Here is a 68,703-nt window from a genome sequence, read left to right on the forward strand (position 1 = left end):
CAAATTGAAAAGTAGTCCATACAAGGACTTCATTCGTTCTGTTTGTTTGGCAGCTATATGCTATAGTGATCCGATGTCAGCGGTTCCGAAAAATGAGCAGCATCATGGAGAGAAAAGAACGTGTGCAAAATTTCAGATGGACATGGCTAAATCAACTCAGCTCATGATGATTATCATTTGCATATATATTTTATAGAATTTCCGACGTTTCTTTCTGTGTATTACAAACTTTGTGGCAAACTTAATATACCATGTGCAATTTTTAAAAATTATAGGAAAATGTCACAATTACCCTAAGTAACCTCATCCATGTCTTCTTATAATTATTTTCTCCCAGTGCAAGGCAAGTAGTAGCAGCACCAAACAACCAACTTATGCCATTCACTAGCTCTTATATTGCTTTTCACTCAATATGTTATTCATTTCCACTTCAAAAGACGTTGACTCACGAATTTAGTGACTTAACTTTTTCCTCGCACACTTGACATCAATTGCATGCTCAGCATTAACGTTAGCTATTCTAACGAGCAAATGAAATATTTAAGCATTGCACTCAAGCCAATAGATAGTGCACGAGCACAACTGTACATCGTATACCGAAAAATATGCTCTATGAGCTTCACACAAAAGCAGAAAATGAAAGAAGAAACCGCATTCAAGAAAACAAAAGTGAATGGTTCACACGCCTCCACCTTCCGAGTTTTTAGCTGATCACTTCATTTCGCCTGGTTGAAGAATTCTTCGAGACCAGTGCAAAGAATCAGTGCTGCAACAACGCTTTCAATTCACTTTCAATGATTTAAAAATCTTGCAACCGGTCAGGTGTTGAAGTTGACTGCTGCCACCAAAATTATGCTCCACAAACCAACTAACAAATCTTGAAAGGGAGCTTCGTTTTAATAAGCTGCCCCGGTATTGTGGTTTTTGACACTTCTTCCCATTTTTCTCGCCACTAACGGCGCTCTTCTTCTTGTTGTTGCTAGTTGCTTTCTCATCGAATTGCATTTATGGAATTCGCTGTCATCTTATGTCGTTACGGCAGCAATAATAGCCAAGCTGCCAGCCAACAAGCCCGCCAATAAGCAGGCAAGCAACAGCCAGCATCCAGTTTCCAGTATCCACCGCAGTAACGGAAACACTTGTCATTTTCGTTGAGCTCTGCACTTTTCGTACAACGCAGAGTTTGCCGTTTTGTTGAGTGCCACTCCCGCCACGCACTCAATACCCGCACCCGCATTTCATGGTATTATCGAAGCTGTTGCCCGGCGCTCCTCACTTCCTTTCTCTCATCACAAACAGCTTCGACGCCTTGGCTACTATTCATCAAGAAATCGCTACACGTCGCCTGTATTTTGGGTCAAACACTTGCAGTGATAGATGTGTATGTATATGTATATACATATATATATATATATATATGGGTGTATGTTTATGTGTGTCGTTGTGTAGTACATGTGTAGACCGCCCGCACCCAGCTAATGCAACCAAAGGATTCATAATAAGCTGCACTGATGGAGGCAGCTGGTCCTTCGTTTGCTTGTTGTTGTCTGTTGGTTGTTAGTTGATGGTTGTTGTTGGTGATCTCTTTGACAGCACAAAAGGCAATCTAAAGGTGCTGACGTAAGCCGCTTTCAAAAATTGACATCATTTTTCTAATCTGTGGCATTTCGCTTCGCGTTCGGCATGCGATGTCGATGTATTCACTTCTCCAACTCTTCTTTATACTCGTGCTGGTGGCTGCTGGGCGTGGAATTTATGATTGCAACGTTTCGTGTAAGCAAAGTGATGGCACTTCTCTTGAGGATTTAGGGAAACATCGTCAACAAGATTGAAGTGTTTTGACTGTTTTGTTGTTTGCTGAAATTTTATGTAGTGGTTTATTGAGTGTTGGGATTTAGTAAATAACATTACCAAGGGCTACAAATTTCTGAGTAAGAACTGATATACCTTATTTACTTAACAATTATAATAATAAAAGAGCACATTTTGGTCAGGTGTGAATATGAAATATGAAACATATCTCGAAGTATTTTACTAAGGCGAAGTGCCATTTTACGCTTTTATTAGTAATAAATACCTCATTTAACGGTTACCTGTTTAACATGATCTTTAGAGCACCCATTTATTACCCTTCTGCGAAAGTTGCTTGTTTTTGATATTTTCCTTAGCTCATGTTTAAGAAGCTACGCTCTCTAAATAGCAATGGACTCTCTGAAGCATCAGATTGTCCAGTTCTGTTAGAAAAAAAACATGCTATCAATATTTCAGATGGACGCATATCAACTCTTCTAGTGCGGATATAAAAACATAACGAAAGATAGACCTTAAATTCTGACTCGCTTCCTTGGAGCACTAAGCAACTACTTGACATTCGTGCTGCAGTAAAAAGAAGTCACTGCTTATGCCGCCACGCTACGATCGGAGACAAGATAACCTCTAGACAAACGTTATCAAGAGGTGAACAAAATAAGAGAGGGTTGACATAGTAAAAGTGCTCCATATGTAGGACAGTCGTATTTATGTAATCAGAATGAACACGAAACGTGATTTATGTATTAACAATGACTGTCAACTTACCTAATGCATCTAAAATTACAACACCAAAAAACGTAATATGGTGATAGCGCCCAGAGAATAACTAATATCCGACCACTGTACACACTCGTATATATGTAGCTGCGTACAAACGGAACGATAAAAATCCAGATCTTCTATGAAAAACTTTTTGGTTTTACAATACCACCTTTTTTGTTTACAAATTATATCTTTCGGAAATTTGGCATGGACTGCTTTTCAAAGTATTGCTTTAATCTCAAACAAATTGTTCCGATCAATTCATACAAACTGAGGCATCAAAATCATGTTCTTGTGGAGAATGGTTTTTTGTTGGACAAGATATCTGTCCGAAATTTGGCATGGATTCTTCTCCTTCAAACTCTTTTATATGTGGGGGTTATTATAGTATCTAGCTAAAAATGAAAAATCGATATTAGGGAGAAATTTTAGAAGGAATAAAATAGGAAATAAATTATGATCAGCTCAAAACATATCTGTCGGTCAAAACATATATATCGGGAAATATAATTGCTCTTTAAAACTCAGAGAGATGCTACAACATGGCGTGACTGAGAATTAAATATAATCAACCTTTCTTCTATCGATAAATGAAACTTAACCCCATTAGGAGGTCAAAATTTTTACTAGTATCTCGATCATTATCTGTATTCACCAACATATAATAATAATATTTTTTTTGTTTTGGTCCCCCTGTAGATTTTCTACGGGATTAAGAGAATCCATCATTCCTCGAAATGAATGTTATTATGGAATATTTGATATAGCAATTACTGAAAGATACAGATTATATCAAAGTTCTGACTGTTCTGAAAAGTGATTTGTGTTGATAGTCGAAAATGTCCTAGGTACCCATTGAGCACCAAATTATGAAGAAATTGTACAAAATATGCTGGCAAACTGTCAGACTCTAGGAAAAGAGTATGATTATGAAGTTAGACTATATCCGTAATCATCTAGATACATTTTTGGACAATTTTGGAAATTATATTGAGAAATAGAGAAAACGGTTCAACCAGGATCTAAATGGATACAAGAATGGTATCAAGGTTGTAGAGATCATCATATGATGGCAGATTACTGCTGGTCCTTAAAAATATATTTCTACTTGAAAAATTGTAAAAGAAAGACTCATTAGAGCGATTTTATTGAAATATAACACATATTTTCGTCATGTTTCTCTCTGTTTACTTAAATGTGTTTAAACTTTTTCCCAAAAAGATCTTATATTTATGGTAACAAAAGCTCTTTAAACAAGTGTTATCAATTGAAATGCCTCTTCCAACAAAATTCAAGAAAAAATGCTTTAAAATGGTTATAGCCACCGGCTCTCCAGTTTGTATAGACTTTTAACAATCCCTTAAGTACGATTTCCTCCCTAATCCCAACAAGAAGCATAGCAAGCAAGCTTCATATTACATACAAACAATAAATATTACTGTATAATACTTGCAACTCAATAATTTCGCTTAATTTCCAATTTAAAATTTCTCACCAAAAATCCGCGCAACGAAATCCACAGAGAAAAACGGATATTTAATGTGTAAAATAATCTCCGCTTTAACCGCGAATAAAGTGAAGTGCAATTGTAAGCAGACACGCATACATATACATATATTTAAGCGCTGCATATGGATTGAAAAGCGCTCAAGGCCCTTCAGATTAAACTGACCTTGATGCAATTACAAAAGGTACGCGTGAAATAGTTTAATAAGGGGAGGAGCGAACTGTACAAAGGAAAGCGGTGCAAAAGAAAGGGGGAAAAATAAAGCAAGAACTAAATAAAATGTTAAAAGAAAGCGAAAAGAGCGCCAACGACGGCAAGAAGACGCTGACGTGTATTGGCAGCAAGGTGATGGCGGTGGCAAGTTGATGGCGGTGGCAAAGTGGTATTGACGGCGGTGCTGCTGGCGTAAACTACATTTTTGTAAATCCATTAAAAAGCACAACCGCAATGCGAACAAAACCGCAAATGATGTGAACTTGCAACGAACACACGTGCAGCATGCAACGCTACATAATTTATGCGAAATGAAAGCCTGGAATGCTTGCACGCGCTTTCACAGATTCATGGAAAGTACAGCGCAAAAAAAAAACACCGTAGTAATAATTGGGTAGCTTAAGGGAGCATGCATGCAAATAGCAGGGAACAACAGTGGGCGAGAATCGCATGCAACGGCAATCAATTGCATAAGTATTCATTTATTAACGCCACTCTGGTGCCGCAAATGCAACACGGCTAATAGCTACCACAATAAAAACAACAACAATAAAAACACCAACAACAGCAATAATGAAAACAAAAACAGCGACAGTGCTAGCAACACCAACAATAAATAAACAGTCAACGACAACAATAACAAATGGCAAATAACAAATGTTGCAACAATAAAAAAGCCGCATTTGTTCACGTGCCCGTAATTACAACGCGGTGACGCGCTCGCCAACGATGCAATTGAGTGCGCACAAGTAGGCGGAATGCAATAATAAACACATACACACACACACACAAAAACTCACTACTTACGTGGCTGTAATGCTGTTGAATACTCATCCGCCGTGTTGCACGCGCCACTGCAATGCCACGCAATAATGTTGAATAAAGCAAAAGTTGTTGGTTTCGGACCGAAATTGTACGAATGCTGCGCGGAGAGAGACACGCCGATAAACCATTGTGAATGCCACATAAAATAAAAGATACAAACAGCAAAGGCGCATATTTAACATTTTTTATTTAAATTAAAACCGACGAAGCTGACCAACAATCGTAAAAACATGGGAGAATGTGGAAAATGAGTTATGGGGGAGAGGAGATATGTTGATGGGAAATTTTTTGGTATCGGTGCATACCAGCACATCACAAATGTAAAATCGCTTAAGCGGAAAAACAACTTTTAAAAATGTGGCTACTGACCAAGTAGAAAAGTAAGAAAGATTATTTTAAACAAAATGCTTCAAAAGCTTACAAAAGCTTCAAAGCGGTCTACAACTGAACAAAAAATTAATTTAATATTTCAAAATGAAAAAGGTCTCAAAAGCTAACAAAATTTCAATTCGATCTGCTCAAATAAATCTCATCGATCAAAACGGGACGATTGTAAAACAGCATGGGAATATTAGAGCCTTGAAAAAATCTATATTTTGAGAAATAAAAACTGTTTAAGTAAGCTCGTATAAGTATTAATGCCACTTTTTACAGAAGAACTTCAGTTCAGTTCATCAGAATTGTAGAAAAAATTTAGCTTATAAAGCTTATAAAAGCTCTCAAAAGCTTTGAACAAGAAAGCAAGGATTTACGATTACAAATAAGGCTCGATACATACGTTGGTATTTTCAATATGCATACCAGAGTTTTAATGATTTTAGACCTAAAATTCAATGTATTTTTTTATCAAATGTTACAAGTTTAAAAAAGCGAAGCTTAGACAGAATAAACATTTGCATTCCGTATCAAAAAGCTGTTTATTCATCATCAGACTCTCCGTGGTATGGTCTGCTATGTTGAAAAACTCTCCACCACTCGTATTATATGACGAATTCTGCCTGTTTTTTCGATGACAATGAAATTTCGTTTATTCGAGGAATCACTTCAGTTAATTCGAACCAATAAATTAAATTCAGTAAGTTCAAACGGAAGACATCACTTTCAAAGTGAGCCATGTCGATTTAGAAAGCCGACCATTTCAATAACGACTACAAGATTAGGTCTATTAGACCATTGCTAAGTGCCGCCTTAGACAGTGTATGTTGCTCCACCGACCTGCGCCTTCCGGGTCCGCCAGTGTAGATTATGGCATAATTGAAGGGACGGATTGCCTTTGCGTAAGACTTTCTATTTCCTTCACCCTCGTCCCTAGTGATTTTTTCTTGATGGCCCCTGAAACTGATGGTCCATTGCTGTCCCGCTTAGTCGGTCCCTTGCCAAAGGCGTGATTCTTCGCTCTCTTTGAACATTTAGGAACCTAGGGTCTGCGGAATCCTTTACCGGACTTCAGAGGCTTTTCTATTTTCGGGAAACTCGACTGTTCTGAGGGGTGGATCCAGCGCTGTGCGTCGAAACGTTTGCGAGTCTTTCGGAGAGAGCTCATCTGTAAGCAGGGTTGGGGCCTCCTGGATCCGTGCCCCTGCTACAGCCGAAGCTGTTAGTGGATTACCACTTACGTGAGAAGCCAATGGAGATGTCTTATCCATCCCTCCTCTTCTTACATAGGGCTTGGGACTGGCTATTTTCCTTTAAAGATATTTTAAGTAAGTAATTTTATTCTAGAAAATGCTTCATTATATTACTTAGAGGAGTATCCTCTATCATCAGGGGTGATACAAGTTGTCGTTATGTAAGTTATTCTCAGGCAGGCGTAATAAATGTTGTCATAGTAGATATTACTTTCCGGTCTATTCTGACATAACTTCATCCTTCAGCTATTTTAGGATCGGCTTAAGTCATGTAGATTATCCCGCGATCCCGTCGCTACAGGTGTTAATAAACTTACTAGTTACTTATATTCTTGAAAATATTCTATCAGAGTAGTATTTAAATCAGACTCTAGTATTTAAATCAAATTAAGAAGCGACACGTTGAAGATTCACTTAATTAGAGATTCATTAGCAAGTATATGAATGCAATAACCGTAATTTCTTTATGATTCTCTATTGAAAATTTATCTACAACTTTCATTTAATTAATTAGAGGAAAGGTACTGAAAATACCACAACATGATAATAAGAAATGAGAACTTAAAGCAAATTAAGTGTTCGACTCCACAACAAAAGCAACTCGAAATTCAATTTGCTACAGACCCACTTTATTACACGCCAAGTCGTCGCACTCATCGTCAGCGATACACTCGCCCAGCAAAAACTCTGCTAGTAAACAGTTTCAACTGACAAACTCTGGCACTTCAACTTCATTCTGACTGATTTTCGCCCTCCGTTTTCAGCTGCTTTACTATGAGAAATGCAATGAAATGTCTTCAGTTATTCAATTGAATGCACTTATTACGCAACAGGAGAGTAGCAGTTGGGGAGCCTGAGAGTCTAAACTCGGAAGGAAGATGAGCCGAGTGAGGTCGGTATAATGAAAAGGAAAGGATATCTAAGCTGGGCAACGAGTTAAGTACGCAGATGTTGAATGGAAAGTGAAAATTCTGCGCTTCGTTGGTTTGCAATGAGATGAAAATCTGTGTCAGCTGCACTCAAACTCCATTTCAAATGCAATTCTACGCAATGATGCCGGTGGCAGCAGCAGGCAATACAACCAGTCCACTAGTCAATATGACGTATTACGGATGTTGTGCAAGTCAATGGTGTAGTGCGATTTTGGTTGGGCTGTCCGCAATGTGGTATGATCGAAATATTCTGTTGAAATTTAAACAACTTTACGTCAGTATTAGTGATACCATCTGCTTATATTTTTCTGTGGAATTCGAACTTTTATTACAGCTATGAGACAAGGAAGCTGGGTAAAAAGTAAGGCTTTATCTCTGACTCCGTCTTTTTTTATATCCTAATTGAGTTTGTTACGACGTATATATGTATATACCGTATATATAAATTCCGTGAACGAAGTACAGGATAGATATTTTCTAAATAAAAAGTGTATTCACTCTTTTTGTGATAATATTAAGAGAAATAAGTTCATAATTATTTGGTACAAGGAGCCCATTGGATATCTTGATTAGGTTGCTTAGACATCGCTGCGTTCGTCTGAGACCCAGCCATCCGGCACTAAGCCGCACGAGAAAAAAATAAATACTATGGTAATAAACATATGACAACACCCTTTGTTATGCAGACTTGCCTTGCAGCTCCCTGTGATTCCGTTTTGACTATCCATGCACGGAGAACACGTCACCATTAAAAATTAAAATTGTTACACACTGTGGGGAAAGAAATATCTATAAAAGTAGACCCAAAAACTAGTTAAAGAAAAGCTTATTAACTAGAACAGACTTCCAAATAGTAAAAGTTCATTACCGCCAGAGCTGTGTTAATACCATAAACTCTTTCTCCGCAACTAAGTCTATCAATATCTTGGAATATAAAATAGAACAATTGTCTCGTCGTCGCCGACGTATATGCAAAAGCAAAAATAAATATTCAAAAATAAATTACTTTAAGATTTACTTCATAACCTTTCGCCGCTTCGTTGTAGGTCAAAACATTATTTGTTATTTATTCGCATTTTATTTCATTTAATTTGAATTTCGATTCAAGTGCTTACATTAAGCAAATACCAAAATAAATAATATATAAATGAATACATGCTCACGCAATAAAGCTGATAACCACACATTTACACATTCGAATAAAAGAGAAAATATTTAAGCACGTAGAATTAAAAGTCATTCACTTCATTTACATGGAAATTAAGAACAAATTTTATGTGTGGCATGTTGCATAATGAATGTTATTCTGTATAAATGTTGCAAGATATGAATGCGTATACATTTGCAGCATAACTGTTAATATTTATTATATTTTAATACAGTACATAGCACACACGAACGTGCCTTGCTAATGAAATATACAACGTAGATGTATGTGGTGTAAAATTTATTTGCTAAATATTTCAAATTTACAAATTTAATTAAAACAAATATAAGAGTTGCAAAAAAGCACGTAAGGTAGGACAAGGTAGATAAGTGGTAAAGTATTTTACCTTTATTCATACTGCATTTCTACGTGATGGGGTTATCAAGTATTGGTGCTACCCCATCATCTACATACAATTTTGTAAATTTGCTGGAAGGGGTATCACACATAGTGCGGAGGCTGTGCTGTACTGCAAAATGCTCCAAACAATCGCGCATATCTTTAAAATAATAAAGTTATTAAAAATCTTTCAAATGCTAGATGGAGTTTTCTGTAAAACCCACAAGAAAAATTACCTCAGGCAGGTAGAATGGCAGAAAGACATTAAGGGGTTATATCCACTTGTGAATTTCAAAATATCGATTTTTTTGTTTTGCATATATGACGAAAGTAGATATATAATATTTCAAAATATTCTCCAAAAATTCTTTAATGTTTTAAACCGCTCTGAAGTATACATTTTCATAAAAAAAACTAATTTTTTCTGGGGTAGCCGCCATTTTTTCAAAACTCAATATTTTTACTGATCCTTATTTACTGTATTCATTCAAAGTAATATTTTTTTTTTGGCTCTTGAAGTTGAGATAATTTTACGCAGAAAAATTTTCCTCATCGCCAGACACCTTTTTTCGAAGGTTCTGCTGGAGTTCGGCTACGGAATTAAGAGCATCCAAAATTATTCATAATGATAATGCCGATTATCAAAACACATTATATAACTTGACTCTTTATAGAAGCTTTACAAAAAACGCATTTTTTCTAACCATCAAATGGATATAAACTATTAATCAATATCTACAGTTTTAACAAAGCTAGAAAGGGCCCATTAAGGCTTTAGGACTGTCTAAAGCCCTAAAAATGGCTCGCCTATGATAATTTATTCTGGAAGTAAGGAAAAAAGAGGCGAATTTGTTTCTTTCAGGCGCTATTAAAATTGTATTTACTTTTTAAAAAAAAAAAGAGGAAAGCCACTGGCCCAAAGTGGCGAACTTGCGTAAACAAACTTTTGAGTTTTTTGAAATTCCTAAAATCATTTAACCCCAAAAGTTATTTACATATGACCAAACGACATTAAGTTACTCACTATCACCAGATTCGCTTAACCTTATGGGACATTTTTCGCGTGACTTTCTCTCTTGATGAAGAGACTAAGCTTTTTCTCGGCCCGTCATTATCTCTATCATGTTAGAAGATGCCAAAACATATGTGGTAAGGCTACTATTAGGAAAAGATGTCGACATATATGTGATTAAGTGCTATGTTAAGTAGTCCAAATATTTCAAATATATCAGTTTTTTAGAGGCTACTCACTTACTGAAGGTGATAACGGTACGAAGTAGAAGATTCGTATTTTGAATGAAAATATTCTAATCAAGTGTAATTTAAAGCAGGCTAGAAAAACTCATTATAACATTGATTTACTTAAAAAATTCAACAAGCTTAGATTAGGGCGCAGATTAGATCAGATGACAAGAATACTTCGAATAAGGTCATCCATTTTGACCTATGCATCCTTTTTTAAATATTATACGAATATCAATGAGAATAAATTACTCAAGTTTATGTTCGCTTGGTGCTTTTTTATACTCAAAATATAACCTTAATAGAAATTGTCCCAGAGTTCTAATAACACGCTGCTCTCATAACGGAACTTTGATCAAAATAGGGCAAATGCTTTCATCATGGAATCTTGATCAAATTCGGCGAAATGTGAACTACTTAAACTGCTCACATGAATACTCTGCAAAAGTCAAGAACCTTTGGCTTTCAACACATTACCCTCTAATCTCCTATGACATGCATAAATAAATAAATTTATTTTTATATTTCTTAGCTTTCTGCATATCTTGTGGGTATGCTAATTTTGCCACATAACACACACACATATACTTATATACAGCATTAAAGCGCTTCTTTGCTTTATACTCTTCTGCATACTTCTCTGCACTCCCAAAGCTCCTCCTTCTAAGTATTTTGCTAGTAAGCTAAGTGTCTTAAGCGCAATCAACTGAAGTGGCATAAGCAAGCGTAATTACAAAAAAACCTATTGTTCCAGCGCAGCAACCAAATGAGATGTAAAGATATGCAACGCACTTTTAATGTTGTCTGTAAGCGCCTTTTATTTCTAAGTAAATAAACTTATTTGCGCATTTTGTGGCTTTTGCAATGTAAATAAAGTAATTTATGGAGTTGGAGGGTTCTACCTGTAGAGAAGGATTTCGCTCACCGCCTGTTATATGCGGTTTAAATGTAATTTAAGCGATTTTGGTGCATAATATTGGCTTTATAGTAGCTCTAAATTACCGAACATTAAACTGGTAATATACATACAAAATTTATTAATACGAATACAAACGAAATAACAAAAAGTATAAAGGTATATAGAATTTTGTTTAATTATTTGGGTAGTTACATTGCTGAAGGATCATTCATCAGATAACACGCTTTTTTATAACAAAAAAAAACTTCTTAAAATAATAGCTTAGTTAAAAATCTTAAGTTGAAAATTTCAGAAGCGAACGAAAGAAATACTTAAATTATAAACATTTGCCGAAACTTATCAGACTCCTTGTATATTGGTGATGGTAACTGAGGTACCTTTAAGAAACTCATAGAGCATATTTTTTGTTAATAATATGTCGTAAAGTCATATACGTAATACGTAATGCGAGTTGTAAGTGTATGAAATGTTCAGTTACACCCGAACTTAGCCGTTCCTAACTACAATACTTCACGTTATGTTTAAACAAAAGTGGGGTTCATGCTTTTGTCGCTAAATTAAGAAAGTGAAGATAAAGAGCGGTTTTACCGTATTAGTTGTGTACATAAGTATGCATATTTCGTACACGACAATAAAAATTAGCAAAGAGAGTAAAGAACCACTTGCATATTTATACCTTAAAAGGCGATTTATTATTTATTAAGAACAAAAAAGACGCAAACCAAACGGCTTTTACGCATCTCCTTGCGACTTAACGAAGCATTTGCAAAGTCATTCTTTAAGCCGCTCGTGACCCACTTTTCAAATAATGAACAATGATAAATGACGATGTGTTTGTGTGTATGGGTGTGTTTATGTGTATTTGAAAAATGAAAAATTAAAATTACATAAGCACACTATCATCCACGTAGATCGCGCCTGATTAAACTGTCAACTGTTGCGTATGCGAGCAAAGAGAACGCTCCCCACATCGCCCACTCTCACCATTATAAACAAAATAAACGTAACAACAAAAACAACAATAACCGTAGGCAGCCATGCGCTTAAATGCATTAACGCTGACGTTGACACTTTTCCAGCAGCAAAGTAAACACCATCAAAAACAACCACAACAACAACAACACGACCACAACAAAGCTGCGGCGTTTTCTGCTGCCTTCTTGATAATCAAAATATTTGTGTTATTGTTGTTAGCTTGTTTTTTTTTTGTTATAGTTGTCGCATGAAAAGTGCAAGGTCAAGCATATTTCCAACGTCTTTGCAATTACTCTTCGCCAACACCATGGAAAAGTACACAAATACTTGCACAATGGATAATGTCTGCACGGATAGCGGTAAATTCCATTCAATTGGCAGCAAAAAAAAACGAAAACTACAAAAAATAGTCTTATTATAGTAATGAGAAAATAATATTTTATCATCACTTGCAGCAGCAGCAGCAGCAGCAATAATAACAACAACAGCTCTCAGTTGCTGGCGAATTTTGTACAAATAGCTTGCTTAGCCAAGTGCTATGGAAGAGTTGACATTTCAAGGTTACTGTCGGCAAGTCAACAAAGAAAATTGTTAGCATAACTAAATTCAACCAGAGCCTTGTGGCCTACTCTGGTCTACTCTCGATTTGTTTTTGTACTGTGAATTTATTGCATTAGCCTTTGACATATTTCAGTAGTAGCCTTGTCTGCTTGTTTGACATATAATTGTAATTTTTTAAATGAACGATCGTCTTTTTGGCTCGCTCTGTTTAGGCTAGCCTTTGATTTACATGAATATATACATATATACTAGGGTGGGCGAAAAAAATATTTAGTTTTTAATTTTTTTGTTTGCTTAGTTACTGTGAAGGTGCCGTGAGAAAACTATTTTCTTAGCCTTTAGTGTACATTCATATACGAGTATACTAGCGGGTACCAAACAAAATATACATTTTCACCCCTTAGCTACCGTGAAGTTACGGTCCGAGAAATCGACCAAAAATTTGAGCTTTTAATATTATTAGTAGAAGGTCGCGCCTTGTGATTTTTGATTTTTCATTTAAACAACACAGGATTTTTTACTAAGTCGGCTCTTTCAAAAGTGATTTGGGGCCAATGTTCAATACAAAATCGTAAAAGATAATTTTTAAAAAATTTTATATTCTTTTAGAAAATAATTCCTTAAAATCATAAAATATTTAATTTTTATGACTTTTGTTATTTTTAAGCGACACACTTATAGAAACATTTTTTTTTTACACCCAGCACATTTGAAAAAAAAAACACGTTATAAATATATTTTTAATAATATAATTGGAAGTATTGAAAATACTAGAAATAAGAGCTTAAACTACATCAGATTTTTTTTTCGTCGTTTCGGACGATACTGTCATGATAGTTAAAGGGGAAAAAAATATGTATATATAAATTTTTTGTAAAGTATGTATATAAACGATCACCTTGACAAGGTGAGTCGATTAAGCCATCCCCATTTGCCTGCCCGGCTGTCTGTATGTATGCGAACTAGTCCCTCAGCTTTTGAGATATCTAATATGAAATATTGCACCCGTCCTTTTCTCACCAAGAAGCTGCTCATTAGTCAGAATGGCCGAGAGCGGACCTCTATAGCATATAGCTGCCATACAAACTGAACGATCGGAATCAATTTCTTTTAAGGAATCTTTGTATTGGTGAATAGTGTTATAGATTCGGTGCAAAGGAAGTTAACGTTTTTTCTTGTTTTTTTTTCATTTTGGCTGATATTTTCAAGGTATCTAATGAAAAAAATTAATCGTTTTTTTAGTTCACCCTAATATATACACTCTTAAGCTGTAAGTGCTCAATTCCTTAGAATTTTTTTTTTGTTCGCCATTTAAACGATATTTTCATGGTATTTTAATAATTAAATAAAAAAATTAATAGTTGTTTTTTGGTTCACCCTAGTATATACAGCCTTATGTTTGATAGTAATCATACTAAAAGCATATATACTACATGCATATATATAATAACCTAACATGTTATATATGTACGCTCTCATATGTGGCCCCAAGCAAATTTAGTCTAATTTATTGTAGTTGCACCGCAAGCTATCCAAAGCTTTTGCCAGATTTTCTACTAAAATATTCCATTTCGCACGACAGTTTTTGTTGTTTCTATTGTAGTACTAACAGCTTGCGGTAAGCAGTAAGTATTTATACAAATATAAGGGAAGTCAGCAGTAAATTTAGTTTACTTTGCCCTTCAGTGCAAAGGTAAACTTTTAGCTAAACTTTTTACCTACCAAGAAAAAATTACGTATACGCAGTGTGCTACCTTTCTGCTGCCCACACAACGCTAAATATATGTAACTATATGCTTGTGCTCAAGTCAGCCATTTCATATGCATGCGAGCTTAAGCGCTTGTATGTATGTACCATTAAGTGTAACAAATTGTGAACTTTATTGGCAATTAATGATGTTAAATGAGCTCTTGGCCATTGTGGTGAAGTGGACATTTGTTTGCGAAAACCAACCGAAATTAAGTAACGCATTATCTACACGTAAGTAGATCTTCAGCATACATTAGAGAATATATTCAAGTTCTTTGTGTTCTCATTAACTATCACAGTGTTTACGGTGTTTTGTTTGAGCGTGTAAATACAGCCAATATTGCTAGGAGAGAGTAATATTAATACTTTAGTTAGCTTTGAATTGTCTCATATAAGCGGTAGAAAAAAGTTTCTTATTCAAATATTTAATACGATTGCTTGTGACAAACGCTATGGTGTAATTTTTAAAAGATCTAGAGCAGGCAAGACATAAACTCGATGCTTTATGTAAAATAAAAATGCCTAGAAGTTTTCGACAGGCAATGGCAAACCTCGGGGCTTATTTAGATCTTCAAATCTATAACTCATTTGAATACTTGGTGGTTGGAATGGTTAAAACTTGTAAGGTAACATGAAATCACAACACGACAAATAAAATTCACTTGATCATGAAAGATAAAAAATCACGTATATTTTTGAATTAAATAAGTAAATAAAGGATGCGTTCGGGTGTAACTGAACATTTTAAAGTCTACCGAAAGTTCGGAAACTTTTATGATACGCATAAGGGGGAAAGGAGCCCCCCAATGACATACATTGAGCCAATGTATATAATTTTTGATAGAAGGGCGTCCTATTAACAGGAACTGATTACCCATGGAGTTCATTAATATATCTCATAAATTGAGGAATATTCTTGGTATGAAGTGATACATAGACACTGAGAACCACATACTCGGTGTAGGGTGCTTGAATATATATCACTATTTCTGAAAATTTGTTTTTCTTCAACTTAAACTGTACTTGATTTATGTACTGCAAAGTGAAACCATTACATGAAATTAATGATATATTACAAAAATGCGTGGTTACTGTTTGATTTTGCGAGTTTTCAGAGTGTAATATAAGTATATTTGCATCATGTTTCGCATCAAATTTTGAATTTGGTTCACTAGTTTTAATATATACAATTTCACTAAAATGTGGGCGGTGCCAATGTTTGTTCCATTTTTACACCGATTCTTAAGGAACGCTTAAGCACCATTTGGCTATGAAATTTAATACTTCTAACGTATTTATTTAGTGAGTTATAGCACATTTATTAGTTTTCAACATAACCGTTCTGTGGGGGGGTTGAAATGATTATCACCTGATTCCACCCACTTTCATAAATTTTGTTGTTTGAGAAAGAGCTGTAAAAACTTGTTCTCAGCAATATTGATTGATTCCGCATCAGTTGTTCGTGATACCTGTGCATTGAACTTATTAGGCGGGTGACGCCACGCCAACTTTTAATAAATTTAAAAATTAAAATTAAATTAAATTTTCTACACCTGTCGCATTTAGACAAATTTTTGAGTTTTTAGTCTCTATATGCGCACCTTTTTTAATATTATCGGGTTTTTCTTTTTCGTAAGTGGGCAACTCTGTTCAAATTTATAGTTCACATGCCAAATATTGTTCCATAAATATCCTTCAGCTCCTTATCTGATATCAATTTTGTAATATATTGCTTAGTTTTACATTTCCGAATTGTGATAACCCTACTCCTTTCTCGCACGCTGTTCTTTGTTCGGAAAAATTGTGAATTATATGGCTCAGTGTTAATTTCGTTGGTCGAGTGCTATTCTCCCTCAGTGTAAGTCAAAATTTAAATGCCGGAATAAATTTTTTAAATGTTTATTGTTCAAACACATTTCGTAATGTTTTCTGTTGTTTATTTTTAAAAAGGCAACCCTGTTCGAAAATAATGATAAATAAATAAATCCATTGGTATTATTCTATAAAAAGTTACGCAAATATAAGTTAGGCGAATGAAAGTGAAATTAGTTTTCGCTGAGAAGCAAATAAAGTTTACTTAAGACCAACATCAAACAATTTAACTTTCTGTAGGTTTTTAGATTTTTGTTCATAGAACCATTCTTTTGTTGCTTAAAGTCTGAAAATCATATACTTTCCGAGTGAAAATAAATACATGTATATTTAAAGATTTTTAGTTCATCAGCAGGAGTTGCCACTCAATCATTCAAACTCACAGTGAGTGAGTGAGTGAGTTGACAAAGGATAATAGCTTGTCTCTGTGTTAGTGCAAGACACCAGCTATTTGCATGTCGCTTGCTGCCCTTCAATCAGCCAGCTAAGGTTCATTACTTGCATACTATATGTATCTTTATATGTGTATATGTATTGTATGTATGTGTATCTAATCCACATGCTGTTGTAGTAGAGTGCACAGCAAAAGCTGGCCTTGTTGAGAGCTTTCCAACCCGACAATTGCTACGACAAGCACTATAGCGCTTCTAAGGCAAAGCACACCTGAGCCCTAAGTCGGATTTGTACAGCTACCAACCACTCCTCATGGCTGCAGCATTTTGCAGATGTAAGCGAAACAAAACTCGTTTAAATGCCTAGAAACACATAGATATGTATGCGTGTGTGTGTGCAAATGAAAAATTGCAATATTACTTCGGTGTAGCAATGCCAAGCCAAATACCAAATAATGAGAAAAATGAACTTGTTTAGCAGGCAAAGCGCTTGCCTCTAATATTTATGTTTTTCTCATTTCGATTTTCTGCTTACCTTTCATTTTGTTGTTCATTAAACGACTGATTTGCGTATCCTTCAGAAAGGCGGCAAATACTCGCGTGCTAGCAGAGCGCAAGCGACACCCACTCTCATTTGTATTGCTGTGTAATTATGCATTAAGCCACAGTATTGTACTCGCCTTCTCGATATGTATGTATTAGTGAAAAAGCGAGACTTCATAAGCGATTCCTTCCGCCTGGAAACGGTGTCAATGATGAATGCTTTTTCGTGGGTTGGTCAGTGCGTTAATATTGGTTTCTTCTGACTTATGTTAATTGGAATAGATTTGTTTAATAAATATTAACTGCTTATATTTAAGGTTAAACGAAAATCAATAGGTAACCGATAGGTGCTGAACTTGATTTTTTTCATAAAAAAAAGAGGTTTCTGATCCGAAGAAGGAAGCGACAAAGTGTCCCATGACTGTAATTAACTTAGATAATTAATCGGAATAGATGATGCAAGCTATCGTAAGAGAAAGCTATTTGTTCAAAATTTCTTGTACGTTAAGCTCAGATGCTTTTAGAAATACACAAAGATGATCCCTAAAGCTCTCATTCTCTGATATAACAAAATTAATTTTCAATTATATACTCATTTAATTAGAAAGCAATGCCATGCAATTCGAAGTGATTGGCTACAATACCTAGTTATAGACTAAAAGCTCGAAAGAGCCAGTATATAACTGCCTTTAATTTTTGCCTTTTTAAAGTAGATTTTATGAATGATGGTTCTTTCGCCCCCTTCTATTTGAATTGATTGGGCTTTGACAACGGCCTTTGAACAAAGTCTTTTGAACAAATCAATGTCATCATTAACGTAATTTATCTTTTACTTCTGAGCGTCTTCTGAAGTTTTGAGACGGGTCTTTGGGAAGATACTTGATATATCTTCTAAAGTGACAACTTTTTAAGTATGTAAATCGCTTTTTTAATGGATACTATCTCGGCATGAAACCCTACTGTATGTGTAGTTAAAAAAGAGCCTTTCTAACATCAGATCATTATTCAATATTAACCATCTTAAGACCAAGCACATCCTTATCGTTGATTATGTATAAAAAATTTCTTATGTACTTAATGTATTGTCGATTGTGGGCTCAAGTCTAGTGAAGACATGTCTAGACTCCTTATCTCTAGCACCGAGCTATTTTATGATTAGACTGGTTTGGATGCCTAGCCACAGCAATATTGCAGGAAACTGTAAGGCTGATGAGCTAGCTAGGACAGGTACTTTAGTCGCAATAACTGCGGAATGGGAACGGGTAGGAGCTCCGTTAGCTTCTTGTTGTTCATTACTGGACTATTGGCCCTCAGACCAGCTCAGAAAGCGTTGGTTAACTACCAGCAGCTGTGCTGTCACAAGGTCCTTCTGGGCAAGGGTAAATCGGAAGAGGTCTAGGGAACTATTCACTCTCAGCAAGATCAACCTTTCAATAGTCGTAGGACTTCTAACTGAATACTGTCCGATCGAGATCCATGCGGTAAGACTGAACATCTTACCAGAAGCTAACCGCATCAACTGTTTGGAATAAGATGATTTAGAATTTTTTTAACACTTCCTCCTCGAATGTCCCGTTTTTGTCAGACCAAGGCAAAAAACCTCGGATATCATACTTTTACGCATCCAGGGGAAATAGAGAAAATATAAATAACAAAACTAAGCAGATTTATGATAAGTTTAGGACATTTTGCCGTTAGCTAATATCAAACTATAGGATTTCTTTATCTGGCTTCACAAAGGACTAACACAACATGAAAAGTATTAGTTGCACTTTAACGAATATGCAACGCAGAAACTATAAACCAAACACACAAGCTACACTGGGGTTCTAAAGATACCAAAAACTAACCTCAACTGATATTTTGCTCAAAATTCTAATAAAACTTAATAAACGAAAATCGCTTATTTAACGAAAATCATAACTTTCGCTTGAGCGGTAAACTTTTTAACAGTTTTTCTTGGGGTGTAAATGAGGTGTGGCACTCAAGGTTACGGCTAAGAGAGAGAATTCTTTGATACGGCCACTCTGAGGTAATCGTTTTAAAAGCTCAACAAGATTGAAGCGTGTGTCTACTAGGAGGTGCGGCTGCAAGCGAGCGTCTGTCTTAGTGCAAGCGGCTCGCTATAAAAACATATTTAATGAAACTTTCTTCCCAGCTAGGGATGTGCCGTGTCCAATAATAGGAACACGAAAACCTCGGATAATAAACTCCCCAAACGTTGACGATCGTTTTTCTATAGTTTCTCGAATAATAAGAGAGTAACAAATAAAGCGACTCATACTGACCATAAAAAGGTTTCATCGAAAAATGAATGAGAATAGCCTATAACTTGCGATAAAATTTAATAATTATAATTTTAATATCATGTAAGATAGTAAAGTTCTATCTGAACAAATTTTATCGGACTAACAAAAAAAATATTTTATTAAATAATATTACAAGCCTGCCAACGATTAACCCAATTTTATAACTCGTTATAAGCCTCGGCTTAGAGGGGCTTTAGTGCATTCTGCGAAGTTTTGTTTTTACGATTTCGGCTTCTCTCCTTTGCAATCTTCACTTGACGTCGTTTTTGCAAAAGATTCAGACCTTTTATACCCAAAACGTTAATCAAATTTCTTGAGTCGACCTTTACAACCCTCACTGAATACTTTCTGCCATTCAAATGCTTGTGTTCATAGTAAAGTAGTCTTTCTATAACACTTCTGCAATGTTTTCATTGGAGACACAAAATTTCAAGCAAACTCGTTGTAATTTTTTTCCATTGTAAAAAGTCCGAGTCAAATTTGATGAGAAAATAGTAAAATTTCTGCATGTATTGCTTAGCTCAAGCCGGTTTTTCGACACTTCAATCTATTGCTGCCCATTTCTCCCGTTCCATGTATTAACTGTATTTTATGCATCCATTACATTCATAAATACCGTAACTACTCTAAAAGTAATCAAGTACCATTTAAATTAAAACGAAATGGAAATAATTACTTATATTCTTTTTTATATTGATTGCTCAATTAACACGTTACAAATTCTTTGCCGACTTTTTTAGCTGTAAGCATATATATATATATAAATATATATTCCAGTATATTTGCAATAAACACTCGTCTAAGTAGTTTGAACTGCATATTTAGTGCAAATAGCATGTGACATGAGTATGTCGAGAGTATTTATAAAACGCTTAGTAAGTTGTTAAGCGTTGCATTTGAACGACTTTATTATATCGCAGACATAAAACCTAAACTTTCTTTAAATTGCATCCTGCTGCGCTGCGACAGGAAATGTGGCAGGTAAAAGTTGAGTGAAGAAGCAATAAACACACGCACACACACCCAAAAGCAAATCGTTGATGCTTCATTTGCGCAAATAAAACGAGTTGAGCAGTCGACAATTATAAGCGCACATATACATAAATACATTTATATGTTTTTATGTGTGCGTGTGTGTGAGTGAAAACGAATGCGCAGAGATATGATCGAAACTTACGTGCCTTTATGCGCCTTTATAGCGTGACGCTATGGTTATATGAGAGTGTGTGTGTGTGTGTGTAAGCCTGCAAATGAAGCAAGTATATTTGAGTCTGCATGCAAGACTCTGCAAATGTGTGTAGATGTGTGATGTGTGAATGTGTATGCGCGCTTGTGTCAAGGATGCTCAACCGTTGAAGTAGTTTCTGTAATTATCAACTTCAGTAAACAAAAACATCCGCACACACACACATATATATAAATATTATGTATTTGTAGACATGTAGAGCAGAACAAACAATTATACAGGTAGTACCTAGTAGTGCCATTACGATTACCGACTGACCCCCTCAAAGCCGACAGTTTGTAGAGCAATCATTAGACGAGCAATGACGATAAAGAATTCGCATGCAAATGCCAACAACAATTACAAAAACAAGCAAAGCAAAGCAATGCTATAAAAACCTAGATGCATGCATAAATACGTTTAACACACACACATACAAACTCAAATGTTTAGTAGGCGAGCACATCCGCAATATCAGGTCAATGGTCCACGCAGCTTAAAAGCGGAAAGAAAATATTTGTGAACGCCATTTGAACAAATGCTACACACATATACATATGTATACATATTAAAGTGTATAAAGATGTGTGTTGCATATAGTTGACTTTGTGGGACTGTGTGCGTTGCCTATATGGCAGCGTGTGACATGGAGACAAAAAAGTAAAAAACAACAAGAAAAATATTAACTTCGGTGGCACCAAAGCTATAATGCCCTGCACAGCTGCATTTTTTATAGCATTAAAGGGTATTAAAAGACTTTTATCTTAATTTTCATCGGTCAGTTTGTACGACAGCTATAAGCTATAGTGGTCCGATCTGAACAATTTGTTCAGACATTATAGCATTGTCTTGGACAATAAACCATGCCAAATTTTGATATCTTGATATCTTGTAAAATAAAAGAGTTTTTCGTATAAAGACTTGATTTTGAACGGTCAGATTATATTGCAGCTATATCCTATAAAGGTGCAATATCGGCGATTTCGACAAATGAGTAGCTTCTTGAGGAGAAAAGGATTTGTACAAAATTTCAGATCGATTTCTCAAAAACTAAATTCGTACTTCGCGTATGTCCAGACGAACAGACACATAAACCAGGCTAAATCGACTCAGCTCATCACGTTAAACATTTATATAGCATATATACTTAATAGAGTATCTGACGTTTCGTTCTGCATGCCTGTTAAGGGTATAAAAACAGCAAAAACATATCAAGTTGGTGCCAAGTAAAAGACCACCACGTGGCAAGCGCGGGAGGTGGTGTGCGCATAAAAATAAATGTTACAGCCATAATTGTGGCACCAACACATTGTCAACAACCACATGTCGCCCACACAACTGAGTATCTATATATTTATTTATGTATATGTGTGTGCATTTAAACGCCAGCACACATCATTAAACACAAATTGCGCAAAAATAATAATAAAAAATAAATGCAAAAGAGAAATAACGCAAAGGACAAACAAATATAAATACAAAAAATAAATACAAAAGTAAAAGTGCGATGTAATAAAAAAAATACAAAATATTACATATGCTCACACTAGAGACGAAAAGAGAGAGCGCGCATCATTACAGTGATGTGTTTGACGTGGCAGAAAAAATAATGCAAATGAGTGTGAGCACATCCAGCTAAAGCTGACACAACATTAAAATGCACATACACACACAGGGCGGTTTAGAAATATAGAAATCGGTAATGCCACAGAAATGGGTATGACAGTTGAAAAGATGCATAAACGCAGGCTTACACTGCCACGTGTTTCTTCTTTCATTGCAAAAGTCCGCATTGAAATATGCAAATAATCACATACTTTTAGGCGCAGAAGCAGCAGCAACAGCATGGCATAGAGGCAAGTTTACCGTATTGATCGAAAACTCTTGAAGACAGTGAAGGATCCTTTTTGTGTGAAATAAATATGCAAATGAGGTATTTTAACAAGACCTACGTTGAGATAGAACTGCTCGATGTAATCATCAAAAAAATAATCTAACCTAACAAATTTTCCCTCATAAATCTAAAAAACGTTCAAAAGCAAAAATTAGTATTCATTTGCAATAAAAGGGCGACAAAAATGCAATGAAGCTAAAGCCTTCAACCTTTCAGGGCCGCCTACAGCGTGACGTTTTATTTGTGTTTAACATTACCTATAAAATGAAGAAATCTATTGAAAATTTTCAATGACCAATTTTTAACTGCATATAATTCATGATTCAGACTCCTCAAACTCAATCGCTTGCCTCTTCATCTGTATACCATCTAATCAAATTTGACCTGGACTGCCAAAAAAATACATTTTTACAAATCTTTATTTTTGGCTTCAAAAAGCACCCTAAACCAATACAAATATGCCCATACTTTCATATTTCATACACTTGTTATAAGTCTCGGTTGGGATGGCTGTTCAAAAACCTACGTCTCACCAGTAATTATGCGTGTATTACATACGGTCCCATATCTTACGTTCGGCCCTACTAACAAACGGGTACAAACTCTCACTAATTGACATATGTATGTCAAACTGCAGACAAACATGAAAAAGACCGAAATGAAAAATTCAAAAATTCAAATTTAAAAGGTAGCTTCCTGAAAGGATTTTTCAAAATTCAAACTCTTTTTTTGAGTTACTGCCCCTAAACATTTTTTGGATTTTTTTAACACTGGCGTCCATATTCTTCAAAAATCTCATTAGACACTCAGAAAGTTAAAGAATTAGTAAAATTGCGACCTTTATTTTTGAATAGCCGTCGTTTATGAAAACAGCTCAATTTTGTTTGTTCATACGACAATACCATTTGTACCAATGAAGAAACAGCATTGTTTTATTTTTTTAATAAACACAAAAGTAGAAATTCTAATAAACAAGATGCAACCTTACACTTATCTCGAAGCTAATTTTTGAGCTATTTGACTGAGAATATATATTTTATCTCCACTACTCAACATCAATTAAGACATCTGTATAGGTTTTTTTATTCGAGCTAGGTTTGGAGATCAAAATCTATCCAAACCTTTTCACCAATTTCAAAAGAAAAAATCACTCTCCCAACGCACTCTGTCATCTAGGAGTTTAGAGTGGGGAAAAATACGTTTTGGTCACTGCTTCTTCGAGAAATCATTTTAGATTCTTCGTCCTTACTTAATTCCACCAAAAATGGCAAAGATGAACCATTAATGCTCGATCTTACTTCCACCTCAAAATAATTAAGGTCAAGTCCTTGCTACGACAAAAAAAAATCTTTAATTGTACCGTGAATCGGTATGAAATGAGCGTTTTTTGTGAAACTGAAATAATAATTTTGAATGGGAAAGTAAAAAAAAAAAAGAATTATATCGAGAGATATAAGAATCGATCTGTATTTGCGGTCGATGGTTTTACCGGATTAGCCCAGGGTTTTCTTCATTTAGGATTCTTAAATTGAATCAATTTTTCATCGCCAGTGACAATTCAAAGCAAACCTGATTTTCTTTCGTGTCTTTGAAGAAAAATTTCACAAGTGTTTTTTCGGTTTTCCAATTGTCTTTCATTCAATTCATGTGGCAGCCATTTTTCACATTTTGAATCTCTCCTATAGCTTTCAAACGATCTGAAATTGTTTGTTGTACAACATTTAACATGGCTGCCATTTGCTTTTTACTCAAAGTATCATCTTCATCCAATATTGCTTGCAGTTCGGCGTCTTCAAACTTTTTTCGTGGTCTTCCACGTTCTTTATTTCTCACATCAAAATCATTATCTCTAAACCATTGAAACCATCTTTTGCATAATGCTTCTGATAAAGCATGATCACCGTGTGCCCTGACAAGCACTCGATTCTTCTAATGAAAACAAAAAGTTAATGCTTTCCGAAAATCAACACATTCTGGTACAAAATTTGCAATTTTCAACACAATGAAAAAATGTGAGGTTGTTAGTTCAATGATTATAAGGTTATTAAATATGTTTGACAGATGTCATGCCAACCAAACAGGAAAAAAATTAAGGCTGATTTACAACACATCTTTTCTACCAACATATTTGTATCTTAATTCTTTTTCATACTTGTACACCTGGTATTTATAAGACTCCCACTCTCAACTTTTCTAGTTCGCCACAACTTGAAAAACTGTTTTAAATATACCCTTACTGTTCGAACTTTTTTCGTACATACTCATATATTTGGAAATTAAGTGTACATAGATAAATATTACATTCAATTTTCAAAGCGATTCTATAAATAAAATTCAATTCTTGTTGAAGAAAGTCTGAGTCTTTCTACTTTTCATCCGTTTAGAGCTCATCATAAAAATAAGGAATCAACGCAAAATACATCAAAAAGTTTATAGCATACACACATATTGTCGTAAAAAATCCACTGGACTTCTAATAGAAATGTAATTTATATATTTTATTTCAAAATCATGATGCACTAAAGCGTGACCATAACTTTTCGCATACATTTCCGCACGCGCTCACTGCTTCGGTACGATTGCAGCGTCAAAGAGCTTTATCACCTGCATTTCACATTTTAATTGCTATTTCACTATATTCAATAGTTTGCCATTTGTGCTTACTGTTCAAGCTTATATTGGGAGTTGTGTTATATGATTATGCGATTATGGATGTGTGAGCAATATTGTGAGTCCATTTCCCCATGCTGGTCTTTTATAAACACCACATTTGTTTTTACTGTTATCGGAATACAATATTATGAATATGACCTCTATGAGTATATAGTTGATAGGAATTTGATATACTTACAAACACACACACATAAGCAAATCGCCTTTCGAAGCTGTGAAATTGCGCAGCGTCGTCAAATGTGTGGAAATTGAAAAACGACGAGAAAGTCAATTGCAATCGCCATGTAAATGTGTTTACAATATAATTTCAGCTGTACACATCCGATATGATTTTTTATATGCGCACTTGTTCGACATTTCTACAAAATGAAGTGTAAACTTTACGCATGTCGGGTTTTGTCTCATTATTTCTCTCTTTCAATTTTCGTGGAATAACTGTTCATTTAAATTACCTAACAAATATCAAAACATAGAACTGGTACGTTGAAAAGTTAGTATTGTTTTAAAAAATTTAAATTTAAGCATACATCTGATCAAATTTGACCCGCACTGCTAACAGACAAAACCTACATTTTCACGTATTTTAGTACAAATCTTAATTTTCATATTCAAAATATAAACACTTTTTCCAATTTCCCACGTCTTGCCACCAGTAAAGCTTTGTTTGATGAAAGTAGGTTCCTCAGCTACGTGGTCAACCATCTCTTTTTGTGACTTCAACTGTACGTCGTTTTTGACACGATTCATACCCAAAATATTATCCAAAAAATGTTAAGTCGATCCATTAGAGTGTTAATATCCTCTGCCATCTCTCTGATGTCAACAAGACGAATTTCAAGCACTGTTTCTGTAACGGTTCCGATGTTATCGTCCTGTGTAACAGTGGTGGATGGACGACTCGCGTGAGGCAAATTTTCGATGACTTCACGACCTTCTCTGAACCACTCAATCTACCACTCAAATACTTGTGTTCGTAATAATTTAGACTCTTCAAAATACGTCTGCAATATTTTTAACGATTCCTGTAGTCATTAATCCATTGAAGCACCAAAATTTAAGCAAACTTAAAAAAAAAACAATATAGATTAGAAAAAGGTCTGTGCTGAGTTCACCTAACTTTGGCATTACAATAAAATGTGCTTGGGAAATGTTACCACCAGGTTAGTTTGTATAGCAGCTATATGATATAATGATCTGATCTGAATAATTTTTTCAGAGAATACATTGTTGTTTTAGACCAAATTTCATGCCAAATTTCGTGAAGCTATTACATCAAATAAAAAAGTTTCCCAGACAAGCACTTGATTCCGATTCTTCAGTTTTTGTGGCAGCTATATGCTATAGTGGTCCGATATCGGTCGCTCCCACAAATGAGCATCTTTTTAGTGAGAAAAGAACAGGTGCAAAGTTTCAGATCGATAACTTAAAAACTGAGGGACTATGCTGATCATATATGTATATTACAACGTATCCTTCTGGTTGTTACAATCTTCGTGGCAAACTTAATATACCCTGTACAGGATATAAAAATTGTACATACTATGCGATATAAAGTCTGCTGGCAGTTTGAAAAAGAGTATTAGGTATATGGAGGATAGGGGTAGTATTGACTTGATTTTATCCATGCATCATTATCGTTGCATCTAGATATCTCAATTTTTACACAAGTTATTGCTTGCATAGACGGCCGAACGGACAGACAATCATCCGGATCTCAACTCGCCTCGTCATGCTTATCATTTATATATGTATGTATATACATTTAGTTTTAGTGTGGCAAATAATCGTTAGCTCAATAAGACTATGTTCACAGCGTAACAAAAACCATGCATACGTAAAGCGCGTAAAATTTCACAATATTCCCACTAAGTGTGGTTTCATATGACATATTCTGATTTTTTTCGCATTTCTCCTAAATCCTCTATAATGCTGAGTTCTGCTGATATCATTTCAAACACGCGAGGCAATTTTCATGTCATTTCTCGCGCATTAAACCACATTTGCAGCAAATAACTAACAAATGCCGGTTAAGCATCCTTCCTTGTATCTCCACGATTATGTCACACTAATTCATGACAACATTCACACACACACACAGCCAACAACAATGACGCATAAATACCTGTTAATTTCACTTACACACGGCACCTGCCATCCATCAGCATACGGACTAAACGACAGGCGCCAACCCGGTAGATAACGCATTGTACAACAATAACAACAACGACATTTAGTCACGTCATTGCAACATTTACTGCTTAATGTGCTCGTCCGCAGAGAGAAGGCAACTGCAGCAATGAGAATACAAGCTGCAACACGCAAGCACAACGAGAAGCGCACACCCATAGAGAGATGAATACACACACATGAACAGAGGCACACATACACATATTTTAAGGTAGGCAGTCATCAGCAGGTACTGTTAGTTGTTAGCTCGTTGGCAACTAATAATTGCTCTTGCTGTCTGCTTATCAGCTGTCAACGCCACTAGAAGCTCTGCCATCAAAGCAGCTGCTGTTGTTGCAGCAGCATGTGTTGCAACAAATCCGCTGCCGTGCGACATCAGCTGTTTAATACTGACGTTGGCAATAATGTTTCGCATGAGTAACTTATCGTTGGCAACGTGCACCAAAGTCGCCGTAATGCAATATTTTCGTAATATCCTCATACAAGTGTGTAGGTGTGTTTATATAGGTGTGTGTGGGTGTTAGTTAACGAAATTTCTATAAATCTCTGCGTGCGTTTGCATATACACGCGCTCGTCGCTCGTGGGGAAAATCCTTGACAAGCGATCTATCTAAACAACAACAGCGTAGTCAAACAGCCAACACGCTAAACTGTCAGCCGATATGACAGCGCTGAGACCACTTTCGCTTTTCCACATGTTTATGCGTATGTGCGCCTATTACCTTGCCAGTCATTGCATGTGCCTACGTAAATGCATTTATATTTAAGTGTGTTAGTGTGCGTTGGTGCATGTGTTAAGGCGCATACTTCATCGTTGCTCATGTTGCACTGACGTTTACACCGCTGCCGACATGCAAAATCCTTGCAACACGAGTCTATGCCGGTACTTCCCGTCGTTCCACAACTCAAATTTAATATATAGATATGTACATATATACATTTTCTATCTTATACTAGACTATATAGGTATAGATATATATATACGACTACGTTTGCCACTTCCGTTTCCGCCTCGCCTGCTTTCATTTGGCGCTTCATCTGTTTGCAGCATCATCCGCTCACAGCAGAACAACGTCAACAACTGAATAAGTATATACAGGGTGCCCAATAAATTGTTATATAATTTAGGAAAAAGAGGTTTCTTAAATCAATCTTGGGTTCTTCATAAATACCAGCATAAAGCTTATCACATTTTTTTACGTTTATGTATGCTTTAAAAATGGTACTGCGCTGCCAGTGCCCAAAGCCCCTTTAAGCACCGAATGGGTTCATCTTCATTGCATTAAGGGAGTATTTCAGTCTAAGAACCCGAAATTTTTTGGCAATTGATAAAAAAATAAATTTTAATTTTTAATATCCATTTGTATATCATTTATTAATCAAAATTACACACAATAAATTTCCAAAATATAAATAAATTTTCATTCAGTTGTGCGTACTTGGATTAAACGCCGCGTCCACGCCATCACGATTTGTACTGCTGTGATAATTTTTGAAATAAGAACGTGACGAAATCTTGAGTAATAAAATTTTTTATCGTATGGGCGAACAAGAAGTTGTCAAGACTAAACCTGTCGAGTTGCCACGGCTATAACTTTGAAAATAATTTTAAAATAAAAAATTCTTTATTTTGTAATTAACTGCATTATCGAAATATAAAAAAAAAAAAATTTTTTTAATTCTTTTTTTTTTTACTTGAATAATAGAAAGTGAGGATTTTCATATTGTGGTTCTCCAAATCTGAGGTGCTTTATTTGTGAGGTTAAACAAATCGAAGTACCCGATTAATTAGAGTGTACACACCCACAGTAAATTAAGATCAAATCTGTCGAGTTTAAATTAAGAAGATATAGTCATCTCAATACCCAAACACCATTCTTTAGCTATATATCGTCATATAGGTGAAATAATATTTAAGATACTAAGTTTGCCACCAATTCAGACATAAAAAATGTTCCCGAACGAATTCACTAAAACAGAAAACCTAAAAAAAACAGAAAACTTTGTCAAGGCAAATGGATATATCGACTAGGTCAATGTCAAGACTTATTCAAGATGATCTCCACATGAAATCCTACCGTTGATCAACTAACCATCTTCGGACAACGCGCTTGAAGCAAATTAGGCACAACAGATGCAAGCGGCTTCCTCAGTGGCAAGCGATCTATGGCCATGAAACTATGCTTTTTACAAATGAAACATTTTCACTGCTGAAGAAGTTGTTAATAAGCAAAACGACAGAATGACGCAAAAGCTTCCAAAGATGTAAAAAACAAAATTCCAAGGGTTCAACGTGGTCACTATTTAGCTGCTGTAATGGTTTGGCGGGAAGTCTCTTGTAAAGGCGTCACACCTCTTAACTTCTGTGAAAAAGGGGTTAAAACTTGCAGAAGATTATACCAAAAAAATGAACTGAGTTTCAGCCTATGCTCTATACAAGTGGCTTAATAATTTTACTCTTTTCTTGTTATTGAATAAGGAGTTTTATAAATTGGTCGTCTAACATTACTTTCATATTTTAAATTCGAGCTAACCTTCTAATATATTACACACACTTTAGGGTTAAGTAGTAAGTAGTCAGTATATATTAGATTCTTTAGAATAGTAGTAGACATCTAGTGTTCTACATCTAGACCAGTTTGGAACTCCCTATGTATTTATCAATTTATGTCTCAGAAAAGGAAATGTCATTTGATGACTCTCGAAAATTGTGGCAAAATTTGACTAATAAACTAATATTTAATTATAAGTAAAATTAAGTAAAAGATCGAGATAATTTAATTTTTTTTGCTTAGCCTGAGGGTAAAAGCTGTAGATTAAAATGAAAGAAAATTTTTTGGACAAAAAAAAATTTTTTTTTAACATCCTGAGTTTTTAAGTAAATTTTCGAGTTAAAATTTTTATCTCGTAAAAAAAATTTGATAAGTGTTCTAGAAGCTGTGGAGAGTCCTCTTTTTAGCCAATTAAAAGTTATCAACTTAAAATAATTTTTGTGGTCATTATTGGAGCTTTAAAAAAAGTCTTAAACGACAACAAGCTTTCCTTAAGCCATAAAATAAATTTTGAGTCAAAAACCGTCACATTTGGTAATTTTTATGCAAATGTAAAGAGTTTAACCAAAAATAACTTTTTCTTGTCCAAAAAAAATTTTATCTCGAAATTTAATTTTAAACTGAGGCCGCCTCTAGATCTTAATAAAAAATTTTTTTTGGTTCAATAATTTTTTTTCTTATAATTTACAGATTTTACCCTCAGGCTTAGCAAAAAAAAAAAAATTTTCGCTCCACCCTAATATAAAGGTGAAGCTATCTTCCAAAAAATATGTTTCAACTCATGTACTCTTTTACTTGGAACCAAACAATTTTTATTTAATTTCGTCTTTAAATAGAATAATTTTTGCTTAAAAATAATTTTTGTTTCCTTTTCATATTCCTGCCGCTTTTGCTGAAATAAGGTAAGTTACATTTATATTATTGTCAACGTAAATAAATAAATATATGTATGTATTAAAAATTTTAAAGTACAAAGCAATCGAACGTCAATATGCCTACCAAATTATCATTATCATTTACTTAGTAATTCATCGAAAGATCAACAACAATTCGCGCTCTTTCACAAAAAAATTAAAACAAAAATTTATATATTTCTGATATTTCACCAGCTTTACCAACACTTCGTCCAAAGTACCCTGTAAAAAAAAATCTTTTACTTGCTGTCACTTAACACTTTAGCATTTTATTATTTTGTCTATTTTTCTGCAACTCTCTGCCACCGCGACTGCTGTTTGCATAATGTCATTGCGCGACGCGTTGCATTGCATTTGCATTAAGGCGTAACACCCGCCAACTAAGCCTCACCTCCCCCACCGGCAGCTGTCTGTCAGGCAACTTACCATGCAACACTGTACCGTTATGTCTTAGTACGTCCTCCACTGTGCCCTTTAACATTTTGCACTCGTGTTGCGCATTGCACTTTTGGCTTTTTTCCACGCTTCTCAGCGCCAACAGCAACGCCAGCATTTATGCAGCGCGAATAGAGTTCGCCATTCCCCGACTTCCTGCTCGCATTGCATATACAAACACCAGCTATTATGCGTTGCTTTATTCCTTCACTTTTTTTGCCGTATCACGTGCTCCTACGCGTAATCCCGATTCCTGTGACATTAGCATAATGGATTTCTAAGCGTAGCAACATGCAATACAACGAACCGAAGTGCCGAGGCGTTGCTACTATTGCTTTTATTGCAGCATGTTATTATTGTTATTGTTGTTGCGCTGTTTTTGTCACCGCCTTAATTTAGTAGTCGGCCCTCCTCTTCCAGGACAGCGCACGTCGCTCAAAAGTCATTGCATATTTTATTCGCCGCCATCTTCTGCCTCCTTCTTTCTCCACTTTTAACCCTTTTTTCTGGCATATTTATTTATTTATCATTTCATTCGCTTGTCTGTTTTGCTGTTGTCACTGTTCACTTGTTGGTGAAAAACAGGCGCTACCATTGAGGCGAAAATTGTTGGTGTGAATAACGTGTTTTTTTTTTTTTTTTTGGACATTTAATGGCAATTCATTCTTTCGCTTTTTTGCGGGTTTTTAGCCTTTGTGGCTCTTTGAGTTTGATCCGAGTTTTTATATGCGATAATTTCTAATTTTTTGCTAATTTGATCTTTGATAATACTTGATTTTTGTAAAGTATGGGCATAGCGCCATCTAGTAAAATGTTTTTCAAACTTTCTTTATAAAGATTTGTGCAAATTTGGAAACATCGAAATATATTTAAAAAAAAAAAATTTTATAAGAAAGATTTTTAATTTGCCAAAAAACTCCATTAAAATATAGGCTTGTATCTGGTTAGCTCGATCTGCCCTACAGATATGAATTTTAGGTGAGAATACTCATTACTCATTCTACGCGTCTCTTCGTGTATCTGTTTAATGTGCAAGATCGACTGACTATATAGTACTACTCCCATATGGTGGGGTATGCTATTTCATCTTGGAAGGTTATTAAAGATGCCAGACTTTTCTCAGTCTCGTAATTTTCATCAGTATGGTAGCCCAATCATCTGAAGCTTTGGACTCCGGCTACAAAAGGGTGAAGATTTAGCAAATTTTATTCGGATTAAGAGTCCACTATGACCATTGCCTCAAGACTTTTAACACTAATTAAGGTATGTTTAAAATATATTCTATCTACTGCTGCTCGAGAAGAAGCACATACAATATTCGATTTCATATAGGACTTAATGTCTGTCGATCTGGTGATGAGCACTTCGAAGTAAAGGCTGATATGACTGCCGGTTCGCCAAAACCTTTATTAGATCCTAACATAAGGCTAACATCGATGACGTCCTTTTATCTTGTTAGGTAATATTGAGGTTAGAGGAAGGCCATCACAGAATTAATACACGTATCACAACCTCTCCCGGATACCATTAAAATTAATAGACTTTGGTTCAAATATTATTTCCATGACTACGAAAAGCACACTTAAGAGCCCTGTCTATAACAAGTCGTCAAAAATGTGTCAAATGATTTTATTGATAAATTCAATTCGTGCGGCTAATTTTTATTACAAAATATATTCTTCGGTAATTGCAAAAATGTCTCATCGGGACTGAGCTATTATTTTTTGTAGTTCTACGATCTACACTAAAAATATCCGAGACGAACAGATCGTTATCGTATCGAAATACCAAAAACTAATTAAATGGATTACAATTCGGGTAGACATACCTACAAATTCGTGGTCTAAATCTTATTTATTCATAATTGTTTGCTATTTTTATTACCTGTAACGGAAAATTAAGTACGTAACCTCAAAAATTTGCGGGCAATAAGCTCATTTTATTTCATTTCCAATTCGGTGTCCAACGAATATTTATTATAATTAGCAGTAATTGGTCACTGCAAAGTGGACGAACTTTTCACTTCCAATTTGCATATTTAGTATTCAAACAGTGCTTGGTGTTGTAGACCATTGCAATGGCTGTAGCTTGAATTTTACTTAAAACAATTTCACTGGGCGAAAATGTTGGCCGCTCATAGTTTTCAGGTGCCAAAAGTTGCTCCACAAAGTGGAAGTGGACGCATTGAAGCAGCATCAACCAATGAACCGTAAACAGAATGCATAACCTGTAAAAAAACAAAAAAAAAACAAAACACTACCGAATACCACGAGTGCAGTTGTTGGAAGAGCGAGTGCAAAAAGGTGGGAAAGGAAGAAAATTTTGAAATGCTCAGTCGCCGTTGCTTCGTCTTCTCGGCTTGCCTGACTGCTCTTCTGCTTGAATGGCGGAATTGCGTTGCTATCGCATTAATTTCTTCAGAACAAATTAAAATAAATTATTACAAGTTCAGAAGTTCTCACCAGTGAGACTAAGAATCGCATGGAAGTGATGGTGCGAAAAATTTCCACGTGCAATTTGTTAACTAGCGGAAGCTGAGCAAGTAGTCAGAAATGTATGCATGGAAATTCGGTATGGCAAAGGAGCAAGTTTTTATTGACGCCGAAAAGTATGTAATATTAATACGAGCTACTTGCAAATAATTCAGTAAGTGGTGAACAGCTCATAAGTTTAAATACAATAAAGTTGTATTAAGGCTAATAATCGTTGGATATAATTAAGACTTACACCATTGCTGGATGTTTGGAGATTTGAGATTTTGGCCTCCATTAGAGATTGGTGGATTCGGGAAGTGAGTGGATTACTACGCTCCTGGTGGCAATACTCGGGTGATTTCTAGTGATAATAGAAGTACATGCAGTGCCCTAGGCCATTCGAAGCGTTTCAATCACCTAGAGGACGCAAACCGTTATCAGGGTAACGAAAAAACGTGTCGGCATGTCCGTGAAGTTTGACCGTGTGGCAAATTTCTGAGATATACATACATATATCGGCTGACACTGATATAAAAGAAATTTTAAATCGCACTCGTTATTTATTGGTGAGCCGCAAAACCAGATCCTCAAATATAATGTGAGTAGATGAAACATTTGGAAAGCAAAAGATTTCTGGATGAGTTTGTTAGAACTAGTTAATCGGTATCAAGCGGTATATTGAAGTTAACTCCAGCTCCTGAATAGCTGTTTAATAAACCTTACTAAGCGCCGGTTTATCGGTGAATTGATAATGAATCTAAGCTGGGACCACACATCGAGAGGGTTACATATGTTGAGGTTATTGGAATAATTCGAACTCCTCAGTCAAATAGTGAACTGGAAGTATGTATTTACGATTTGGAAATGCTTCGAGTATATGTAGGTAACGCTGTTCATCAGTTCACTGTCCCAATACATACAATATAATGTTATCAGTATACTTTGGACGAAATATTAGCCTGTCATTGCAAAGGATCTTAGTAACACAATAGCTAGGCAAATGCACAGAAAAATGTACGAAAGCTGGATTTGAGATCTACATATTGATTATTAGTCACGTTACATAGAAATCTACTCACTTGTTGAAAGATATTTTAATATAATAACAAAAATGGGATATTTTACTTATTGACAAAGATTGTAAAGTTTTTTGGCTATATTATATTCGTTATTACTAAAATAATGCCCGCTCATATATACCTTGTGTGGGGTCATTGCCTTACTACAGTATGACTCATCGCAGTTGCAATATTTTAAAATCAAATAAATTTTGATAAAAATCCTCGCATAAATAAATTCATTAAAGCTATATTTTCAAATACCTACATAACATATTGTACTAGAAAATGGTTTTACACTAAAAACTCGTACTCAAAAGCCATCTCGCTCAGTTTTCGCTTACACAGTTACCTAAAAACTTACTAACAGTTTATGGCAGCGAAAAGTTAAATACTGTTATCCTTGTAATTCAACGCGCCTACTAAATAAATTTCAATTCAATGCAGCTACACCAATCCCCGCACAAGTTAATGCATAAATATTCAAGGAAATTGCGGTCTGCCATAAACAAAGCAGCCGAGCAAGTGTAATAAAAGAGAGCGAAGAGTTAAAGGAAGACATAAAAAACAAAAAGATTGTGTAGGCGTGCAATTTGTGAGCGCGCCAGATTGTTTATGGCCAGATTGCGAAACTTCTTAAAGTGTGCTTTTAGGCGCATGAATTGCCACACAGAACGCTAGCTGACCTATTGGACCGTATACAATTGTGTGTGTGTGAGTTGGAATGTGCGAAGTGCCATTTTAATCGAATTTATAGCCGCAAAGGAAAATATTTTTTGCTTTCTTTTTTTGTTATTTTTCCCCTTAAGCTTACTCTGTATTCACCAGCATTCGCAAAGGTCTCCATCACTGCTCATTTTACAACTATCCTAACGAAAGTTTAGTTTTTATACCCTGAACAGGGTATATTAAGTTTGCCACGAAGTTTGCAACATCCAGAAGAAAACGTGGGAGGCCCTGTAAAGTACATATGTAGTATAAAAATAATCAACTGATGAGCTGAGTCTAGTCCTTCAGCTTTTGAAATATCGTTCTGAAATTTTGCACACGTTCTTTCCTCTCCAAAAAACTGCTAATTTGTCGGAATCGTCGACATCGGACCACTACAAAATATAGCTGCGATATACATGGAGCGAACAGAATCATGCCCTTGTATGAAAAATTTTTGTATTTGAAGAGATATCTTTACGAAATTTTGGAAATTGTTTAGTGCGGACCACTATAACATATAGCTACCATACAATCAAAATTAAATCCTGGTAAACAAAACTTTTTTATTTAACAAAATATCTTCATGAGATTTAACATAGATTATTTTCTTAGGCAACGCTTAATCTCCAAGCAAATTATTTAGATTGGAGTACTATAAGATATAGTTGGCATACAAACTGCTCGATACAGATCAAGTGCTTATATGGAAAACTTTCTTATTTGGCAAGATATCTTCATGAAATTTGGCACGAAATATCTTCAAAAAACTTGAAAAGCAGCACTACAATCTGCAAATATATTGTTCAAATCAAACCACTATAGCATATAGCTGTCATACAAACTGAACGATTCAAATCAAGATAAAGATCTTTTTATACCCTTTTCTGCTCTAAAAAAATACACCTGTATATGGTATTAGTTAACATTTTTTCTTGTTTTTATTGTTATGTGCCACAGCGCAGCGCTGCCGCCTCTAATCTAATCGTGACTTGCTTATGTTATTATTATTGTTATTTCCTTTTTTACTGTTTTTCTCGCCTTCACTCTTTTTCGCACTCATTTCCTCATAATAGTTGAAATTGTTGTTGCTGTTAATTCTTATTGTTGCTAATGCTTGTTGTTGTTATTTAGCACAATAAACACGCGCGCGCGCTCGTCTTGTGGTCGCTGACGGTTTGCACCTATTTGCTTACTGTGGCGCACAATCGGTGTGAAGAAAAGCAAAATGAGCTGCAAATTAAAATTTAATGTCAAGAGAACTGCATTTTTTGCGCCGCCCACGGAAGTCAACGCGCACTTAGGCGCACACACAAATACACGCAAGCATATTTATATACACCAGGCACATTATTTCGTATACAACACTCTGTATTGCATACATTCTTGCCCATCCCATGAAAATCATAATAAAAATTATTCACTTGTAAAGTTTCGCAGGATTTGTGTAAACAAAAGTTTTCGCATTCTAAATGTGATTCGCGAGCGCTCAGCGCACAGTGAAGAGCATACTGCAGAGGAGTACGGAACGTATGAGAAGCTTCTATATTTGCATATTTACATATGTATGTATGGAGTAAGATTGTATGTGTATGTAAATGACACTGAAGTTGTGCGGATGAGAAGTGGTTGTTATTATGGAAATTGTTGGCTGTAGTTAGCAGGCGCATTCTTACAACTGAGCGCACAACATGGAAACACGCGTCCTTGCCGGCTGACTTGGCTCTTTGCAGTAACACTACCACAACTACCTGTTGGCGTATTACATGCTATATTATTATTTCTTGGCGTAAACTTTCCATGCTTCGCCAATGCCATATAAAACGGCAATATCAATGTTTTATCTATGGTGACCTTCTAGATAGAGTGGGTTTCGCCGTAGCTGCTTTAATATTAATTGTTGTTAAAAATAGCATATCTTAGAAAAAGTTCTAAGATGAACTTTTCTCTATCATAACAGCTTACTACCGAACAAATTGCAAACTGTTTCCTTAAAAATATAGTAGCGAATAAGGAACGTCTTCGAAATACGGTGCCCTACGGAAATGACAAGGCCCGTTTCTGTCAGATTCCATCGGTCCTATTAAGCTATATCTTATTTGAATTTTTGTTAACAAAATGATTATAGTGCTAACATTTTATGAGGCTTATAGGGTAAATATATATACAAGCATTATATGTATATATATATTTATGACCTCTTGGTCGGTAAATAAATAGATTTTTACTATATAGATGTTCAGCAATTGGTTGAGAATCTTAAGAGTAAAGATGGACACTCAGTGACCAACTGGTTAAAAGAAGCCTATCAAACATTTTTGTTAAATTTCATGTTGATTGGAATTAAATTCTCGAACACAAAAGTACTAAACAACTGCATTTGGAACTAAAACTATATTAAAAGCTTAAAATAGAAATATTTACTTAACTTTCTGCTTGATTTAGCGAAATTAACTTTAGTACTTAAACTGGTGTTAACAAAAAAACAAAAACCAAAAAAAAACTAAAACTTTAACCGAATCTATAATACCCTTCAAACTTACATTGTTCATAGCATAAAAAGGTATAAAAATATCTTTATATTGATTTCGAACGTTCAGTTTGTATGACAGCTGTAAGCTAAATTTTTAATTTATTTTTAATTGTGAAACGATGGCAACGCTTTTGCTTTTTTCTTTTGAATAATCTGAGAATTAAAGCAAGCAATCCATAAGTATATTAAAATAGTTTCGATTTTCACTATAGTGGCACTAAGCATACTTCAGGCGTTACGGAATTCTGATAATTAAAATAAATAATAATAATTTAAAATATCGGTTAACTGCTTCATTAATGTTATAGAGTTTTTCTATAATAAATTTATTCATGCTTAATTAATTAAACATTAATGAAAATTCTCAATATATTAGTCGTTAAAACTGCATATATTCTGTGATGAATTATTTTATTACTTAAATTCCTTAATTAAACATATTTATTTTGAATTATTTACAGCTTCAAATCTTTACTAATTTAATTAAATCAACTAAATCACTTTGCAGCTCTTTCAACCGATCCAACTGTTTGCACTTAATTGAGTTCTACAGCTTTAAGTTGCATATTTATGCATTGCCTGAGCTAGTATTTATCTATCTATAAACGAAAACCACAAATAATTGGTAAAAATCTTGCCAACCATGCAATATTTACGAGTATATGCACAGGTTTTGTTTACGCTTGCGCTCATTCGTCTTAACCACAATAATTGAAGCAATTATCATTGTGGTCATTCGACATAGTGCAGTGGCATCAAAACTACACTGCACAAAGTACAATTATACAATGACAATATACAATAGGAGTGTGTGTTATGGGGCATGTGTTTATTTGTGGCTATGAAAAATCAATGGAATAGTCCATGAAGTGGTGTCTTAATATGCGGTGAAGGGAAAGTGGTCAATGAGAGTGAGAAATGGGCGGTCAAACGTGTGAATTGTAAGGAGAGTGGGACGAAGTCCGTTAAACTGAAGCGTGTGTGTAGTTTATGTATCTTTACAAGTATGATTATGTATATGCTCGTATATAATGGTGTGTTTGTTATTTTCCAAATAGATTTTTTTTTTGCAGACGTCACATGAAATTTCAGTTTTTGTTCTAAAAAAAGCGATTCAAGGTAAACAAGCTTATTTTCTATTGAAATCGTGTTTAAATCATTTTACTTTTCCCATGTATTTTGCATTGAATTTTTGAACTTTTGACTTAAATTTTTTATCTCCAAAGCAAATAAACCCACAACTTTGAAAGTATCCTATTCTAATACAAAAATGTTCGCTCGACAAAAAAGGTTTTAATGAGTTTTCATACAGTTTAAGTCATGTGTGCAAATATACTGAGCATTCACATTTACATATTTAGTACACCATGTCGTATGAGCAACACCAAATTTGTACATTTCTTTTATGTATGCTTAGATCATTTGATGTATAACTTTAACTCAATATTTTAAAGCAATATTTTTATTTAAAAAAATATTAAGACTTTTCTTGAATAGCGGAAAATTTTGTATTAGAATATTACTTTTTCAAAGTTGTAGGCTTACTTTTTTTAATGTAAATTATTGAAAAACTCCATGATATATAAATGGGAAAGAAACATGATTTGCCACGGTTTGAATTAAAAATAAAGACCTTGTTTATGTTGCGTCATGTTTTTGAACTTGCAAATTAACGGACACCCTAATGTGTATATAATTGTATGGTATACGTTTATGAGAAAACTGTTAACACCTCAAGAAAATAAATAGATATATAGGTACATTGATATATTTATACATGTGTGTGTATATATAGCTATGTGTGTATGTGTGTTTGTGCGCGTACCTACAAACCTGCTCAGACAATCATAATTCATGTAATTGCCTTGAGCTACACTTGAATAACGCTTATCAGATACAGACGCAATGCATTTCACAGCTAGTGGAGTTGTTGTTTTCTGAGAGAGAAGCTGTGCAGTTGTCGCTGGTATGGTAGGAGTATGCCCGTGTTGTACTATTGCCTTTCCCTATTAAACGTTTTAATAAATGTTTGGCCAATATTTCAACATAAGATTTATTAGCCTACATTTAGGGGCAGTGAGCGGGTTCAAAACACACAAAACAAGCGTACGAACAACAACAAAAAACATAGCGATATTATACGGATGTTTGTGGTTTTATGCATTTCAGAATACTGTATACATTCGCACAAACAAAACATATATACCCACACACATATATGTATGTGTATGCAAATAGCAAATATATATGCACCATTCATATATTTGTAATTCTAGTTTATACAAACTTCCAATACATATGTACACAAGCTCTTTGGTGCATTTGTGTGCGTTTCGCATTCATTGACCGCCACCACCTTGAGTTTATGCTAAAATCTTAAATTTAGTGCATACCAAAGACCTTAGTAAGCTAGCACTAGCAGCTGTAGCAGTTAGTATTTACTTACTTGTGTGCGTTCTACTCACACCCACATATAAATAACCGTTATTTGCAATCTGTGTGGTACGCTTGTTGTTTCGACTAAATCTGGGTTTCCTTACGCATACGCAGCTGTATGTGTACACACAGAATCCATGCAGCAATCGGACCACAATATGGGTGTCTATCAATAACCAAAGAATTTTTCTAAAACTTGTATTAGTATGGATTACCAGCGTAGGTGCATATGTGCTTTTATGTACTGTAAATATATTTGAAACTCTGCGCAAGTGCAAGGTTTACATGTTCTGACTATACTGCATATATACTATTATTAATCTACCGTTGTTTCATTCAAATTTATAAGTATGAAAAGGCTATATTTTCGAAACCATATATATTGCATATATTATCTGCCACATTATAATAATAAAGACCACTAGATCTATTAAGATAACTGCACAAATATTTAATTATATATAATAACTTCTTAAGTATTCCGCATACTTAACATTGAAGTACTAGATAGCTAAGGCAGCTAATTAATTCTTTCAATAAAATTAATTTCTATACCTTGAGCAGGGTACATTAAGTTTGACACAAAGTTTATAACAACCAAAAGATAACCAAATTTAATATAAAATAATATATATAACTGATTAACAAGATGTTCTTGGCGCTAAATTTCTGCTCAGCAAGCATTCGCTTGAGGCCTGAGTTGCTGGGAAGAAGATCCTGATAATGGCATGGACGAGAAAGCCCTGCTCGTGATATTTTCCTGTAATTTTCATAGTTTTCGGTACACTGTGTATTGACTTGATAAAACAGTATTTTCTTCTCAGTCATTTTTCCTCGACTTCATTCTTCAAAATTTCGCATAAGGCTATACGAATATAACTTTTGGCATATCGTATATTTATGGTCAATACATATAATACGGTACTTTGATGCCTTTACACTGACAGCTATTTGGATCAATCAACTTCGGCTGTTCGAGAGTACTGAGAACTCTCAACAAACTGCTTTTGGCCTTTTTATCCCATAAAAATAGTAGGTAAATTTTAACGCACGAAATTTTCTTTTAGTCAATGTTTTCAAAATATCAAAACTTGCTGCACACAAAATGTTATATCTCACAGACCTATTAATTTCTGTGCAACCTTCGAAACATCGTCAAGAAACCCTCGGTCAATAGTTTGAATTTGCATATAAGATGTTCTATAGTATCTTCTTCTTTTACTCCCTGACAGCTTCTACAATAGTTTGGTGTTCCAGTGACCTGTAAGCAATTATACTAGAGTTCTTATGTCATTCCTTGTGAATTTAATAGTCGGTATTGGCGGCAAATATTCCGTTTACGAAACGTTTGCATGCTTGTTGAGCAAGTTAAGGATAGAGACTCGGCAATATCTATAACATCTTTATCGAATAAATATCTCTAAGTAGCCAAAGGCATTTAAATAATGTTAATGTTATGTACAAACGATCAAGACATTTTTGCACTATCTTTGATGAAACCATAAGAGAGGGATTTCAAGTCGCTTGGCTATCTGCATATTTGGATATGTTTCCTGTTGTGAGAACAAGAAGGTTTTCTTTAATCGCTGTGATCTCGGCTTGGACGACATTGCAGTGGTTTGTTAGTCGGAAGGCAATTCTGGTATCTAATTTTTCTGAAAAGACACCTCCTCCTACTCGATTATCTAATTTTGACCCATCCGTATAGATACTGTCGGCCGTACAACAACTGTGAAGTGTGAGATGAGTTAAGAGTGGCGTTAGCCCCATTTGGGCCCCATCGTCCTTTTACAGGTGTAAAATGCTGAAGCTTCTTTCTCGTAATAACTGTTTTGCTAGCATTTAACTAGTTTAGTTTTAGGTTAGGTTCAACTACTAAATATTTTTAATCAATGAATATTTTTCAATTCGTACAAAATACGAAATAGTAATTAATATATTTATATTTTACTATCAAATCATATTCAATTATTATTATTTTCAGACTTAACGAGAATTCAATTGAGTTAAATAGTAACAGAAATCGTTATATTTGACATAATGATTTTATACTTTCAATAAAAATATCCGTTATTTGTCAAAACCCCGCGTGTACCTTCCGTTACTTAAAGATCGACAGATAAACTAATGTCACGAATTGATGCAGTTAATAATTTTCTTCGCTCTCCTCTGGTAAAATGGGAGCAAAACTCTATGCTGCTCTGAAAAATATTTAAAGTTATTATTATTATTTAATATCCAGCTGTCTACGAGTTCTCCAATATTTGATATATTACCCCAACAAAGAAACTATGCAATTACAACGCTATTTATTCCACTTGTTGTAACGCCTGATCTCTCAATGGAACTGCGAGTATGCCATTACCACTTTAACCTCTATTTCTATGAATACTCGTAATATATCCCAAAACAACAAAATCAAATAGCGCGCGTGCATACGTGCATGTGTACGTATACGAATCATCTACTGCTTCTTCGCTTACAATTTCTATTTCAGTTGCTCTTTGCATAAATGCTTTTCATTGCTTTCCTCGTTTTCCATCAGCGCAGAAGGGTTTCTCATATGCAAAGCATATCCCAAAATGTGCTTTGCCACCAATGCATTTATTTTCGGCGCTTAATATTTGATTCTCTTTCCTTTCTTTGCAGTTGCAGCACAGCTGCCGATTTTGTTTACTCGGAGGGAGTAGTGAACAGCGAATCGCAAATGGTGAGCTGTTAAATGAAAAATTAAATTTTCATATGCGATTAGCTTGCTATTCTTTGATTTCTCTCCTCTTTGTGGTTGCCTTCTTTGGGCCACAAATGTAAATAGGTTTTTGGAGAGAGAAAGTGCAATATTAAATGTATGCACGTATCCGGTGAGTTTTTCTTTGGGCTATTTTCCTTTTGGTAAAAGTGACATTTAATTGGCTTTCAGCAAAATAGACCGGAAAAATTAGTTCAAATGAAATGATATCGGTTAACAGTTTGTATTAAGTATTGTACAAGAATTTTGCACATTTTTTGGTACTGTATGGATAGACAGATAGTATGTACTAGTAGAGGTACTTTTTTCAATAGCATCCTTTGGACAGATTACGCGTGACTCGTGTTAAACTGTCATATCATTTTTATTTAGTATAGTTTGGCATTTCATCATGGAGAAACTTACGTCTGAACAACGTTTATTAATTGTTCAACTTTATTACGAAAATTGACGTTCTGTAAAGAATGCGCCATGATAACCCACTATTTGATGCCTGAAATTGAAGCATATAATCTCGGCGACATTTGGTTTTAACAAGACGGCGCCACTTCCCACACATCGCATCAATCAATGGATTTATTGAGAGAGCACTACGGTGAGCAGATAATTTCACGTTTTGGTCCGGTCGTTTGGCCACCAAGATTGTGTGATATCACACCGTTAGACTTTTTTCTGTGGTATATTTAAAGTCTATGCGGAGAATTCCGCTTCGTTCCAGGCCTTGGAACAAAACAGCACGCGTGTCATTCGCCAGTTACCAGTCGAAATGCTCGAACGAGTCATTGAAAATTGGACTCAACGGATGAACCATCTATGACGTAGCCGCGGCCAACATTTAAAAGAGATAATCTTCCAAAAATAAAAGCCAAAGAATGTTCTTTTGAATGATAATAAACATTCCCCACTAAATTTGAATTTTCTGTGTTTTTTTCTTTAAAATTGTAGTTGTTAAGATATAAAAATTATTGACGTTTGCACTTCAAAAAGCATTTTTGTATTTTTAGTGTTACTAATGAAATTTTTCGTGTCTAGTCGCAAATTCCGGGCATTATTCGACAATCGCTCGCTTCAGTTTGATGAGTTGTCGGTAGCGTTCCCCATTAATATGTTCGCCATGTGATAGAAGCTCATTATGCAGCACGTTCTTCTGATCCCACCAAATACAGAATATTACTATTACACAAAATAGTCAAGCTGATATGATCGCCGCCTACATATTCTAATAAACGTTTGTCTTCGTGCACTTCTAGTCCATTCGGGTTACGTGAATGCGACTGTGGTGGAAACGGTCCACGTCACGTTGTCTAACCGGATCATAATGGAGCAAAAGGAGATCAAATGACACTGTTAAGACGGGTAATCTGACGATTACCGAACTTTTAGACGCTGACCTAGCCTGAGACTTCGGCATCCCTGCAGAAATAATCTCTAGTACTGTTTTTGGTATACCCAATGGCGACCCACTCAACATTTTCAGTAAATCTGACTATTCCTTTCAGAATTCCAATATTTTCCTTCTTTCCTAGCAAATAAATCAAAAATCCGGCTTTCATCTACACATAGATATTCTTACTTCGCACTTTCATACATTTTGGCTTGAGTCGTCGACATTTGGGCTAATTGCATTCTCGCCTACGTCATTGGCGCCCACAGCGCCTGTCACCAACTCCATGCTAAAACACACACGCATACCCTAACACGCTCTTTTCAATCAGCTCCAACCCCAGTCACAGACCAATCTCTTTTACGATGGACGTGGAGCCTCGTCACACAGCGGCAACGGCACTATAATTGCGTTGAAACGTTATAACGGCGACACGAAAATAAAAAGTATGAAAAAAAATTAGCGTCAGCAATAACGGTAACAGCAGCCACTGGCTATTAAATATGTGTAGTGTAGATATTGGGTGCGCAATGCGTAGCGGGCTGAGTTATGCAAAACGGCAACAGGTGATGAAGGCGCAAATGTGCGCGTGATTGCACGCCTGTAGGTATGCAGCACATTTTTTGTTTACACACCTTTTAAGCGCGGCCGAGTTGTCTGCCATGTCGAAAATTGACTGAAATTGGCGACAAGTGGGAATTCAATTTTTTCTCGCCCCACACACTGCCAACTATTGTGAGTGCTATGCCATTTACAAGTCCTAAAGTGACATTAATTGGTAGCAAATTGGTGAAAGTGGAGGAAAGTGCAAATATATATGAAAATATTGCATGGTTGAGAGGCAAAAAAATGTGTGAATACTGAGAAAATTAATAGGAGTAAAGTGTCAAATGAAAACTCGACAAAAATAATAAAATTGTTTATTTTTTGATGAGAGCGATGTCCAAGATGTCAATACAATTTTTAATATCTACGCTTCTACTTACCATATATTATATGTACTTAAAACAAACATTTCTCTAACTTTAAGCCTTTTTTCTAAAAAGTAACTTAGTTTCAAATTACTTATGAATTTTATAAACATTATATATACGCTCCGTTGTCTGCTTGGAAAACCTCATAAAATCTTAATTGAACATTTTTCCACATGCATAAATTCACCGACACTTAATTGCCTATTAAAATTTCACTAACATTTTATGGCATTTTCTATGAAAAATATTTTTGGCTTTGCGCATTCATGCATTGACTATTGCATGATATCCCAGCTACACATTTATGTATCAAGAGATAAAAATGAAATCATTATCCTATGTTTTCCACTATCTGGTTATGATATGCCAGACGTCTTCAACCGTCATACTGCGCTCTTCATGCCACAACTACAACTCTGCAACGTCCTTATTGTCAAATGCATAACAATGCTGTTGCTGTTGTTGCTACACCACCATTTAATACAACAGCAAGCACTTTTGAATGGCAGGCTTTCTACTAGCATTACCAAATCGAAGACAATTGTTATGCAGCTCGTTGAGTAACCTTGTTATGCATGTGGCATGCAACATTCATACACACAAACATAATTCTATACAGATATACTTTGGTTCTCTTTGAAAGTGTTGAGATCATAACCAAGCGGCTGAGTATTAACTATGCCGCATTATGAACTATGCATATTGGGGAAATGCAAAATTGAATTGACTTATTGATGATTTTATAACAAATATTATATTATGGGCACATCTGCGGAGCTTCTTTATGGAGTTTTGAGAAAAAAATGTTTTCGCGTCTTTAGTTTAGAAAAATGTTAAGTAAATTTAGAGGTTATGTCCTCCCTTAGCTATGTTTATATGATTCTCATTAAAGTTGTGAAACCAAAATTCCTTCATATTTATATGATCATTTAAGTTTTTAGTCCAAAAAATAGAAAAGAAGAAGTTATCTTTAAAGTCTTTATTTCGGCAATTTTTCTTTGTCGCAGTTGTGATTTAAACTCACAATCAACTGAGTGACACTATCCAATTAAGGCACTTGTTTAGTAAATTGATTGGGAATATATGTATACTTTCGAATAATCCAAAAACTAATTGAAATTCCTTTCCTTTAACTTTATTCAACAAGCGGAATAGTACCTTAACAATGTCGTCTCTTTAATGAATATTATAAGCAAGTTAACACTTGATTGTACATAAATAAAATAAAATATTTTTCGAAAAAAGTATAAGCAAGAAAATAAAATACTTTTCAAAAATTTAACCTTATAAATAACGAAAAAATTTAGTCAAATCATTTTTATTTTATTATAAATGGATCAAAAAAGAACTAAATATTGTCTAACACTAATTTTATGAGATCCAATGGAAGTGTGTCAGAAACTCGATATCACAATTTAGAACTCAATTCTCATAGTGATCTTTCAAACAACTCTTAATTTAGTCAGGCAGTTGATAGAGTGCTAATTAACTAAATTAAACCATTAATTGGGTAAGCAGGTAAATGCGCCTCGTTTAATTATTTTGTTCAAACTATTTGGTGCTTTCAACGAAACTACTTATTTCTGTTATGCTTTTCGTAAATAGATATTTAAGTTTTGGTAACTGATACATTCCAAGAGTTCCAAATCGGTAAGCTGTTAGTTTATATATACTTTTCCTGAACCTATTTAATAAGAATTCAATATAGACATTTTAATATAGAAATTAATAAGAATTCAATATAGAAATTTCAATACAGAAAATTCATAAATGCCGATGGTAAACAATGTTTGATATATAAAAGACTTACTCTAATGTGCATATCACAATAATTTCCAGTATCAATCTACGTAGACACCTTCTTCATCTTACCGCGTCTCGAAAAAATCTACAAGAAAATCTTCTATAGACAATTCTCTGCACCTTTTCGTGTATAATTCGAGCTTCTGGCGCAAAGACAATATGTTACTCACCTTAAACCATTTATTCGACAAAATCCCTGAAAATCGCAACTTAAACACCCCTATTTGAATAAGATGTGGCATCATTAACAAATTTTACACCACTATAAATGATCTTAACACACTTACAAACATACATACACATAAATGCACTTAGTGCACATTTAAGTTTGTAGGCGTATGCTTTGCACTAGACAATAGAGGACCATAAATTGATTAGGTATTTGCAAATGATGTTAACTTAATTAATTTAGTTTCCGCAAGCCATAAATTACGCATACATACGCATTTCCAGATACATGTGTCCGCGTAGACATGCAATGCGTTTGGGTATTTCCAGTAGAAGGTTAGGCGAAAAGATTTTTTTTTAATAAAGCACGTGTGACACTTTAAAGCAATAGTTAGTATTCTATTAGTTACCAGAAATATTTCATAGAACCCTAGCAGGTAAATATTTGACTTTATAAGAAGAACCCAAATCTCTGCTCAAATTCAGACTTGGTAAAATATAGACTCGTTCATCCACAAAATGATATTATTCAAAACGTTTATACTATAATTCAATATCCAGTTGAAGTTTACCGAAAAATAACGTTACTCGAAACTAATAAAAGTGTGAAAATTCGCTGATCAAACCGGAATCTAAAAATTAGATATAGAGAAAGATATAGTAGATAAATTAAGTAGTGGAATTTCATATTTTACATATTACTCGCATTTTGAACAAAATGTATATGCTGTAGAACATTTGATCAAAAACTTCACGTATTATAATACAAATACTTATAATAGCCTTTCAATAGGCTCTTGAACGAATACAAGCATGCCAATGCTTAATCCAATTATCCATACTCTTGTTATAAGGCACTGCCGAATGCCTTCACCGAATGACTTTAAATGACTTCAATGGACACATAACAGAAAAAAGTTACAGAAATCCAAATATGGCGAATATAGTGGTGCTAAATTTCGTTCATTTTTTTTTGTGTTCGGCTTGTTTTTAGAACGTCATTCGTTAGATTGTGGAACAGTTTCAACGTCAAATGCATAAACCCACATCTCATCACTAGATATTATGCTTTGAATACTTACGTTCTCAAGCATCTCTTTTGTGACTTCACGACGTCGTTTTGGACATGTTTCTTACCCAAAACATTAACCAAAATGTTTTAAGTCAAATCCTAAGGGATTTCGAGATCCTCCGCTATCTCCCTGATGCCTACATGACAATTTTCGACCACAGTTACTTTAACTTTTTCGATGTTATCGTCACTAACAGAGTTGGATGAATGAAGGTAAGTTTTCGGTGATTTTACGGTCTACACTGAATACTTCATGCCACTCAAATACTTCTCTTTGTGATAAAGTCGACTTCCTAAAATAATTCTCCATTATTTTCTATGATTATGTAAGCGTAATTCGATTGAAAAACTAAAATTTCAAACAAACTCCTTGTTCATTTGTTTTTTTCATGTTAAAAAACGACAGACAAATTTTTCGCTTCGTAAATAAATATTGACAGCTGACACACACTAATTGACATATGGAGATCAAACTCTACACGAACTTAAACTAGGAAAAAACATTTTTCATTTAAATGGACCAGTCCGAGTTCCATTTGATCAGGTGTTAATATTCTCGTAATAAGATCTTGGAGTTACCCATTTATACTCAACATTCACACTAACGACTCTAATATTATATAAGGTTAATGCCAATAGAGTCAACAACTACAACGTTAACAATGAGTTGACAAGCATAATGAAAATGCCATGTAAGAAATCGAAACTAGTAGTAGCTTAAGGTGTTATATACATATATATACATATATGTACTTTATAAAAATTTTACATTGAACAATTTAAATATTAAAAAAATACATTTAAATAATAATAAAATAAAAATTTGTCATAAAATATCCTAAAAAAGAAATTATAGACAGGCGTGGCACAGCCCACTTTTAGGTGAAAACCCATATCTTGAGATCTGCTCAACCGATTTCAACCAAATTCGGTGCATAACGTTCTTTTCATGTTTCTATATTACAGTGCGAAAATGGGCGAAATCGGACTACAACCACGCTTACTTCCCATGTAACACCATTTTCAATTCCATCTGATTCTTTCACTTTCCACTATGCAAATCAGGTAACAATGATTATATCGGGGTAAAACTTTGCGTGAATAATGCAATTAAAGTATGCCACTTTGCGGCCAAAAATTGTCTAAATCGAACCAAAACTGTTCAAACCCCTAAGTACTAAATATGTGGACCCCAGTGCCTAGAGTTGACCTTCTACCGAAAATATCAGTCAATCCACAAAGAAATCTCAAACGAGTATACCATTTGACTTTGCGAGAGTATAAAATGTTCGGTTACATCCGAACTTAGCCCTTCCTTACTTGTTAGAGTTAAAAATTATATCTAATATAATTTTTCATTGGTTTTAAAGTCTTTCGTACTGTACAAACTTTTATACAGCTAACTGTAGTCATTCACAGTGTTACTTGAAATTATCTTAAACTTCGAGTATTTCCTATAGGGTGCATATTATAATTATGTGTATAATTTCGCATTTGTGACCTTTAACTAATATTATAAATGAAAGTATTGTTGTAATGCTTTAGTGTCCAATATTACTACAATTAGTCAGCTACACATCGACAATAAATCAAATTGAATGACATGAAATTGACAAGTGGCATGCGATGTGCGATTCCGATGCATCATTAATTTGTATTTGTCTGGTTAATTATAACAACAAAAAGTAGGCATATTTTGAAGAATGCCGTAAAGTAGAATTCTGAACTAAAAGTTCGAATAATTCAAAAGCAGAAAATAATCCTCTTACCAAACCTTATTATAGTAAAATTATTCTGCTTTAAACTGAGCACAATTTGGATTGACATGCAACACGTAATCTCTTAACAATTGTTCTCCTAAAAATATTCAAACTAATCTAGATGGATATTGGATATATGCATATCAAATTCATCAAACTTCACACGAACTTAAAAAAGGTTGCAGCAAACTAAAAAAAACATTTTTCGTTTAAATGGACCAGTGCGAGTTACATTTGATCAAGTGTTAATATTATCTTAATAAGATTCTGGAGTTACCCATTTATACTCGACATTCACACAATAACAATTCCAATCGATTTTTGAATATCTGTCTGACTTCGTAGCTAAATCAGGGATGATTTGAGCAACAATTGATATTTCTTAGCATTCTTAGGAGATTGGCGAGACATCTAGTAAAAATCATACCTTTGCAAGCCCACAAGAAATGCATCGTTCTATATCTTAGACATTAATTAAGGGGTTAAGCCAACTTAGAATTTTCAAATCTGGCATTTTTTTCTCTCGAGGTAGACTTCACGGTCCCAAAACATTATTCAATTCAGTGAATACTAAAAAAAAACTTTTTCCCCGGTCGAATCCTCTATAGTTTTCAAGCTTCAACACGAAAATTTTAAATGCGTTTTCTCGATCTTCCATTTTTCATACCGGACGATAGTAATCATATCTATTCTCTATAAATCTTAACTGTAGCTACACAATAATATTTTCAAGTAAACTACGTACGACACTTTTGTTATCATCAACTTTTTAGTAAACAATTTGCTGCTCATTTTTTCGATAAAAAATTTGCCATTTTTGAAAAAGTTCAATATTTTGTGAAAACTTTATATAAAGCTAAAAACGTAGTAGTAAGTACATTACTAGCAAATTTTTTTGTAAAATAAGATCCCGTTTCTTATTTTGTTTCCCACGAGGTTCTTAAATGCGTCGCTCATCGAGCCCCTCTTGAAGCGGGTTATTTCGTAGATTGGACCAGTAGGTGTGTCGATATGAAAGCTTGCTAATATACCCAAATATAATATGTTTAATAAAACCTGAAAGAATGAGACTCTAAGTCTTTTCTCGTACTCCCAAAATAAATAATTAGAATTAGGCCTAGTCTGAGTTAACCCGTCAAGCTAAAAAACTTTTATTTAATATATATATAACAAACCTCCACCCTTCCCTAAAGCTGCTAGCATACCTTAGTAGTACCAAATATTGAAGAAATTGGTACAAACCGTTCAAAATTTTGTCTAGTAATGAATATTATATTCATATGCACCATATTTTAAAAAAATATTTTGTTAATATGATTAATATTATAAATTTTTACACCTCCAGCTGTTCCCGAATTTAACCCCTGCTTATTTTCAGTTTTTTTTTTTTTTGTTTGAAGAATAAAATATTTCAAATATCTTTCAAAATATTCGCCTTTCTCAAATAAACGCAAACGAAAAGTTTCATTAAAGGTCGTTTGAAATCGACCAGCTCTCTCGCTTAAAATGCTGTCATCGCATGTGGCTGTCAGCTATGCACTCTTTTTCGCAAGCCTAATGATCTTGTGTCAACACGCCTTAAGTGCATTCTCAAATGATTTCTGTAAAATGAAATGCGGCACTCGTCGACATACGCTCTGTAACCGGGTTGGTATTTATCACTACACCCTGAATTCATAGCAATCTCTTGATTACTAATGCAACGCCATCTATTGTCAGGTGAAAGTTCATAACTGCAGCTACAAATCATACCACATATACGGTAGCGCCGAACTGGAAGACTTGAATCTGCGAAATCAGCTCATTATGGCGCACAATGGCTTACGCGAACGTATCGCCAGCCGTATGCATGTCGCTGATATGGTGCTGAGCAAATGGAGCAAACAATTGGCGACAATGGCGGAAAATTGGGCACATCAATGTCGACCATATGAGGATGATGAATGCGCTCACACGTCATTGCCGATGAGTGTACAAACTTTGATCAATATTATGCATGCAAACCAACGGGAAATGTTTGTAGCCATGAACCGCTTTTGTATCACTTCGCTTTATTTGCCGCATGAATTGCTGCAAATGGCTTTGAATAGGTGGTACTTTGAAAAGGATTACATGAAAGCGCCCAAGAAACAAAACTTTCACAATCATACGTTAGGACTTTTTAGTGGTGAAAATAATTTTACGCATTTAGCCTTTCCACAAATTAGACGTATAGGTTGTAGTGTTGCCAGGTAAATGTGCTTTAGAAGAAAAGCTCCACAAAATCACTAGTATGCTTTTTCATGTAAATAATTTTATTTCCTTCATAGATATGACAATGCCTATTGCATATTTTGCTTGTATGATCCCTACTATAGACATAGCGAGGGTATGTTATTTACTCATGGCAAACCAGCAACGAATTGTCCATCGCAATATCCATTGAAAGATCTCGATTTTCCAAAGATGTGTACGCGCAATATCTATCTGGATCCAGATGAGTTGAATCTTGTTGCAGGCAAAATTCATATATGGAGATTTTTATTAATAATTAATTTTATTCAAGTCTGTTTATAATATTTTAACAATTTTGAGATTCGTATAACTATTTTTATGCATATTTAATTATATAGTACAGCCTTCGTAAACATTTAGTTTCCATTGCCGCTGTAGGTGGTACGCAAAAGCGCAAAAAATTGATAGGACATGCTGATAACCTATGAAAAGATCAGAGAATATAATTCAGTTTCATATATTTAAATTAGATATTGGTAATATTAATATTGCGTCTATAAATATATTCGTGCCGTTTGCCAAGCTGAGTTCCTCCTCATTACTTTAATATGGACTAAAACTCAGCCAAACTCATCTCATTTTGGTGGAAGTTTATGGTGAACTTGCTTCAGCTAAGCGAACGTGTCAAAAGTCGCGGCCAAACAAGTTTGAAGAAATGGAATTGGTAGAATTACTCGATGAAGATTGTTGCCAAACACAAGATGAGCTCGCAGAATCTTTGGGTGTCGCTCAAGCAGCCATTTCAAAAGCTTTAAAAACAACCGGATATATTCAAAAGCAAGGAAATTGGTTGCCATGTGACTTGAAGCCAAGAGACGTTGAAAGACGTTTTTGCATGTCAGAAATGTATCGGATTAAATGCAAAAAGTGATATGTGAAACCTGGCAATGGCCACGGCGCCAAGGTGATATTCTATAGTGGAATCAAAACGAGGTGCTGTATTATGAGCCGGGTGAAACCATAAATGGGGAAGTACTACCGACAACAACTCATCAAATTGAAATGAGCGACCACCCGGAATTTGCGATTAGATCCGAGACAATAATTTTCCATTATGACAACTCATGTTGCAAGGACGGTTAAAAACTATTTGGAAAACAGAACAGTAGTTTTACATATATATGTATTAACTCTAAAATCTCGGATTGCAAGAAGGAGATAGAATCCTAGAACTACCGATCTTGATTTCCGCTTTCCACAGTCTGGCAATCTTGAGTCATATAGGCATATAGAAGTTGGGTATCGAAGTCTTTTATTTACTTATTTTTATCTGAAGAGACTTTTAATACTAAACTTTAATACTAATAATGAGTTATTCGACTTTGGTGATGTTTTAAAAAATTTAAGCTCACCTTCATATAAGTACGAAACGAAATTGGTGGAAATGTGGGTGCACGAATAGAAGCTGGCTTTTGACTCCGCATTATTATTATTGTTAAAAGCTGTTTATAACGTTTGTCACAATCGAACCAGTTCTGGTTATAGGCCGCATCGCCGACGCGTTGGCTCTGAAAATGTAGAATAATGTATATGGTATACTTCTAACTAGTATAATCTCATACATACGATAAGGAGCACTCGATGAAATATAATAAATAACTAACCAAAATACCGAACTTCTTTGATAATATGAAGATATACATATTGCAAGAATTTTCTTTATGCCAAAGCAATTTGACTGTCGCTAATGCTAAGGATTTTATCCAAACTAGAAAAAAGTTAAGCGAGCCGCATAGTAGTGAAATATATAATATTGAAATAGATTATCTCTCTATGGTATTTCCGCATTCGATATCGTCTCTAAACGCCACCGGCTCAATCAGAATTGTTGGAAACCGCTTTGAGTCACGGAAACAAAAATAGGCACGATATGACGGTTCTTAATTTCGTTTTCTCTGGATTAGTTAATAATAGAGGTTAATGGATTTTGAACACGGTCACAAGGAAATATTTTTCCTAACCAAATACTGTGTGCTTAATGCGGTTATGGTTTTTACAGAATGGTTCAAAGTCGTGTAAACAGTTTGGATAATGCTGATGTCGGTATAACCGGTGATCAGCACTAGATACAATGTCAACTTTGAAATTCAGCTTCGAATAACTCTTATAAAAAAAGTCAATTCTCTATTACTACATAAGTCACGTGTAGAGAGAGGAATGATAACATACGATAAGTCGATGATTGGTGTGTTACAGTTAAATGTTCAGTGAATTATTTATAAAACTGTCAGAGAGTACAATAGCAAAAAAATGTATATATCTCTGACGCGGTCATTAGTGAACCCGTTAGAGTTAGAAATAATAAAAGGGAATTTGTTAGTATTGGTAATATGAACTTGAACTTGACTTGAACAAGTCCTCATTCGCGCATTTTCAAACCAAAATCGATTGCTCTGCCAAATGTTTCCGAAACACATTCTAACATTACGTAAGAGGAAAGGTTGACAAAAGTTAGAGGGACCTTGTGGTGAAGAAATTGAAGGATCGAGTTCAAAAATTTCATAGTACTATCAGGTAGTACTTATAAAATAACACGAGTGGAAAATGGACTTAAGCTCGTTGCAAACTAAAAATTATGTAAAACTGTTGTATTCACTTACCGCTGTCATCAGTTCATCACCATAATAGCAGACCACAAACACTTGGACCAACGAGGCCGTTAGAAAAATAATATATTTTACAATATCTTCTGTAGACGAAGCAGTCATTTGAAATCCAATAAAACAGATGGTCAACGAAGCGGTTAGGAAATTCAGTAGTAAAGAGAAACTGAAAATGCTGTTGACATGTTCGCTCAACCTGCAACAAAACAAAGCAAATAATACTTATCCTTAGCATATTGACATCACTACCAACACTACCCCCCCAACTTTGTTCACCACCCGATACTCACTCCAAACACTTGGCATGTTTTACCACTAAGGCTTGCAAATATTGTAAATCCTCTTGCGCACACCCCTTCTGCGAAGCGCCTCCAAATTCTTCTAGGCAACGTGAAATGTAATCGAAGTGCATACAAAGCTGTGTCACCGAGGCCACCAATATCAGATCGGCCGAGAGAAAAGCCACCCCAGCCAAATATGCGCCATGCACTTGACCCATATACGTGACCCAGTAGACCCAAGTCTTCTCTGTGGCATTATATGGATACCATATGGCAAAGCCGAAATTACGCTCAAACAATGGCGCACCCAAAAGCCAGTATTGTACGGAAGCCTTAAGCGCCGGATAAAGACTGAACGTAGATGTGTACGCCAAGCAGAGTAACGTGAAAATGGCCATCACACGTCGCATAACACGTTCGCGTTGTGGCAATTTGTATTCAACTTGCTGCATAGCGGTTTTTGGAAATAACTCTTCCATTTGATCCAAATGTTCACGCAAGGTTTCACGATGCACCGTCATGGCGATCTGCTTAAAATCAGCTACAAAGGAGAAACCAATACAAGGCGCCACACCGGTTGCCTCCAAAACGGTAGCAAACGAGTTCAAAGCTTTTACGAAGTAAATAATCTCACCCAACACAAGCATATTGAAATTGATGAAACCGATGTAGAGCAGTGACTTGTGCAACAGTCGTCGTATGCGATATGGTGAGCGATGCTCATAGAGATCCTCACCGATTGTCTGGTAAAAACTGATAGGAATGCGTAGGAATTCGTTGAAAGTTCGTGCCTCAGGCGACATCCTTTTGCGGAGTTTGTAGTTTTTAAACTTAAGAATCAAGATTCCAACCGGAAATAAAGTTGACCTTTATGTTGCGCAAGTATTTATATGATGTGTTGACGATAAATTTCCTTATATAAATTGCGTTGAAGTCCTCGTACTATTAAAATACATATCCTAGCAATTACGAAACGCTCCATGAGCTACAAAATGTTTTAAGGTTGATGTAAGTTGACAGTCATAATCTACTTACTTTTTATGCTTCCCTACCATTACACTAGTTCAGTTTAGTTTAGTCCAAGACGCGTAGAGGTCAAACCACCACAATCATAAAATTAGCATAAAATTAGCGTGTTGGAAAATTTTTGAACTCAAATTCGTTATCAGGACACCTCAAATAATCACACAGACCGCTTGGCACATCAGTCGCAAAATTTTCCTTCATATTTGTTGAGTAGTGTTATTGTTCTTTTCATAACGTTATTCGGTATGCTTCTTTAAGCCGGTCTTCTTTCATTATTAAATTTTGTTTTTTGTAATAATTCGACACTGACGCCACTACCATCCTTAGAAAATTTCGGATATACACCGGAACCTGTGATTAACCATATTATTGTAATAATTCAGGTCTTATAACACTAGTGAAAGAGCTTTAATGTACCATGGGTGAGGCTCATAATGTTTATTTTGAAATCGAATTAAAAATTCGTTTTTTCATAATATCTTAACTCCAGCTTCATCTAGCGAGTTTTCATAAATTATCGTAAAATTTTTCAATAAATATAATGAAATAATTTCGGGGTCATACTATATTGTAGTATATATATATATTTCTATGCACAATTTACTTGTCTCACAGTCCACCTACGCTTATTGACATTCTGTAGGGGCTCTTAACTGTCAAAAAAACTTTATGAATTTTTAATTTTCGAACTTTCTTTATTTCTAAGTTTGAAAGTGTAAGAATTATGCAATTATCAACACCGAAAAGTGTACTTATTGCGCAATTATTAAACAAACTTTTCAGTTGCATAAGAACATACAATTTGGTGAGAAAGTTAACAGGAAAGCAACGGCCTAATTATTACCTACAAAAGTTTACGAATGCTAATAACACAAGTTCACTTTAATGTAGTACTAATAGCACTTTAATAGGAATTATTTTTTATCTATGTAGATCACTGGTGACTATCGATCTTGTGGTGCAAACGTTGGTTGAAAAAAAGTCCGAAATTGTGGACGATTTTTGAATGGTGACCCTCAAAAGAAAGCAATTTTCAATCAAGGGGGGTATTTCTTACACGGAAACTCTTCGTTAAGTTCATCAGCTGTGCCTAAACATATTTGAAGATGGTTCGCTATCTGCTGTTATTCTGTGGTGAAACATGTTCACCCTTTAATTATTTAGAGTTCATGATTACTCACTTCTTTGCTATGGAAAATTTTCTTGGTAAGCTTTCCGAATAATCTGTGCTTTCTTAATGTATACTACAAGTACATTCATTTTCTTCTGACCATGTATGTAAAAGATATATGCTGTTTCTATATACATTGTAATATATGGTCTAGTAAAAAGAAATCCATCATTATTGTATTAACTCGAAAGTTTTATTTAACGTAGTTAGAATTATTTTTGTGGGTACGTTTCATAAACACTTTCATAGAAACCTTCAACCCTATTGTTAAAAAAACTGTGGCAATCGATTTTCGCAAGCTTCTCTTGAGGCAAATTTTTAATCAGCAGAATCATTCGGCATACAAAGGAACAGGTAATATTCACTTGGTGCCAAATCCGAACTATAAACACCCGAATCTTTTGGCGAGTTACTATCGATGTGTGTATACTGGCGTTGTCCTGTTGAAACGCAATTCTTCTCCTATTGGCTAAAGCCGACCGCTTCTAGGCAATTGCTTCCTTCAGGCGGTTCAATTGGTGATAGTAAAGATCACGCATTAAGAATTTGGCCGTAGGGGAGCAGCTGCCGTTGTCGTAAGCGATTCAGCTGTCATCACCAGTAACATCACTGTGAGCTTCCTTTTGTATTCAGCATTATTTAAGTAGTTCGAAATGGGTTTTGTAAAATATTTAGCTCCCAGGGAACAGAAAAAGTGTTAACATGTCGATCGGACTGGATGATTTCGTTTTTTTATCGATATATTCGTTAATTGACTTTCCAGAGCCTATTGCATATTTGACATCAAAAATATCGGAACGGATTTGACGAAACCAAAATTAGACAGGATTGGCTATTATAGTAACGGAACCAAAAGCACTATATACGAAACTGTAAACTATGTTGGCCTACCCCCTTGCTGGTGTCAAGCAAACACAAAACTGTCTGATTTTTTTATCCTTATCCTACTAACGCCATCTAGCGTAACCCGATCGTACTTATACAACGCAAAATACAGATTACTAAATCAATCTATTGGAAAAATATTCGATTATTTTTTTAATAGATAATATACCAATATGGCAAGGATATATATTTTATATTTTCTATAGTACTGTTTATAATTTCTCAAACCAGATCCTTCAGATACCACTTTTGCCAATCCTTACTTTAGACGCCGGAGACTATTAACTATTAATCCCAATGAATTTAATACGAATTTGTCGAGATTTATATGAAATACTGGTACTCTATAACCACCCTAGACTCCACCGTTAGCCGACTAATCGGAGTAAATATTGACGTTACAACATATGTAAGTAGATGGAACTTCAATATTGCAAAACAAAATATTTTTTTTATTGTATATGCAAAAGTATATGTACATATGTACTTTTTTATTTGAGCATAAGTATGTATGTATTTTTGTATACAGATATATGTGTGTACTACGTTTACAACCGTTAAACATGCCGTTACTTATAATAATTCAGCGAAGCGTCAAAACAACATCACGCTATGAATTTAAATAAATCCGCTCACACCCCCGCGAATTTATATACGATGTAATTGATTTAAACAGCTGGCGCGAATGCACACGATGCTGTGAATGTCAACTGAAAATAAAAGGTAATATTAAAAGTGTACTGCGTTGTGTGTGCTATGACGCATTACAAGCAGTTACTGATTGCACAAGCATATCTCTTTTTTTTTCTTTTTTGAATATGCTGCTTAGCGAAATTAAATTTAATATTTAACTAACAACAAGAGGGGCGAAACGTTTCTCGCATTTTCTGATTGACATATTTTAATATTAGCACACACACAGAAGTACATAATAAATACCTATATAGCATTATGTGCGGTTGTACTAACACAATATTGTGCCCGTTGATTGATTGATGAAGTAACTAACCGACTTATTGATATTTTGTGCACATTAGGGTAGGTCGACTTTCATGTTACCGAAAAGAAATACATTCGTTATATACTAATGCAGAAGCCTCTAAAAATTATAAAGAAAGAAAGATATTCATAAAGGGTTGAAATTGGAAACGAAAAAGAAATAGCAAACATTGATGGAAAAATAATTGACCGGCGATCTGAGGTCGCGAAAAGGAAGAGAAGTTTGCTGGTTAAATTTTTAAGGGGTGAAAACGATTTATCTCGATTTCGGGCAAAACTACGAGTTCTAGAGAAAAGAGTTATACGACAATGACATACGTAATGAAAGAATTTACAATTTTTGTACTAACACCTTTTTCACATAACCTCAAAATTTGTGTAAAAAATTCAATTACCTAAGCTTTTGGGTTCTTTTGTTTATCTTGTACAAAAAAAATTATCTTTCACGAAATTTGGTGTAAACTTACCTTCTTATGTCCCAAACACACTGTATGTTTGTTTTAATTTAAAGTATTTATTTTTTCTTCTCTATTTTGATTTACTATCGTAAAAACCCGTAATTTATAATTAAAAATTCTCATGTCAAAATATCAGATATTTTATAAAATGACAGTAAGCCTTATATTTGCTTTATATTGTATTAAATCTCTACTTTTTGATGGTATAAAATTTATATACATTAATATAATAAATTTTCTCAGACATTTTCGAGATTTCTCGTATATATAATATTTTTACTTTAACGAATAATGCAAAATTATTGTTACCCAAACCATTTTGAGGCTCTTACTGCTACTTTTTACAATGCTTAAGTAATACCAATCAAAAATACCTTTTCGTCAATTTTTAAGGGGCACACCTAATGTGATATTAAAAGAAAATCGATTTTTGTCACACTAAGTGGGCTAAATGCAGCTTTTTTATTCTAGAGAACTAAATTTCGAACATTTTTTGGAGCTCAATAAAAAACAAATATTTTTACTATTCCTTTTAGTTATATCAGTTATTTATAAATATTCTAAGAGGTTACGGAAAAAAAATTAAAAGTTACACGTTACTGAAGAAGAGAGGGAGAAAGGACATTTTGTCACGATTTCCACGGTACTTACCATAACAAAACAAACAAACGTTATTTTCTCAATCAGTTCAAAATTTATTTTCTCTCAAAATCGCTACATAAAAAATGTCTAGAATTTCAGAAATTATTTAACTTTTCCGAATGTTTTCAAAATATTAAAAAATAAAGTTTTGGTTTTTTTCAAATTTTGCCATCAAAAAGATATATAAAGAAGATGCATGCCAAATTTCAAGTTAATCATTTCGTTAGAATTTTAAGAATGCTTCGGAAAAAGTTGTTGGGAGAAAAATGTAAAAAATGGGAGAAAAATGTAGAAAAGTACTAACTAAGCCGGCCGAATTGCCACGGCGCTAAAATGGCTATAATTCATAAAATAATTCGATTTTCCTTTTGAGAAGATATTATTGAATATTTAAATTCGAATTTAAGACGCAAAATTTTTTTCTAGTACTCAAAGAATACAGGCCAACCTAATGTATTATGTTAATACTTATGTAAATTTAAATAAGCGCATATAATTACCCGCTTGCTCTGTCGACAAACGCACATTAGGTTTTTTTTTTTTTTAAAAATGGAATATTTATAAATTCGAATATTTTAACTACCTCCTTTTCAATTAAATTATAGAAATTTAAAAAAAAAACAATTTTTATCTTTTATTAATACAAAATTTATTTCAAATGTTGAAAGTAATAATAAATTTTGAAAATACATATATAAATGCATGTATACATAGTATAGTATGTGTAACTTTTATACAAAAAATCGGAAAATATTACTACCGCTTAAGCATTATGCAAGCGCCCACCACAGTTAACCAGGTGGAAGATACCTAAACGTGTGACGAATTTCAGGCGTCTGACTCTACTTATGCAACACATCACTTTTCAACACATACCAATTTAACATTTATTTATTTTACTCTATATACACCTTCTATACATTATTATTATTACAATTTATTACAAAGCAAAATTTTTATTATCCATTACTGTTTGTCAGACACATCAACTCTGCAAATTTGGCTTGGCTGAAATTCAATAAATTAAATTTACATTTATCAACATTAGGTGGGAAGGTAAGAAAAGACGTAGTCTGCAAAGTTTTATATTTGATTGACTTTCAAGGCGTCATATTGCCAGCACTGCTTACTGCTTACTTTTCGTATAATGAAACAACAAATATAAGGTACAGATCTATATGCATATGTGTGTATTATGTGTTCGTGTATTTTGATGCTTTATGTTTCTTATCTCGTTAGTGATTCGGCGTTTTCTTTACTTGATGAATATAATAGTTCATATTTCAAATAAATTTTGTCTCGAAACGAAGTAAATGTCTACAATAGTTAAGAAGTCAGTGACTTTTGTCATTTTAGTAGCAATAAATTATTTTAAATACTGCTATGAACAAACCAAAACCTCCTTGGCTCTGTGGCAACCCGTTTCAAAAATATTTTCCGCTGTAAGCTTTTTTAAACCTATTTAATTGATACCCATATTGAAATAATCAGTTTTTTTATTTTAATTTTTATTTTTTTTTTAAATTAACAGGTGGCAACACTCCACATAAAATAAGCGGAAATTTTTTAGATTGAAATAATTTTTTATCTTATTAACTTACAAAAAGAATAAATAACAAGTGGCAACTCTCTATATCATACAAGAAGAAATAAGCGGAATGTTTACTAAGTCAACGGATTTTGTTGTTTTCGAAGCAAACAATTTTTTTCAATACAGCTATGAACAAAGCAGATCCTACTTCGATCTGTGGCAACCTTTTTCAACCTCTGTACACTGATACTCATATTAAGGTAATTCGTCGATCTTATCAATTCTATTAAAAATAAAAATTTTATCAGGTGGCAACTCTTTACATAAAATATTTTATATCGTAAGCTCTCTCAAGCGTCTTCTTTTGTTGCTAATATGAGCAGCTCTTTTAAATATAATATATCACTGATAAGGTTCTTTCCTAAGCCCGTTTTATTAGATAACCTAATTGCGATATTGTATTTACCTTATCGAATTATTTTAAAATATTAAACAAATAAACAGTTGGTAAGCCTCAATATCATCACTTTAACAGTCAGTTAAGTTATGAAACTTTGTAACCAAAAACAAATTTTAGAATTTAACTTGGCTAGAGATCTCGTGAGTGAAGCAGTCTAAGCTTATCTTTTTTGGTTTCAAAATATATTACAATCGAAAGCCCAACCTAACTTTTTAAACTAAACTCGCTTCTGATTATTTGTTGTGAACACTGTATAAATAAATTTATATTTAAGCTAATACTGATTGAAAAAAGTCTTAAAACCACAAACTCATCACTTTTAAGGAGATTTATATATGTATTAGAAAAAGTTTACACATATTCGACAGCCAACATCTTGACAGTGACACATCATGTAAAAGTTTTTGCCTCGAATCTTAAAAAGAGTGAAAAAAGAAATAAAGAACAGCTGTCAATTTTGTCATCATTAGGCATTTGAAGACATTCGCTGTCACTGACTTTATGACACCCTTTGCGGTTGCTTTAAGAGAACTCAGCATTCATCATGGATGTGTATGTATGTATAAAAGCTATAGGTATATGTAAACTTTACATTTAGTTTTCAGTTATCGAAAAGCCTGAACTAAATCAATCTCAAAACAAAAAACTGCTCTTGAAAAGGTAGCAGATATCTTCAGATTTGATTGCCTACGTGCAAAAGGCCCGTGGGATTAAATTAAATTTATGACAAAAACAAAACCAAAATGGAAATAATCTCAGTGACATACGTACGCAAAGAAAATTCTTTGTACTTTAACTAATTATTTATGTGAAATTTCATAATTATATAATAGAAAAAAAGATGCAGACGATATTCAGACAAGTTGAAAACTTTTTTTTGAAAGCAAACAAATTTTACAACTCCTTAAAATTATCGACCCCATTTTGTAAATAAAAGAAGTAGAAAGAATTTTCTTTAATTAAATTGTGATATATATTAGACAACCCTTTATTTAAGCGCCAGTTGTATAAGATTTATTATAAACATAATTTTTTATAGCAAACTACTCAAAATCATATATAGACAGTGCGGAAGCCTTTGAAAATGATAAAAAGAACATTAAAGAAACTTATAGTATGTTGAAACCATGTAGCAAACAATGCATTAAAAAATTAATTGAATTAATGTTTGAATTAATTTTTCATTTTATTTTGTAATCCCGCATACCGGATTAAAAAATATAAGAAAAATATTAGTCCCACATACCGGATTAAATAAAAAAAAATGTAATCCAAAAAATCCAAAAATCTTATTTTTAATATTTAAAACTACCAGATTGAGGATTAAAAAAAAAAAATTCAATATAAAAAATATAATTAAGAATTAAAAAAGAATTTGCTTAAGATTGACATATTTCCAAGTTCCTTCAAAACAAAAAGTAATATTTTCAAATTTAAATTTTTAATCCTAAACATCTTGGATTATAAAATTTAAATCTTATTTTTAATTCAAAATTTTTAAATTAAAAAAACTGGCAATCTGGTTGAAACCCATCGGAAACGAAAGATAAAATAACAAACATTAAAAGAAAAATAATATACGGGCGATCAGAGGTCAGGAAGAATGGGGAGGGACGCGGTTGAATTTTTAAGGGTTAAAAACGGCTTATCCCGATTTCTAGCAAAACCACGAGTCCTATAGAAAAAAGTTATACGACAATGCTGTACGTAATCAAAGGACCTACAACTTTTGTTTCAACATCTTTTTCACATAACCTCAAAATTTATGTGAAAAATTCAAATAACCATGTTTTTGGTGTTTTTTTTATCTTGTACAAAAAAAATTTCTTTCACGAAATTTGGTGTAAATTTACCTTCTTATGTCCCCAACACAATAAATTTTTTTATTTAAGTATTCCTTGTGCTACTTCCTGATGGTGTACTGCATTACTATGGTATATTTTTAGAAAAGGCAAGAAATAACCCACTTCCTTGGCGTTTGGTTTGAACAACAAATTAAGTGGTTATCAAAGAATAGCAGACACGATTCAGGAGGTGAAGGGGACAAAGCTGGGCATTCGCAAAGATAACAGCTCATCATGCTGATCATTTATATATATTTTTTTTAGAGTTGCCGACGTTTCTTTCTGGGTGTAGCAAACTTAATATACTCTGTTCAGGGAATAAACATATACAACAACAGAAATCTCTCCGATTCTTAATGACCTAGTAGTGTTCCTCAAGACATTTTGAAAAGCCCTATAAGTTATATGTGGATGCCGAATTGGCATACAACTGCATTTTTTGAGTTCACTCTAAAACATCGTTAAAATTAAGTAGTAAATTTTACTTTTCGCATCAGCTATTTTCGTAGTAACAAGAACATGATATACATATATCTGATAAATCGTGGGTCTAAAGGACGCTAATCAGATCCAGTTTGTTGCGGATTATATCCATTATAAATAAGCCTGCAGTTAAAAAAATTGGGCTTCGATTTGGATTCGGCATTTTATAAGTGTTCCTTATTGCTGTCTCTATATTGAACAGAATGGTTACTTCTTCTCTTTCATAAGTTTGCTCTGGATATCAAACGCCAGGACGTTCATTTTTACAGAAATTTATTATTTTAAGGCCTTCTATAAGACGGTGAATTTTTCATACACACTTCTCCTTCACTTCATTTCAGAATTTCAAATTTATCACATTCACTTCTTCGATTTTTCGTTCGACAATTTGCTCTTTTTCACCTCTCAATAACATTTCCTCTATTATAAAGTGACAATATAGTAACACATTTCAGTTATCAAAGTTCTATAGAACTGCATTAAATTCATTGGTAGGAAGTGAAGCTCTTTTCTGCTAAAAAAATATTTCAAGTAATAACAGGAAGTTTCTGAAAAATTGCATAATTGTCACCCTGTGCAGAGAAATCGAAAGCTCTGAAAGCTCGCGTCATAAATGTGCTTTCAACCGTTGAACTTTTAGCTTTTCGCACATACTTACACACATATAACGGTTGTGCATTTGTATTTACATACGCACCATTGCACCCACACACCTGTATATATGTATATGTAAATGTTTAGCATTCGATTCAATTTCATAGCAGCGCGCAAAACTTTGAAATGCCGACCGGTGTAAACACAAATAAATAAAAGCAACAAGTGAGCACTTGACGCTTGCATGCGCGAACAAGAAAGAGCGTGAAAGTAGCTTTTTCATGGAAATGACAGAGCACATACTCGTACATAAATATGGAAAATAAAGTAGAGTTGACAATAAAACCAACGGCGCTGCTATTTCAATCAGTTAGTTGTGAAACACAAGCGCCATTAACAGGAAGAACGTGAAAGTAAAAGCGCTTACACACACCACATACATACAAACATATATCGAAACGTAATTTTTACCAAATAGCAATGGAATCTCTATATCGACTGCTCTGCATTGTTCTTATGCTGATCGGAGGATTGCTCGTAACGCCCATCTCAGCGGTTTATCCACGGGTTCTCGATATACAAATTGTGGCACACAATCACACAGATCTGTCTGCGGCGCCGATGATGCAGAAAGAATTCCGAAGTTGTGACGCCATCTGTGAGCCACTGAAATCACTCGAACCCGAGTCGGATATTGTCAAATTGTCGAGCCTAACGGTACATACCGAAACGTTTTTAAACTTCGATTGGCCTACAATGAGTCTGTACGAAATCATATTCACCATGATGCAGCTGAAATATATGCGACAGCCGGTGTTAATGTGAATTTGTGCTTGGGAAATAAACAATAACAAAAATATTCGAAGCGAATTTCATTCTGTGATATTAAATTTAAGTAGACTTAAGTTTATTTGTATGTAATATTTAAGTAAAATAGAAATGAAAGCAAAAAATTTGTAACAAACAAAATAATAGAGTGTATTTCATCATTTGTTATAATTTAATTTGTGTGATAACGGGAATGACTAGCATTGTAAAAATTAATAATTTGACGTCATACTAACAACAAACAACGTACATTCATACCTTTATTAGTGAATACAAGATAATAAATTAAGTCGTGTGATAAGAAAAGAGAAAGCTCGCGCCTTCTAAATACTTATAAATTAGCTTAGTGATCAGAAGGCAATTAGCAAAAGTCGTTTGGATTATTCTCCAAAAAATTTGTACTTTTTCTTTGTACTGTGGGGATTAACCCTTTTACAAGTAGAGTGGTATGATTGCGCTGAGTAAAGAAAAAGTAAAACCTTCGTTAGTTTGGATAGGCCGACAGAGCTCGAAATTCGAAGAATTAATTAATTTATTAAAACAAAACTGCAGAAGTTAAGAATGGAAAAACTGTAGAGAAAAGAAACTTTTTCCTGGACTCTGTGTATAAAATTGCAGCAGGCATCCTGCCCTGCCTGCTGTGCTAAAAGCTATAAATAATCTTACAACTTATACGACCTTGATCCATTCTTATTTAGGTTGAGAATCTCGCTAGTCCGGTCTTATTAATTTCGGCTTAAAAGTACTACGCAATCCAGCCTTTCATTTCATTAACCTGTCAGCAGTTCTGCCTCATTTCCATAAAGCCTTGGATTTCTTTCTCTTCTTCTGAATTCTAACAACTTAAATTGGGTATGCACACGAACTCTTTTGTCGCTCTTTATCAGCAATTTTTCCTTTGGTGTCGCTCCCTGCGTTCACACGAACTACATTAGTCCGTATAGTAAATATTCATTTGAGACCGAGCGCATTAAATACCATGGAAAGAATTTCAGAATAAAATGGAATGCCGTTTTAGATAGTAGCGAACTGTTACGAAAAGGAGCACAAAGTGTGCCCGAGCCCCGAGCGCTACCAATAAGGTCCCTTCCTCATTTCTCGTCGTACGCTCACCCACAAAAATAAAGCAATTTGAGCGACAAAAAAGGCTCTGTGTGAACAGGCACTTCAATCATTTAACCACCATAACATACCTCGGCAATCCTTCGCAAGTTAGCAACAATTCGAAGCATCAAGTAAAGCCAACCTGCTCTAATCTACGAGATCTTCCCAACATGGTGAAGGCCTACACTAATAGTAGAAAACCTTGCACCTTCTATATTCGGTTTCTTTTACAGAGCTGTTTAGTCAGCACCACAAAAGCCGAAAAGACTTTTTGAAGGACTAATAATAATGTGTTAATTTTGTTCATCGAGAGAAAACCCTACTTTCTACTTACTTACAAAATTGTCTACAACTATAAAGTTGTCTGTTATTTGGGACTGGAAAGCCAAGAGTCGTTCTTTACCAGACCTATTCAATAACCTCCTTTATTCATGATAAGAAATCGAACACAGGTCAACGTACGAATTGTTCAACGGAATTATCGAATAAGTGGGATAAATATTTTTCTGTGTTTTAATGAGTTTTTAATATTACGAAATGCTGATAACACATAATTTTCTCTTGGAAGGAAATTCGGAAAAACCAATAAAAGTGGTGCATATGTATATATAGTCAGAAAAGCTCTTGCTAATATTCAGGTATTGCAAGCTCTCGATATTTTCGGTATATCGACTTAGGATCATATTATCGTAAGTAACACACTTGTCTAAAATATTGATTATAGTCAGAGCCG

At 34.4% G+C, this 68,703-nt stretch overlaps 2 protein-coding genes and 1 long non-coding RNA gene across 3 annotated transcripts; 1 reads left to right on the forward strand and 2 right to left on the reverse strand.

The window, feature by feature from the left end:
* Window positions 1–47,367: 47,367 nt before the first annotated feature.
* On the reverse strand, window positions 47,368–48,456 carry LOC118680784 (uncharacterized). Its single transcript, XR_011396637.1, has 3 exons — window positions 47,958–48,456; window positions 47,795–47,872; window positions 47,368–47,668 (listed from the first exon to the last, which is right to left on the reverse strand). It is a non-coding gene; the product is annotated as an uncharacterized lncRNA (long non-coding RNA).
* A 3,717-nt stretch (window positions 48,457–52,173) lies between these two features.
* Window positions 52,174–53,414, forward strand: LOC106620852 (venom allergen 5). Its single transcript, XM_036362094.2, has 3 exons — window positions 52,174–52,434; window positions 52,507–53,018; window positions 53,097–53,414. Exons 1-3 carry the CDS (start codon window positions 52,294–52,296, stop codon window positions 53,341–53,343), a joined length of 900 nt encoding a protein of 299 aa, XP_036217987.2. The 5' UTR covers window positions 52,174–52,293; the 3' UTR covers window positions 53,344–53,414.
* Or67c (Odorant receptor 67c) lies at window positions 53,338–56,782 on the reverse strand. The gene is made up of 4 exons (XM_014239493.3): window positions 55,955–56,782; window positions 55,662–55,860; window positions 54,414–54,569; window positions 53,338–53,483 (listed from the first exon to the last, which is right to left on the reverse strand). The coding sequence occupies exons 1-4, from the start codon at window positions 56,746–56,748 to the stop codon at window positions 53,418–53,420; spliced, it is 1,215 nt and encodes a 404-aa protein (XP_014094968.3). The 5' UTR covers window positions 56,749–56,782; the 3' UTR covers window positions 53,338–53,417.
* Window positions 56,783–68,703: the final 11,921 nt, after the last annotated feature.

The sequence above is a fragment of the Bactrocera oleae genome, chromosome 5 (assembly GCF_042242935.1).
Source record: "Bactrocera oleae isolate idBacOlea1 chromosome 5, idBacOlea1, whole genome shotgun sequence".
Classification (NCBI taxonomy): Eukaryota; Metazoa; Arthropoda; class Insecta; order Diptera; family Tephritidae; genus Bactrocera; species Bactrocera oleae.

Bases quoted from the DNA above. Each gene is read 5' to 3' on its own strand.
- LOC106620852 (XM_036362094.2), top strand. From the start codon at position 52,294: ATGCTGTCATCGCATGTGGCTGTCAGCTATGCACTCTTTTTCGCAAGC. The intron at 52,435-52,506 runs GTTGGTATTTAT...ATCTATTGTCAG, and splicing joins GACATACGCTCTGTAACCGG to GTGAAAGTTCATAACTGCAG. The intron at 53,019-53,096 runs GTAAATGTGCTT...TTTCCTTCATAG, and splicing joins ATAGGTTGTAGTGTTGCCAG to ATATGACAATGCCTATTGCA.
- Or67c (XM_014239493.3), bottom strand. From the start codon at position 56,748: ATGTCGCCTGAGGCACGAACTTTCAACGAATTCCTACGCATTCCTATC. The intron at 55,861-55,954 runs GTGAGTATCGGG...GTTTTGTTGCAG, and splicing joins AAACATGCCAAGTGTTTGGA to GTTGAGCGAACATGTCAACA. The intron at 54,570-55,661 runs GTAAGTGAATAC...CTACATTTTCAG, and splicing joins GTGATGAACTGATGACAGCG to AGCCAACGCGTCGGCGATGC.